At 42.3% G+C, this 72089-nt stretch overlaps 1 protein-coding gene and 2 long non-coding RNA genes across 3 annotated transcripts; all 3 read left to right on the forward strand.

Moving 5' to 3' along the window:
- The first annotated feature begins 12834 nt into the window (after positions 1-12834).
- Positions 12835-15393, forward strand: LOC124265496. The gene is made up of 3 exons (XR_006895468.1): positions 12835-12883; positions 13466-13688; positions 14975-15393. It is a non-coding gene; the product is annotated as an uncharacterized LOC124265496 (long non-coding RNA).
- Positions 15394-21953: 6560 nt separating this feature from the next.
- On the forward strand, positions 21954-33836 carry LOC124265521 (sodium- and chloride-dependent GABA transporter 3-like). Its single transcript, XM_046700308.1, has 11 exons — positions 21954-22153; positions 23067-23199; positions 23344-23478; positions 24376-24398; positions 25381-25505; positions 26257-26369; positions 28079-28210; positions 28978-29077; positions 29236-29336; positions 29737-29910; positions 33702-33836. The coding sequence occupies exons 1-11, from the start codon at positions 21954-21956 to the stop codon at positions 33834-33836; spliced, it is 1371 nt and encodes a 456-aa protein (XP_046556264.1).
- On the forward strand, positions 29868-34178 carry LOC124265503. The gene is made up of 2 exons (XR_006895470.1): positions 29868-29910; positions 33702-34178. It is a non-coding gene; the product is annotated as an uncharacterized LOC124265503 (long non-coding RNA).
- The last annotated feature ends 37911 nt before the right edge of the window (positions 34179-72089 follow it).

Below are 72089 nucleotides of genomic sequence, written 5' to 3' on the forward strand. Positions count from 1 at the left end.
TTGAACTGTTATTATTATCATATGTGTAGTTATTTAGCGCTATAGTCCATCCCACATGCATGCTCAAAGCGCTTCTTTGTCTTTCCCTCGATCATTGGATGTCAATCTCAGCGGCACATCATATTATGAATCTAGTCGCACTGAGGTAATGTGACTCTCCCATCCTTTCGAGGTACATTCACAGCTGGACTAGGACACACAATACATCATCCAAGTTTACTTTGTATTATTTTGTATTTGGTTAGTCTGTGTTTATACAAAGTGTGTAGGGTAAGGGTGTTGCAGAAAGGGCAGTTTCAGTCTATGACTGAAATAGTCAAGTCGTGGTTGTAACTAGGTGTATCTTTCTGATCCTGAAAACCGCCCAAAGGTGGATAGCGATATCGAGGTAGAAGAAACGTATTGCCTTGGATGTGCCGGGACCACATTCTGTATTGTTTCTCTTTGGATGTATCACAGGCCTACGAGTTATCCACCTGTGTTAAATCTCAGAATGTTTAGACCCTTCTCATATTATGTTATAGTTAATCATCCGTACACTGATTGACCACAAAGAAGTAATTGGCTTTCACGTGTTTTCACAGTGACATACCAGAGAGAGAAAACTGATCAACTGACTTTGTCTGCGTCGTCATGAGCTGCGTGTCGCTCTGCCTACACACGCGGCGAGAGGTCACGCGTGCTTGCAATGTAGAGTGTGACACAAACTGGGCCCAAACTGGCGGAACAACATCACACATCACATCACACTGGGGAAATTGCTTGTAACGGACACAGCTACCTACATGTAGATGTGTTAAACCTTATTAACCTTGTTCCTGGGTGATCAAAGTTGACTGGAACGCTTCGAAGTGGTCTCCTTGGTAAGTAATATATATCTTCAAGATCATGAGCATGGTGGTAGTTAATACTGCTCTGGATGATCCGTGTCAGAGGACAGAATACGATGCTGAAACAGAAGGGTGTTGCCTGACCTTTTCCCAATCGTTCTCTCCATTTAAAATAGGAACACCAGCGGGTTTAGATCATGTTTTATCCGAAATGCTGTACATGTTTTGCCTGTTTGACTAAATGCTTCAGCCAGCTGTTTGACAGAGGCGTGTACCAAACTATATGGGCTAATATCTTTGTTGAAGACTCTTGGGAAGGTTTTCACCTCTATTATAGTAACTAGAATTAGACATTGGCTGGAAGAAAACTCTATCATACATGAATCAGAGGCGGGTTTCAGGAACGATTATGACACAGTTGATAATATTTACCTTTGCAGTCACTGTGTCAAAACTATTTAAGAAAACCAAAACATCGTTTATACGTTGCCTTTATTTATTTTCGAAAGCTTTTGATTTGATATATATATATATATATATATATATTGTTATACATTTTACATAGTAAGGGTATTTGCGGTAAATTGTACAATGTTCTCAGTGATATGTATTCTAAGCTTAAAGCTTGTGTTAAAACTACCAATAGCAGGTCAGATATCTTTGATACACCGTCTGGTGTTAGACAGGGTTGCATTTTAAGTCAGTTTTGTTTATTGTATTCATTAATGAATTAATATAGGATTTACACAGAGTGGTTTAGGGGTATATTTGTTCATGACCAGTTAGATGAAATTTTACTATTGTTGTTTTGCAGATGATCTTGCTTTGATTGATGACACAGTTTAATACAAATGAAATTAGATCTGAAAACTACTGCTGCAAGTTGGGATTGGAGGTAAATTTGGACAAGAGTAATGTAATTGTATTTAGAAATGGCGGAATTTTAAGGAGTATGGAAAGATGGTTCTATTCTGGTGTTGAACTAAAATGTGTCACATATTATAAGTATCTTGGATTTGTATTTTTTTCCAGATTAGTTTGGTCAAAGGCATGTGAAACTTTTACTATTCAAGCTAGAAAAGCAAGCTTTCCAGTTCATAGGCTACTGAAATCGTTTTCAACGCTACCTTTTCATATTGTTCAAAGTATTTTTGACTCTCAAAAAATGCCTATTTTATTATATGGTTCAGAGATCTGGGGACATATACTTTTAGGTCGTCGATAGAAAAGATGCAGAGTGATTTTTTCAAGAGATGACTTTGTGTTTCTAGGTGTCTTCTAGTAATGCCATTTTGGAGATGTAGGTATACGTTATTTATGTGTACATTACTACAGTCGTTTTATTAGCTATTGGTGTAGATTACTTCGTATGGGCAGGTCAAGATAACCTAATGCCTGCTGTGACATGTTGAAACAGTTCGATGAAAAGGTAGACATTGTTGGGTTTCACATATTCGTAAGTTATTCTTTGAAACTGGTTTTGTTTATGTTTGGAATAGTCAAGAATGTGTTAATGTCAATATTTTTCCTGTCTATGTTTACTCAGAGATGTAAGGATATTGAGTATCAAAATTGGCACTCCAAGATTTCAACGTCATCATTTTTAATAATTATGGTAATTTTTAAACTCTTTTGGGAGTTGAGAAGTATGTATTAGAGCTGTTACAGTCAAAGGATCTCTTAAGAGTATATTGTAAATTTCGTTGTGCATCGCATAAATTAAATGTTCAGTTACTACGTTTTAAACGTTTGAAAGAACATAACCAACTGTTATGCTCGAAGTGTAATTTAGGATCTGTTGAAGATGAATTTTATATATTTCCTTCTGTTATGTCCTCATTATAAGCCAAGTAGAGACATGTTTATACCACCATATTATTATAACAATCCATCCCATGATACATTTGTCTCACTAATGTCAACAACAAATTCTGTTCTTATAAAAGAGGTTATCACCGCTCCTCAAAAGAAATTTACCATGCTAAGTAGTCCTGCATTGTATACTTAAATATCTTGCGCACTGTATGATTTGTATTAGAGCTGTTCCAGTCAAAGTATCTCTTTAGAGTGTTCTATACATTTCATTGTCCATTGCATAAACTAAGTGTTCATATTCAACGTTTTTAATGTTTATAAGATCATAACCAACTGTCAAACTCGAAGTGTAATGCCTGATCTGTTGAAGAAGAATTTCACTTCCTTCTGGTATGTCCTCATTATAAGACATGTAGGGAACTGTTTATACCACCATATTATTTTAACAATCTATCCCATGATAAATGTATCTCACTAATGTCAACAACAAGTTATGTTCTTATAAAGAGGATATCACTGTTCCTTAAAGAAATGAATCATGTTAATTAGTCTTGCACTGTGTATCAATATATCCTGCGCACTGTATTACTTGTAAGACGTATGCATCAAAGCTGTTCCAGCAAAGGATCTTTTAAGAGTGTACTCAATATTTTGTTGTATCTATACATTGAGTGTTTAGTTACTACGTTGTTTGAAAGATCATTACCAACTGTTTTGTGAAGTGTAATGCCTGATGTTGAAGATGAATTTCATTTCTTTCTCTTATGTCCTTATTATAAGACATGTAGAGAACTGTTTGTACACCATATTATAAAAAATCCAGTGATAAATCTGTGTTATTAATGTCAATAACATTCTCTTCTCATGAAGAACATATCATTGTTCCTCAAAGAAAGTTTCATGTTAAGTGGTCTTGCATTGTCTGTCATTGTATCCTGCGCACTATATGATGATTGTTGTATCTTAGCACTATGGGCCATGATGCCTCAAATGCAAATAGAACGTGTCACTTGTTACAGATGTTATAGAAAAGGTACACTTACTTGCTTGTGAAAGGTTTTTAACTGTTGGATTGTCTACACCAAATGCCAAGGTACATGGAGAATGTGGACGCTACCCTCTATGAGTGATTACTAACGTCAGATGAGTTCGATTCTTGATTAGACTTTTAAGAATGTCAGCACATCGCCTCCCCATACTTGCTTACAACATGCTATTGCATTATGATAATTTTAGTAAAGTCCAATCGGCTTCTCATATCCGTATGTTACTTTTGTCTCTGGTTTTGGATGTAAGTACCCATCAAAAGTTTAGACTAACTAGTGTACATGTAACCACTTACTTCAGTCAACTGTTCTAAACTAGATTTTGCAAAATATTCCATTCTGATTAAAGGTACTGTTTACACATTGACTGATGTATTTTAAAACAAATTTGTAACGTTGAAAAGAGTATTATCATGAGTTCAATAAATGATAACCTTCCAGATGTATCCAGTCTGAGTAACGATTCAATAATCTGCCCATTACTGTATCTGGTTGCTGTATGATTGCAGTATATTTTTACTTTGGGTCATTCCCAGATATTGTATTTGCATCAGCAACAGTTCCCACTCCTTGTCTGGTTTACATAGGAATTCTCGGCCCTTTTCCCAAGATTATTTTGGTAACAGTTTGTCTGTTCTATAATAAATATTATTGTCAATAACCGATTTGTTTGTACTTGGAAGCCAACAACCCATAGCTCCTTTCTGCTACAAAATGTGGTTTCTACATAAACACAAGTACCATTGATCATTGGTTGCGTTTGAAATCATTTGTCAAAAATGCCATGATTTAAAAAAACAACAACAGGCAGTTTCTATTTGTTTTTTATTTACAAAAGGCCTACGGCACTACAATGCAATACGGAATTTTAAAGCATTTACATGACTTTGGGTTGCCCCAATTTAAATCCAGATTTTTAAATGGTGAAGTCCACGTGGTTTCTACCTTAGCTGAATATTGTAATCAGGATCAGAATGCCCCAGAACATTCACTAAAATAATGTTCCAAAATTGTACTAACATGTACCAAACTAAATAGCCTATCTAAAGTTTTAAAAGATTCAATTGTAGTGCAAAATCACGCACGCCAGTGAAAGGTAACTGGAATTAAGTTTGAATAAAATCATTAAATGGTGTTTAGAAAATGGATTCAAATTTTCATATTTAACTAGCAGTAGCCCATTTTGGCGAAAATAGGGGGGTCGAAGTGGTGTGAAATTATCGATACCATAATTGTAATGGTGAGATATTGGTATATTTAAATTGCTGGCTACAATTTCATACAATCGGCAGGGGCTACAGGGATGGTGAAATCCGGTTGGGAAAAAAAGGTACTTTATGCCCCTAGTCAGGTGATCTACTTCCAGCTGCAGGTGATCTATAGCCGTTTAATAATTATCGTGTCGTTTAATAAGAGGATACATGTTCTATGGTTACATACAAGTTTGAAACATCTACGACGCTCTTATTATTTTACTGTCCTTGACAATGACAGGATTTATATTCGCTACATTTTTTATCACAGATATAAATGCTTGTGTAATATACATAATATACATGTACTGGCTAACGTCAGTGATGTCTGGCGGCTGTGTGGTTGTACTGCTTAGTGAAGGCTTTGCTAGTTGTGAGTTTTCGTTGAATCCATGGAATGTTGGAATGTGTTTATGCACACGTATGTTAGGTATGTATGTGACACATTTTGTTGTGCATACCGATTTCTTATTCAACTGCGATCTATAGCCAGTTTTTATATTGTATTGTCCAAATAGTGCTATTAGTTTTAATTTTTCACACTAGTTTTAGTTGTAATTGTGATATTCTAGTTGTTTTACTGTCCTTCGTCGACAGGTTTTTATGGTATACATGTATTCCAGTTCGGTGTCCCATGTGTTCTCGTCACGATATGGCTGAAATATTGCAGATGTGACGTTAAATAATAACTCACTCACTCACTCTTATTCAACTTGGCATTGATCTAAAGGATGTCCGATGCAATATCCAGTATTTGTATAGAACACTTGCCGTGTTATTGTGTGTTAATGGCGGAGAGAGGAGGGGGATGTCGCTTTGGAGAGAGGAAGGGGATGTCACTATGGGGAGAGGAGGGGGATGTCACTATGGAGGGAGAAAAGGTGTGTCACTATGGGGGGATGTCACTATGGAGAGAAGGGGATGTCACTATGGAGAGAGGGAGGGGATGTCACTATGGATAGAGGAGGGGGTGTCACTATGGATAGAGGAGGGGGTGTCACTATGGATAGAGGAGGGGGAGTCACTATGGAGAGAGGGGGATGGATGGATAGAGGAGGGGTGTCACTATGGAGAGGAGGGGGATGTCACTATGGAGAGAGGAGGGGATGTCATTATGGAAGGAAGGGGATGTCATCAATGGACAGTAAAAATACTAAGAATTATCGTAGATGTCACTAGAAAATGGATCACTAGGAGGAGGAAAGGTGTTCACCATGGAGAGGATGTGGATATCACTATGGAGGAGAGGAGGGGATGTCTTCTATGGGGAGAGGAGGGGATGTCACTTCATGGAGAGGAGGAGGGGATGTCACTATGGAGAGGAGAGGAGGGATGTCACTATGGAGAGAGGAGGGGTGTCACTATGGAGAGGAGGGGAGGGTGTCACTATGGAGAGAGGAGGGGATGTCACTATGGAGAGAGGAGGGGGTGTCACTATGGAGAGAGCAGGGGTGTCACTATGGAGAGGAGAGGGATGTCACATGGAGAGGGGGGGTGTCACTATGGAGAGAGGGAGAGATGTCACTATGGGTGAGGGATGGGGATGTCAGAATGGAGAGGGGTAGAGGATGGTAAACTGGAGAGGAGGGATTACGATGGAGGATGGAGGTGGTGTGTCACTATGGAGGGATGGAGAGGGAGGGATCGGTGGAGAGGAGGAAGGAGATGTTGGGGATGTGGATGAGAGGGGTACACCATGGAGACGAGGGGTATCGATGTCACTATGGAGAGAGGATGGGGATGTCGGTATGGACGAAAGGGGATGGTTAGAGGTGATCATAGAGATGAGGAGGATGGATGGATCTGAAGAGAGGATGTCATTAGGGGTGGAGGAGGGATGTGGACCATGGAGAGGAGGACCGGGAGAGAGGGATGGATGGAGGATGGATGTTACATGGAGAGGGAAGATGTGGTGAAATTCACTATGGAGATAGAGAGGATGTTACGCTTGGAGAGGAGGGGATGTCACTATGGAGGATGGACAGGATGTCACGATGGATGGGTGGATGGGATGTTCTACGGGAGGTTGGGGTTTCACTATGGATGGAGGAGGACTATGGAGATTGTGATATGTGAGGATGGAGAAGGAGAGGGTTGTCATGGATGGAGATGGAGAGGTTGTCACGGATGGGGCCAGGGTATCAGTAAGAACGGTATACTGGGATTATCAAAGCCATCAAAATTTCCGGGTACGACTCAAAATAAAGTATATCACGAGAGACAACGGTACAGATATAAGAACGGTGGATCACCAGAAAATGATATGGAGGAGGAAGGTGTTTCTATGGAGAGGTGGTGGATATGGATGGAGGGAGAAGGGGATGTCTATGGGGAATGGAGGGGATTCACCATGGGAGGAGGAAGGGTGGGCCACCATGGAGGAGGGGGGTGTCACTATGGAGAGATGAGGGATGTCACCATGGGAGAGGGGTGTCAATGAGGCAGGAGGTGGCCACCATGGAGAGGAGAGGATGGAGAGGATATTGAATGAGTCTCCAGAGGTTGAGTTCACCAGCAGAGGAGGATATTTTATGGAGGATCTTCTGGAGAAGTTTCTTCAGATTGTCTGGACGGAGGATGCGTCGTGGAGAAGCCATAAAGGTGGTAAACTGGCGGTGTCGGTTCGGTTTAAATGCGTACGAATAAAGAACAGATCCTGGGTGAGGGTTTTCATGATGGGGATGTGATCTGGAGGTGGGATGTGCTAGGGAGGAGGAGGGATGTGGAGGGAAGGGAGGGAGGGTGTCGCGGACCGGAAGTGGAGGAGGTTCACTGGGGAGGGAGGGATGTGGAGGAGGGAGGGATGTCAGGAGGCAGGGTTTATGGAGTGAGGACCGGGGTGTCGCGGAGGAAGATGGAGAACAGGAGGAGGGTGGTGAAGAGGTGGTGTGGAGGATGGAGAGGGATGGAGAGGAGGATGGAGAGGAGAGGGATGGAGATGGAGGGATGGAGGATGGGACGGTGTGGAGATGGGTGTCGCATGGAGAGGATCGTACGGAAGGTTAAGGAGGGGTGGTGGGGGAGGAGGAGGGATGTGGAGGGGATGGGTGAGGATGGGGGCTGTCACTGGAGAGGTTAGGGTTGTCACTATGGAAGAGGGGATGGTGCTATGGAGAGGAGGATGTCGGTATGGAGGAGAGTGTCACTATGGAGGGTTTCCGCTATGGATGGAGACGGAAGTCACTGGAGAGGGATGTCACTATGGGTGAGGATGGGATGTCGTTATGGAGAGCCGTAAAATACGAGGTAAAACTGCAGAAGATATGCGGCTCGGGTTTCGGTCGAATTACAGCAAAGTTAACGGGTACAAGATAAGAACGGGATCGGTCGCTGTGGGTGAGGAAGGTTTGTTTTCGTGAGGATGGATGGATGGAGAGGGTGTGGGTCACGGAGAAGAGTTTCCGGACCGAGGATATGGATAGAAGATAGGATGGAGAGGGATCATTAATGAAAGATGAAGTCACAGGGGTGATAAGAGTCACTATGGAGAGAGGAGAGGATGTCATTATGGGAGAGGAGGGGGTGTCACTATATGGAGAGGAGGGGTGTCACTATGGAGAGAGGAGAGGGGTGTCACTATGGAGAGAGGAGTGGGATGTCATTATGGAGAGAGGAGGGATGTCACTATGGAGAGATGAGAGGGGATGTCACTATGGAGAGGAGGATGTCACTACAGAGTGAGGATGGGGGTGTCACTATGAGAGAGAGGTTGGGGGGGTGTCACTATGGAGAGAGGAGGGATGGTACTATGGAGAGAGGAGAGGGTGTCACTATGGAGGGAGGAGGGTGTGTCACTATGGAGAGAGGGGGGTTTCACTATGGAGAGAGGGAGGGGGTGGTCACTATGGAGAGAGGAGGGGATGTCATTATGGAGAGAAACCCTGTCATCAAAGAACAGTAAAACTGCTTGAATATCACAGTTCCTGATTTCAATCTAGTACGCTATCTTAAAAATATATCACGAGAGACAACAGTACAAAATAAGAACTGCTATAGATCACCAGAATCTGATCACTATGGAGTGAGAAAGGGGTTTTTCTATTGATAGAGGATGTGGATATCACTATGGAGGGAGGAGTGGATGTCACTATGGGGAGAGGAGAGGGATGTCACTATGGAGAGAGGAGGGGGAGGTCACTATGGAGAGGAAGAGGGATGTCACTATGGAAGAGAAAGAGGTGGAATGTCACTATGGTGAGTCAGGAGGGAGGGGATGTCACTATGGAGCTAGGAGTGGATGTCACTATGGAGAGAGAGGGATGTCACTATGGAGAGAGAGGAGGGATGTCACTATGGAGATAGGAGGGATGTCACTATGGAGAAAGAGGGATGTCACTATGGAGAGAGAAGAGGGATGTCACTATGGAGAGGAGGGATGTCACTATGGGAGAGGAGGAGGGGATGTCAATATGGAGAGACGAGATGGGGTGTCACTATGGAGAGAGGAGATGGGATGTCACTATGGGAGAGGAGGGATGTCACTATGGAGAGAGGAGGGGTGTCACTATGGAGAGGGAGGAGGGATGTCACTATGGAGAGAGGAGGGGGATGTCACTATGGAGAGAGGAGTGGGGATGTCACCATGGATGAGAGAGAGAGGGTGTCACTATGGAGAGAGGAGGGGATGTCACTATGGAGAGAGGAGAGTGGAATGTCACTATGGAGAGAGGGAGGGGTGTCACTATGGAGAGAGGAGAGGGGTGTCACTATGGAGAGAGAGAGAGGATGTCACTATGGAGAGAGGAGGGGGATGTCACTATGGAGAGAGGAGGACGGGATGTCACTATGGAGGAGGAGGGGATGTCACCATGGAGAGAGGAGGGATGTCACTATGGAGAAAGGAGGGGGATGTCACTATGGAGATTGAGGGAGGGGGGTGTCACTATGGAGAGGAGGGGGGATGTCACTATGGAAAGTCATGGAGGAGGACGGGATGTCACTATGGAGAGAGGAAGGGATGTCACTATGGAGAGAGAGGGGGATGTCATTATGGAGAAGTTGAGGGGATGTCACTATGGAGAGAGGAGGAGGGGTGTCACATATGGAGAGAGGGAGGGGTGTCACTATGGAGAGAGGAGGATGGATGGGAGGGATGTCACTATGAGTGATGTAGACTATGGAGAGGAGGGGGGATGTCACTATGGAGAGGAGGTGGATGTCACTATGGAGAGAGGAGGGGTGTGTCACTATGGGAGAGGGGGGCTCTATGGAGAGAGGGGGGGGGTGTCACTATGGAGAGAAACCCTGTCATCAAAGGACAGTAAAGTTACTAGAATATCACAGCTCCTAATTTCAATCTTGTCCGCTATCTTAAAAATATATCACAAGAGACAACAGTACAATATAAGAACGGGCTATAGATCACCAGAATCTGATCACTATGGAGTGAGGAAGGGTTTTTTCTATTGAGAGAGGATGTGGATATCACTATGGAGGGAGGAGTGGATGTCACTATGGGGAGAGGAGGGATGACACTATGGAGAGAGGAGTGTGATGTCACTATGGACAGAGGAAGGGGATATCACTATGGACCGAAGAGGGGATGTCACTATGGAGAGAGGAGGGGGATGTCATTATGGAAAGTTGAGGTGGAATTCACTATGGAGAGAGGAGAGGGGTATCACTATGGAGTGAGAAGGGTGATGTCACTATGGAGAGAGGAGGAGGATGTCACTATGGAGTGAGGAGGGGATGCCACTATGGAGAAATGAGGAGGGATGTCACTATAGAGAGAGGGGGGAATGTCACTATGGAAAGAGGAGGGGTGTCACTATGGAGAGAGGAGGGGGATGTCACTATGTAGAGAGGAGGGGGTGTCACTATGGAGAGAGGAGGTGGATGTCACTATGGAGAGAGGAGGGGATGTCACTATGGAGAGAGGAGCAGGGGTGTCACTATGGAGAGAGGAGGAGTGTCACCATGGAGGGGATGTCACTATGGGAGAGAGAGGGGGTGTCACTATGGAGAGAGGAGGGGGATGTCACCATGGAGAGAGGAGGGGGATGTCACTATGGGGGAGGAGAGGGATGTCACTATGGTGGAGAGGAGGGGATGTCACTATGGAGAGAAGAGGAGGGGATGTCACTATGGAGAGAGAGAGGGATGTCACTATGGAGGGGATGTCACTATGGAGATTTGAGGGGATGTCACTATGGAGAGAGAGGATGGGGGTATCACTATGGAGTTATGGGAGGGGATGTTACTATGGAGGGAGGAGGGGATGTCACTATGGAGAGAGGAGGGGGATGTCACTATGGAGAGAGGAGGGGATGTCACTATGGAGAGAGGAGGGGGATGTCACTATGGAGTGAGGATGGGGGTGTCACTATGGAGAGAGGATGGGGATGTCACTATGGAAAGAGAAGGGGGATGTCACTATGGAGAGAGGAGAGGGTGTCACTATGGAGAGAGGGGGGTTTCACTATGGAGAGAGGAGGGGGGTGTCACTATGGATAGAGGATGGGATGTCATTATGGAGAGAAGCCCTGTCATCAATGGACAGTAAAACTACTAGAATATCACAGCTCCTAATTTCAATCTAGTACGCTAATATATCACGAGAGAAAACACTACAATATAAGAACGGGCTAAAGGTCACCAGAATCTGATCACTGTGGAGTGAGGAAGGGTTTTTTCTGTTGAGAGAGGATGTGGATATCACTATGGAGGGAGGAGTGGATGTCACTATGGGGAGAGGAGGGGGTGTCTCTACGGAGAGAGGGGTGTCACTATGGAGAGAGGAGAGGGATGTCACTATGGAGAGAGGAGAGGGATATCACTATGGAGAGAGAAGGGGGTGTCTCTACCGAGGGAGGGGTGTCACTATGGAGAGAGGAGAGGGATAACACTATTATTGTGATTGTCTGAAGGAAGCTTTGTGGTGTAAGGTGTCGCAAATTCCTGCTCATAATGCCGCCCTTTGACCAAGACCTAAATTCGTGAATCGATGAATTTGTCAACACTATTCCAGTGCTGGGATGCACACGGTTTACGTGAGTCAAGTTCGGGCATTGTGGCCATTATACTTGGTCAGTTTGAAAATTATATTACACAAAACGATGGGTATGAGGCAACCACTCACTCACTCTATCGAATTCTGCATGAAATAAATCAAGATATAATTTTACTGGAACTCCTATTCTAATGCGTACGGAGATCTTGTTCTTGTCTATGTAAATTGAGGAAACAGTATTTATTTGTTTGAATGTTGAAGTCAGCGAATATTGTCCATGTGCCCCAAATCAAGGGTAACCCGCCCAGTGTGAGTATTATATAGACAAATATTCACAATTGTGGAAGCTTGTTTGTACGAACGTGATGCGCATATTCATTCATATTTCCACTTAACAATGACACTCTGTGGCGGGTCACACGCAACTGACTGCAACAGATACCAACGACAGATGATTCACGTTTGCACGCGGACTGAATATTGTAGGCTGACTAGTTCTTTCGAACGTTTACTGTTTTCCTTCAAAAGTACCACATGCATTACTAATGAATATATGAATTTACAAAACAGTATTCATGCATCAACGTGTTTATATATACTATACATTTTTGTCATTACATATATATGACTTCATTACCTATTGTACAACTGCAGTTTTAATCTGTTGCAGATACATGTACCAATCGCGTTGTGTCTGCCGCCTTCACATCACCAACCTACCTCTTACAGGTGAGTGCATTTATTTAGTTATACTGGGTCTGCTCACAGTAATTAGTTGTCAGTGATGCGGAAATTACTATATCTACATTTTGATGCGCTTGGAGGGAAGAGTAAACTCTAATTTATTCCAAATTTAGATAACTTTTAAATCGTTTATATACCTGGGTGATCACATGCGTCAGGCACATTACAATAAGACCAGCGCCTGTGTGATGATCACATTTTCACTCTGGAAATTCAGGCGTTCGGTACTAAAGTTGCAGTCACGTGAATATCATTATCATTAACATTTTTGCTGTTGCCACTGCATTTTTTTTACCTTTGAATTTTGTCCCACAGTTCTATTTTGTACTGAAATATTTATCGTATTGCAGTAAAACAGTGTTAATGTTAGAATGCAATTGTTACTTATGTAAATATTTCGTCGTTGTTTGTTGGTTTCACAGGGGACTGGTTGCCTAAGGGTTTCGGGTTAAGTTATTGTTTCAATTCGGATGTCGACACGTAATAGTGAAACGAATATTTGGTGTCATGACTACTCTGGGGGATAAACGATTTAGTGAAGACTCATCCCCTTGTTTCATGAGAATATCTAAAAAATATGCATAATCCCAAACATTGTTTATTAAGACTATTAATTTTGTTGCCATTAATAATAGTAATAATAGTAATAGTCCGCTTATATGGCACTCATATCCAGGCACATTGCCTGCTTACGGCGCTACGTATATACAATCATTGGTGATTGTACTGTAAAGGAAAAAGAGGCACACCACCCTTAGTCACACGAATGCGTTTTATTCAGAAGAAACACAATCAGCTACATTATGCTAGTATTGTTTTTATTAGATTCCGACGACAACACGGATCATGTCTAACACCGCAGAAGATATTACAGACCCAATGGTTGCAAAGACAACGGGGCATCCCCAAGGATTAGGTAGAAGTAATCCAGGACCACAAAGAGAATCGTGGCACCGACACCTGGATTACATGCTGACAATGGTGGGCTACAGTGTCGGGTTAAGCAATCTGCTCAGGTTCCCCTATATCTGCAACAGGAACGGTGGAGGTAAGCATGATATCCCTCTACATTAGAAATTGTATCCTCTTTTATTTTTATTATAGGTTATTTATATAGCGCACCTATCCACGCAAGTAGTACATGCTCAAGGCGCTGGTATTTTTTTTCATAGGATGTCAATCTCAACGGCACATCGTATTATCAATCTCAACTCCCAGGGGATCATACGTCTCTTGCAGTCACTAGGCGCACGGAGTTATTGCGACTTTCTCATCCTTACGAGGTACCAATTCACAGCTGGGTGGACTGGGACACATAGTCACAGTACTTTGTCCAAGTTTACTGCTCATTACTGTACCCGCAACTAGGTGTTTGCACGTATTCATGTTGCCACCATATACGAACGGATTCGTGGGTTATTTTAAGTGCACAGGGTTGTGTACTGTACAGTAGGGGTTGTGACAACACTGAAAGAGTCTTCACACAAAGTTGACACCAAGGTTTTTACATCCGGTCACAGGTGGGCTCGATCCCAACACCTCGAGCTCGCTGGATCACTAGCCTGGCGACTTGGCCAGTTCGCCCACCATGCCCCATGTCAGGTGTTAATGCAGTGTACAAAAAGCGACACAAGGAATAATGATAATAATGTCAATGCGTACAATGTGTCGACAGGAGAACTAGCTCAGAATTCAGATTAAAATACGTCGACAAAGACGAAGGATTAGTTGAGTTAAAACTTCTTTAGTTTGTTACACAAGACATGACAAACAAGTATGCAAGACAGGAATGAGCTGGGTTGCCGGCTCGGACATATATGAGGTGAGCGGAGTTCCTGCTCAACCTCAGGGCGTTTCCTACGACAGGCATTATCCTGCTTGCTGTCGTCCCTACACAAACGGTCAGAATACCGGACTCTTTGACAATACAGATGTGAGCATATATACCGTTTTGGACAACAATGGACAGGCGGAGACTCAACAATGGACAGATAGATAAACAATAGCACTTCCTTGGACCAGTTGATGTGATGGCAGACACGGCCAAAGGGGGTGACTAATTAAGGCTATAAATGTCATATACAGTAATTAATGAAAATGACAGAGTGGTACGGGTTGGCTGTACACTGCAGTAGTGATAAATAATTACAATTACATGTCCTACCTACATCGTTTTTGTTTTTTGGAAGTATGTTGACGATGACGGCCCTGAACCAGTCGCTATGGCAATACTTATACATCATAATCCTGAGGGTCCATTGTACGAATTCGTCTGTGTCATGAGAAGGTGTTTATGAAGGAATGCACATCAGAATTATGTCTACTTTCTTTCAGGAGCTTTCTTGATTCCGTTCATCATTTGTCTTCTGATTGCTGGATTCCCCATGTTTTTCCTGGAGTCAGCAATCTCTCAGTTCTCGGGAAAGGCTGTCCAACAAGTCTGGAGCTTTTGTCCCATGTTCCAAGGCCAGTGCATATTTCTGCTGATATGTTTTACACATATATTCTATTTTAATTAAATCTGTATTTAGACACACTGCGTATATTGCACACACTTGATCTATGATACCTAACTTGCACCAGCGAACTGAAACCTGCATTCTGTGTGATGGTTCTTCAACCATATTTGGAGCTGCCTGTATTATTTAGATGGATTAACTTGTAACGTTATACCGGGTGAAATCGCAATGCAGGACATGTTTACCCTTTTCGCGAACGCCAAGTGTCATCATTGATTTTCAGGACTCTGAAGATCCGGGTTAGATATTGGTTTTCAGCAACACATGCTGGTCGTAACCGACGACTAACGGGATCGGGAGGTCAGCCTCGCTGATTTGATTGTCACATGCCATCGTATCCCAATTGCGTAGATCGATGTTGACCACTGGATTGTTTGGTCTAGGCTCGATTACTTGCAGAATGACGTCATAAAGCTGGAATACTGCTGAACGCGGCATTAAACAACAACCAACCAGCTATCCAAAGATATGATCAAATAGACCGGCAAGGATCATGGACAGGTATGGACACTGATGGACAACATTTCCAAACATACATCAACTGTGCATACGTGTAAATATAGCTACATCATCTGGAATACTTGGAAATGAGGTCATTACCATCAATACCAATTCTATGAATGCTCATGATGTGACGTTACCCATTAACTCATTCACTTACTCACTCACTCATTTTATTATCCTTTTCACTATGTGGAATCTGTTTCAAAAGATAGTCAGGATTGGGCATTGGTTTTGCACTGACGTTCCACATCAACATGTACACATCCACAATGTGTAAACTGATGTGTCGCCAAGTTTAAATGAGTGAAAGTGAATTCAAAACATTGATTTCGTTGTGCAAACCTTTTGTCTAGACGTTTTGTTACGACAAACACTGAAGCAACAGCAGCAACTGTAAGCAGATAACCAGAATAACAGCTGCTTACCGGCGACTGATTTACAATGCTTCCGTACACCAGACTCATCGTGAGAGTTACTCCCCTGATCAGGAATATATTTACTCTCGCTTACAACTGATATGCGCTTTTTATCTATTGATACTCGACTGTAAAACCAATACAATGACTAAGAGGTCGGGTTGGGTCAAAAGGTTTGTTTGTTGGTTTGTTGTTTAACGCCGCAAACAGCAATGTTCCACTTATATGGCGGCGGTCTGTAAATAATCTACTTGGACCAGACAATGTGCACGACCACCCGATGTTAGTCCTCAGCTACGACAACGCTACTGGGATACGATGACATATGCCTGACTGGATCTGACGAATGTTAGTCCATGTTTACGACACAGCATGGACGTTGCTCGTGAATTTTAACCTGGATCTTCACGGATGTTATATCAAATGTTTCCCTAACACCATGACGTTCCGTGAACTTTCAATGCCCTCGTGCGAACAGCAAAGTGTCCCCAGCCATCAAATTCAGTTTACGAAAGTAGAAATCTTCACGTCACAAACGTTTGTATCGTTGATGCCACACACTGTTGCAGATAAGCAGAAGTCACGATCTGCGGTCAAGAGGCGATCGCAACAACCTGCTGACCACCCAAATTGAAATATTGTTAATGATACAACTGTGACTCGCTTTACAAAATAGCCATTTAATTGAAGAAAATATACTGAGTCAAAAAAAGAAACTTCACATTCTTTCTTCAGGGCACTATAAAGAACAAGAGATGGTAAGATGGTTAAATTGTTATTATTTCATTGCTGAGATCTGTGTGATGTACTCGATACACTGACAGTGCCATAATCAGTTCCATTAGGCTACACCGCCGTTCCAAAACATTTGTATACAGAATGTCAAGTCACAAAAATAAAAATGCGAAATTTCTCAGTTCAATATCGTGTATGGCCGCCCCGCGCATTCACCACTGCCAAACACCGTCTCCTCATCGACTGCCTGATGCTTGTAAACATGTGGTTGGGCATTCTGCGGCATTGCTCTTGCAAGGCAGCGCCAAGTTCCTGCAAATTCTGAAGTTGGTTCCTCAGACCACGAAGCCTTCTCCCAAGTGCATCCCAAACGTGCTCTATTGGATTAAGGTAAGGGGACCTCGATGGCCAGTCCATGACGTTGATTCCAGCGTTTTGAAGGAAATTTCGTGTCAACATTGCGGTATGCGGCCGAGCATTATCATGCTGGAACTGTAGACCTGGGCCATGAGCCGCCATGAAAGGAACGAGTTCAGGAGTGAGCACCTGGCCGCGGTAAGCAGCAGCTGTGAGGTTTCCACGGATGACCAGAAGTCGGGAACGGTTGTTCCCACAGAAAGCACCCCCACACCATGCAACTTCCGCCCCCGAATCTGTCGACTTCCTGTACACAACATTGGGCATACCGTTCACGACGTCGTCTCCAGACTGTGTGCCAGCCGTCCGCGAATCTGAGGGTAAACCTGGATTCATCGCTAAAGACGACTCGATTCCAGTCTCTCTGGGTCCATCGGAGGTGACGTTGGGCCCACAGCAGACGTTGACGTTGATGAAACGGCGTCAATATTGGCCAACGATATGGACGTCGAGAATGGAGATTGGCAGCCCGCAACCGATTTCGAATGGTCTGTGAGGACAGTCGACCTCTAAACATCTCAGCCCTGGTTCGTGTAGCCGGCAGAAATCTGTCACGTAGGTGACGTAGGACGATTTGACGGTCTTCTGCTCGTGACGTCACACGTGGACGACCCGACCTTGGGCGATCAGAAGTGGTGCCAGACGACCTCGCAAGTCATACACAGTACGACGGCTGCATCCCATTGCTCTTGCGACGTCAATAACTGATCTTCCCGCTTGCAACATGCCAACGGCACGTTCACGTTGCACATTTGACAATCGTGGACATTTCAAGTACCGTTAGAACTGTGGTTTAAAATTGTTTTTTCAATTCTTGAGGCCATTGCAAACACGTGCATATGAAGAAAACTTCGATGCGAAGATCACGTGATCGACTGCACGTGCAAAACCTGATTTGGCACTAACGTCATTTGCACGACGAATGGATGGGTTTGAGTGGGTTTTGCTAACGTTTTTCTAGAGTCGAAAGATAGGGATCCCATTTCGGATAAATAGATGTATCATCAGAGAAAAATTATTCATTATTTTTCAAATTACATTTTGCGAAGTTTCTTTTTTGACTCAGTATATATTGCCATCAATAACACGTTCTATTCTACAATTTGGATGGTAAACAGTCTTTGTTCGGTTAAACGTTTAAGACGTTCTGGCATTTTAATGCGCTCTGACGACCAGCAAAGCTTCCCCAACCATCATATTCAGTCCACGAATTTCGAAATCTTAGAATGGGATGATGGGTTCTTGTTTGGCGCCATATCCCGGCCGCGGATCTTCAATCAAACAGGACACTGGAACAGCTGTCTCTCCTGATTGTATTCTGAACCGACGAGAAACAAATTGTGTAACACAGGTGTTCTCTATTCTTCACAATGGGTAGCCAGGAATTGATAACTGACAACTCCACAGGGTAATTGTCAATTTATTAAAGATCCATTTAACGTACCTGAGTAGGATACCTGAGTATATGCTGGCTAAAAAGTAGGATTGCAGGTTATTTCAGGTATATCGCAGAACGCCTTTCCAATGATACGTATTGCAAAGTATTTTCTCAGAACCGGTACATTGGTTAATAAAATGTATGAAGTGTACACAGACTTTCATTCACATTGAAGTGTTTCATTGCAATTGATTGGCAAAACAATATACTTTACAAACAATAGCCTTTATAAAAAGAAAATACAGTCCTTAAAATAGAATTTAAATTCCAGACTTCGTTAAATTTATTTAAGGGGGCTTTAGTATGTATGTAAATAGGCTCTGCATGTACAATCAATGTCACTCACTGTCAAACACTGAAGCTCCCAACATATCGCAATACGTATCGGAATACGGGTACCAGAATCGCAATATATTGCAATACAGTTTATTTGTCAATATAGAGCCCTAGTAATAAGGGCTCAGTGGCTGATCAGATAAGATAAGGATAGGTTTATTGTGGGGGAAATAGAGAATCTCACCCAAGTGTCTTCTGATATCAATTATATCAACACGAGTTGATACAGTTACAAATATCCGAGGCTTGCCGAGGATATTTTTACTTTATCAACGAGTGTTTGATATATTTGATATCAGAAGACACGAGGGTGAGATTCTATTTATCATCCAAAATCACTCTTCATTAATTTTCAATGAAAAATGTACATCTCTGGACATGGTACTGCCATTAGACTTGCAGTGCAGCGATGTCATAGCATTGTGACGTCATCAAGTACATGACGTCATAGCATTGTCAGGGCATTGTACAAAGTCTACTGTCACACAAGCGATATCTCCTGTGGAACACAGTTTTGGATGATAAACAGAAATCAAAGGCATGAAGGTAACCCTAAAACGGGGCACAATGGTCCGTATTACAGTGAAAACTATGATTACAACAGGCAACGTGTGGAGGATAACACATACACGTCCAGGGGTGACAATGACAGAGAATTTAATGATCATTTGATAAAGAGAGATATCAAGATTCAAACGGCACCGCCGACTTCAGAGCATATTAACATTCTCCTGGCAAAACTAGATAAGCCATTCGAACATGTCCAAGTACTGACAATGCGCCAATGAACAGTTGGATCACGACGACATGGCGGTCATGGTGGACTGTCAAACCCAGTGACCAATTCGCTAGTAATAATAGCAATTCTGCGACAGAGGGGTGAGACAACTGTTGGACTCCATGAAACTACAGTCATGAATTATTTTAGTAGTTCTTATCACCTCACATCTGGTCGGAAACTTATGTATATGGAACTATGCAATCTATACGAGAAGCAGTTATGTCAGACAGATCGATTTTTACAGATCCGTATGAAATTTGTAGCAGATGTTATTCTATTCTATTGTATGATGTGCTTGACGCACTTTTGTGCGTTTCAGAACACGTTATGGTTGTTTTCAAGTTATTCGTCTGGTTGACTTAGCCAGTCGTACACTGTTGTCAGACAAGATTGCTTGTTTAAAAATGTAATGGGATGACTAAAACACGACCGAGAAGGTTGGTTACGCTTGTAATTGACTTGAAGTTCCATGACTGCAATGAATATTACATCATTATTTCTCCGATTGCCTCTTTGTAAAACTTCACCTTCCTGGACATGTTAATTCGTACATAACACTCATCTAATTTACTGTCACGTGATGTAGATATCTGATGCTTGATCTTCCAACGACTTTGAACAGCATGTAGAAGTGATGCACTTAAACGGTGAATGTCAACTTCTGTATTGTCATTGTTCGTAACAATAAAGTTGATACCCATACATCTTCACCTTTTAGTCTTAAAGGTCTAACGTTTCTGCTGGATGTAATTCCGGAAGTGACGTCAAGATTATTCTTCCACATTGGTTGAAGAAATAACAAACTCAACGTACGTTGTTGTTTTTCCATGGAATTTTTGTTTGAAAATGTATAATGAGGCCATAGACGTTAATTATCGTGTTTTGGCATAACACGTCCCTTGCAGCGTTATTGTCTCCGCCTACGCTCATAGTAATTATTCTTTTGAATTAGGTAAATCAAAAACTAGAATTTGTAGGAATCGATATACTGTCAAAACTGACATCATTACTGAACAACACCACCAACAAGCACATGTCCATTGACTTTTATTATCAGTAAGATCTTTCTTTGAAATCCGTTTTTATTTGCAATGTCTCTATGAAACTGATCATGACGGTTGGGATGAGAAATCAAATATGCTGACGACCACGTCCCTTACACCTAACTTGTTACAACATCTGTACCCACAGAATATTGATCTTCAGTAACCCATACTTGTCGTAAGAGGCGACTAACGGGATCGCAGGTGGTCAGACCCGCTGACTTGGTTGACACATGTCATCGGTACCCAAATGCGTAGATCGATGCTCATGCTGTTGATCACTGGATTGTCTGGTCCAGGGTCGATTATTTACAGACCGCCGCCATATAGTTGGAATATTCCTGAGTACGGCGTAAAACTAAACTCACTCAGGCACGCACGCACGCACGCACGCACGCACGCACGCACGCACGCACGCACTCACTCACTCACTCACTCACTCACTCACTCACTCACTCACTCACTCACTCACTCCACACCACTCACTCCACACTCACTCACTCACTCACTCACTCACTCACTCACTCACGCACTCACTCACTCACTCACTCACTCACTCACTCACTCACTCACTCACTCACTCACTCACTCACTCACTCACTCCACTCCACTCCACTCCACTCCACTCACTCACTCTGTACCCTCGATTTGTCCTCTGGTTCTCCATCAGAGAATACTTCAGCCTGTAGATATTTTGGAAATAAACACTAATCATTTCCTTGCGAGGGTGTTCCTTTAACTTTATTCCACCTTTGATCAACTGATCATCAAATACTCTTGATACAATCGGAATCGTACAGGTGACGCCGAGCATAGAAGTCATTTGATCAGGGAAAGGTTTTCGCGCTTTGATGGTTCTTATTCAAAGCCCAACGGATGCTTTGTAAATTACAGGTTGGGAACAAAGTTGGATGTTTATACTTTCAACCAAATTGTTCAGGAACACTAAATGTTTTGAAGTGGTGTCTTTGTACCATTGAATTCAAATCAATAAGAATACATTTGTGAGTTATGAAAGTGAGGAAGTCTCCTTGTCTTCCACAGGGATTGGCACTGGTTGTGTAGTACTTACATTCCTCTACGTGCCTTATTACAACCTGTATCTGGCCTGGCCCATCTACTACATGGTCAAGTCCTGCTCCAGGGTCCTGCCCTGGACAACTTGTGGCAATGACTGGAACACCGATCTGTGTGTAGAAGACTTGAGGAACGTCACCCATAGCAGCAACAACGGAACTACCCCGACTGTTAACATAACCGTCCCTGTCGCACAGCGTTGGGAAAATGTCACGCTCGCTCACTCGGCGTCTGAGGAATTTTGGCAGTAAGACAGTAACAACCACTACGTATTTTGGTGACTGAGCGATCCTGTGCCTAAATGAGAATTGTGCATTGTACACTCTTCAAAACATTCTCCAGACCTGCATACTGTATTTGAGCCACTCCATTCTCAATTATATATAGTATATTTATGACGACACGGACATCACTGGGTATGCTCTATTGATGACATGTTTCTAACTGAAAGGGTAAACACCATTCCTGCTAAACGTCGTGTAAATGGATGTAAGACAGTGATTGTGAACACACCTAACGTCGAACAAGAATTGTTCTGCATTGGAAGAATGTGTTATCCCAATAGGAGAAACCCTGTTATCCCAGATCCAGGAGGCCAAACATACACGTTACAAGCGTGTGGACCTTATTGTGATGGATATTATGTGTAGACATTATGATGAAAAATAATAACAAGCAATACAACCACCGGAATCCTACTCAGAACTTTCCAAACGATCTAACCAACATGCCATTTTAATTACTGTTTATAATGTCATCCTGACATTCATTTAGATACTAGAACTCAACCAGTTTAAGGTCCCATTTAATAGTTATTACATTTGCATGTCATCTATAATCAAAATCAATTGTATATGCCTGATGAGTGACAAATGAGCACCCATGACAGCGCACATCGCTGACAAGGTGATCCCAGGGGCATTAGAAATTCAATGCACTTAAGACATAATCGGTAATTTATTTTATTAGATATGCATATTTTGGTCCGTGTCACCTGGTTTCATCCAGTTGGGGATCTAATAATCCATTGCTGTTGTTAATATATTTTATCTATACCATCATGCTGGTTTTGTTAATTCCTATTGAGTCGGTTCTGTGCTGATTAAGGCCAGGCAGAATTGCAGTTTCGTTGTCCTATGGCAGAGCACTTCTATTTACAGGTACAATGTACTGAGTATCTCGACCGGGTTGGACGACGTGGGGTCTGTACAGTGGCACATAGTTGGGTGCCTCTTTGCATCATATGTGCTCATCTTTCTATGTCTGATCCATGGAATTAGGTCCGCGGGCAAGGTAAGACATCGCATAAAATCTAGGACTCCTCTCATCTGGGGAAAATATGATCAGCTAGAAAGACATATGCACTATGTATATTTACAGACGTATGGCTATTGTTTTGAAAAAGGATATGCTATGAAGTATTCTCTTTGAAACTAGGTTGTGTATGTGACTGCGCTGCTTCCGTACATCCTGCTGCTGTCCATCTTCATCACTACATTGCTAAAGCCTGGAGCCACAGACGGCCTTCTATACTTCCTCGTTCCCGACTTCAAACAACTACTTGACATACAGGTGCGTTACTACTTGACATACAGGTGCGATACTACTTGACATACAGGTGCATTACTACTTGGCATGCACATGCATAACCTCTTGACATACAGGTGCGTTATTACTTGACATACAGATGCGTTACTTCTTGACATACAGGTGCGTTATTACTTGACATACATATGCGTTACTACTTGACATACAGGTGCATTACTACTTGACATACATATGCGTTACTACTTGACATACAGGTGCATTACTACTTGACATACAGGTGCATTACTACTTGACATACATATGCGTTACTACTTGACATACAGGTGCATTACTACTTGACATACAGGTGCGTTATTACTTGACATACAGGTGCGTCACTACTTGACATATAGGTGCGTTACTACTTGACATACAGGTGCGTCACTACTTGACATACATATGTGTTACTACTTGACATACATATGCATTACTACTTGACATATAGGTGCTTTATTACTTGACATGCATATGCGTTACTATTTGACATACAGGTGCGTTACTACTTGACATAAAGGTGCGTTATTTCTTGACATGCATATGCGTTACTACTTGACATACAGATGCGTTACTACTTGACATACATATGCGTTACTACTTGACATACAGGTGCGTTACTATTTGACATACAGGTGCGTTACTACTTGACATACAGATGCGTTACTACTTGACATATATATGCGTTACTACCTGACCTATAGGTGCGTTACTACTTGACGTTCAGGTGCGTTATTACTTGACATACAGGTGCGTTACTACTTGAGATACAGGTGCGTCACTACTTGACATACAGGTGCGTTACTACTTGACATACAGATGCGTTACTACTTGACATATAGGTGCGTTACTACTTGACATTCATATGCGTTACTATTTGACATTCAGGTGCGCTACTACTTGACATACAGGTGCGTTACTACTTGATATACAGGTGCGTCACTACTTGACACGACACAGAATATTTCAAACACCGTCAAAGTTGTGTAGATGATATTGCAGACGAACATGCGGTTTGTACATTTCCAGCATGAGACTTTCTGGCACTGATTTGTCTTATATTCCATTGTGTCTGTGAACATCACGTATATACTTCACTGTTCTGCTAATCATGTAAAGTATATAACGAACTAGATTTAAATCACACTACTTAAAAACGAAACACGTTTAATTTCTAGCTTTGTTTGCTAGTTACCTTCACGCTAGTTTTAATCTATACTAAATAATGTGTTGAAACATGCTCTATTTTTTAATATCGATATAGATGGTTTTATCCCTACAATTGTGATGCCTACCTTACTGTTTTATTGTCCTTTATAGACACATGTTGGATAACACATAATGTTCTCTGCCCGATATGGCTGTAATATTACTGATGCGATGTAACATTTTAACTCACTCATTTCAGGTATGGCTTGAAGCGTCTTTACAGGTGTTTTTCTCACTAGGCCCTGGCTGGGGAATGATAGGCACAGCGGCAAGCTACAAAAAAATTCCACGAACCTTGTCTCAGGTCAGTAGCCTCCTTGATTAGTGAGCACATAGGTGAGTGAGTATGGTTTTACACCGCTTTTAGCAATATTCCAGCAATATTACGGCGGAAGACACCAGAAATGGGCTTCACACATTGTACCCATGTGGGGAATCGAACCCGGGTCTTCGACGTGACAAGCTTACGCTTTAACCACTAGGCTACTCCACCGCCACTCACAGAGGTGAAGCATATCGAAGGCATATACTTGCCTTAATCTAGAACCCTTTAAATATTTGTCGCATATATAAAATGTGACATTATTTATTGTCCATATCGTTATCAGGAAATTCAAGACCATTCTCCAGCAATGGTATCTTATCAAGGTTTGACATTGCTCACTGGAAAATATAATTTTACAGAGACTGCCTCATACTGACCATGGTATCGGAGGGAACCAGCATCTTTTCTGGCCTGGTGACGTTTGCTGTTCTTGGAGTGATGGCACAGAAAACAGGTGTCCCCATTGCGAAGGTAGTTTCGACAGGTAGGCGAGTCAGGAGCTGCATGTTGTGCGGCAAGTTCATATTGATCCATCCATAAAATCTTCACTGTTTTACCTTTTACGTCCAATGTAAGCGCGAATATCTTTACTCCTGATGAAAGATCGCTATATCAACAATAAATTGAGAAAATAACCTGTCAACGTCTTAATACATTCATGTCTTGTTTCTGCCAACAATCCGATAAAATCCTGATTTTTCTCAATTCTGGAACAGAGCAAGTAAGCATATATTTGAAGACCTCAATGTTATCGAAAGTCAAAGTAGGTCTTTCCTCCAGCTCATTGTGTCTCCCCACCATTGCCACTATAATGTGGAGTTATACATGTTTGTGGAACATATCTGCATGTCGTAGAAGACAAGAATTGGGAACCTTAACGACCAAAATATGCCTTTTTCATTTAGTAAAATTTGTGAAACATTTATTCTAATTAGAAAGGATCAAAAATCAATTGTCAGGCCGAGATAAGCACCATTGCTTTGCAAACAGAATGTAATAAACTTATATATGCATATATATGCGACTTGGCACTAACTACTTATCCCAATTGCGTAGATTGATGTTCATGCTGTTGATCACTGGATTGTCTGGTCCAGACTCGATTATTTACAGACCGCCGCCATATTGCTGGAATAGTGCTGAGTACGGCGTTAACCAACAAACCTACCATCTAACTGTATGTGTCATATCCTTGGTTAGTAATATTTTCTATGAATGACTATATTGTGCTTAAGGTCCAGGTTTGGGATTTGTAACCTACCCAGACGCGCTAGCCCAACTTCCGGTCCCTCAGCTGTGGTCATTCCTGTTCTTTCTGATGTTGTTGATGGTTGGCTTAGATTCTGAGGTATGAAAGAATAACAGGAAGGGGTGTGTATATATATATACTAGGCACATAAAGAAACTGTGCAGACAAACATTTAAATCTAAATTTATCAAACCTGTGTAGACACATAAGGATTTAAACTCAGAGATTAGTGACATGTATCCAACATGCATGCACGTGCCACGTTCCGTGACGTCAATTGGTTCGACCTTGAGACGTGCAATACGTTGTTGCACGTGCATTCCGGGAAAGAGAAACAGCAAATGAATGCCACACAATACTGTCACTTTGGAAAGCTCAACCCTGCCCTTTCAAAAAATTAAACGGCTATTGAAACGCATAGCATGCCAAGGCTCACGTCTGCACAACGACAAGTGGCTGCACATTTCCACTGCCACCGGAACACCATTTCTGCACTGGTGAGACGCTACCAGAACACACCGGATCTCTCCCCAATAGAGCATGTTTGGGACGAGATGGATCGACGTCTACGCCGTCTTAAGAATCCGCCAGATAACGTCCTTGACCTTGCAACAGAACTTGAGAGAATCTGGCGTGACATCCCACAAGCCTTCCTTGCACGTTTGGGGCGGCGGGGTAGTCTAGTCGTTAAAGCGTTGGCTCGTCACGCCGAAGACCCGGGTTCGAATCCCCACATGGGTACAATGAGTGAAGCCCATTTCTGGTGTCCCCCGCCGTGATGTTGCTGGAATATTGCTAAAAGCGGCGTAAAACCAATCTCAGTCAGTCAGTCAGTCCTTGCACGTTTGATAGGCTCTATGCGTCGTCGATGCACTGCTCGTCTCAATGCCGATGGTGGACATACCCGTTATTGAGCTTGTGACATGGTCGTTTGACCCCTGTCCCGCTTGTGGATTCGTGACGTCATTGTGATTGACTTTTCAATTGACATTCTCCCGACTTGTACCTTTGACATTGTTATCGTACTTATCAACTGGGATAATATTTTGACAATGCACAGTTTCTTTATGTGACTAGTATAGTATAGCGTATAATTCACAGGCCATAGGACCGGCGAATATCAGGGCTACAGTTGGTCTTCGGCAACATCTGTGATTGGTATAAGTAGACATGACATGATCGGCTGGTCAGGCTTGCTGACGTCGTCTATGTATGTCATCGTATCCCGAACCCCTGAAGGTCCGGGTTAGAATGGGCCTTCAGTAACCCATGCTTGTCGTAAGAGGCGACTAACGGGATCGGGTGGTCAGGCTCGCTGACTTGGTTGACACATGTCATCGGTTCCCAAATGCGTAGATCAATGCTCTTGCTGTTGATCACTTAATTGTCTGGTCCAGACTCGATTATTTACAGACCGCCGCCATAAAGCTGGAATATGTTGAGTGCGGCGTAAAACTACACTCACTCATCGTATCCCGATTGCGGAGATGAATGAGCATAATGTGAATCACTTGTCTGATATCGAATCGAGTATTTGTTGACTGCTGTCATACATTTACGGACCACTAGCCAATCAACACTAACACTACAGCTCAAATATAGCTGAGCGTGACGTTATATATCCAACCAACAAATGGTGAGCCATGGATCATATGTAAAATATTGCCAGCTTGAATCTGGATACATGCTTCTAATTTAATAATGGTTTCAATGCGTGTCAAATCTACAGTAAAGCAATTTAGGTAAACACATACAACAAATGAGTTCCCTTTCCACTGTAACACCACACCGCCTTTTGTTCCTTGTAGTTCATGGGTACTGAAGTGGTTGTTACTGCGTTCGTTGACCAGTATCCAAAACGCTTGGGGAAGAGGAGGATGCTTGTAACAGCAGGATTCTGCCTTACGTTATTTTTTCTTGGAATCGTCTTCTGCACACAGGTGATTACACAATGATGAATAACGCAATGTATGATACACAGGACCTTCTTGATGGAAGAATAACCCGTGAAGATCCGGGTTCCAATTGATCTTCTGCAACCCATATTTGTCGTAAGAGGCGACTAATGGGATCGGGTGGTCAGGCTGGCTGGCTTGGTTGACACATGTCATCGTATCCCAAGTGCATAGATCGATGCTCATTCTGTGGATGACTGTATTGTCTGGTCCAGACTCGATTATCTACAGACCGTCACCACATAGTTGGAATGTTGCTGAGTGCGGCATAAAACAACAAACCAACAAGCGTTTAATGGGAGAATATCCAGGTGGAGTAGCAGAAAAGTTGTCGATGAACAGTGAGGGGTGGATGTTGATGTTCATCAGTGTAATTTGTTTGAGTACCACCAAGGGAAGTTTTAATAGCAGAAGAAGCAGTAGCAGCTGCGGTTGTGGTGGTAGATGCAGCAGAAGCACAGAGGTTGCAGTAATAATAACAGTGTCGTCGTCACAAGACGACGTTAAATGGATCCGATAGACCATGTGGGTGCTTTGCTTGATTGCCGTCGAACCACAGTCGCGGAGATCGATGCTCATGACATCAATCACTTGTCTAGTCAAGACTTGCTTATTTACTGACCACCATGATGTAGCTGTAATATTGTAAAGTTGGTCGCACCGGATAAGATGACTAACAGGAGAACACTGCAAATGATGCTCCATGTATACCAAGGACCACTAGGGACCATACAGGTTTAACTATATTTCAGGGAGGGCCGTACATGTTCCAGCTGCTGGACTGGTATGAAGCCTCTCTTGCTCCCATGGTGTTCTGCACAATGGAGTGTGTTGCCGTCGGGTGCATATATGGTTCGTATATACCACACGATACTAGCGATATGTGCCAAATAGTCGTTTCCCACATCCTTCACTGTTCCCAGACAAACAAGACAAGAAAATGCAATTATCTTGACGTGATATATTAGGAGAAAATACTTCAAACTAAACTTCTTACTTCTTTATACCAGGAATTAGACGCATGACCAACGACGTGGAGATGATGTATGGAAAACGACTATCACCTCTCATCAAGGTTCTCTTGGTATTTGTGACACCAGCAGTCTTAACAGTGAGTGATAATTGGTTTAGGCCTCCTACATATTAATGCAATATTCCAGTAATATTAGTGATGGACACCGAAAACAGGCTTCTAACACAGTGACCATATAGGCATTAGATAATTGGTCTTCGCTGTGGAGAGTGAACGTTTCAAGATCATCTGACAGTATGTACTCCAGGCTGAAAGATCATTATTCGTCAGTTCTCAGTCTTGATACTACTGCCCTGTGCGTGGTATTGATTCAGGGAAATTGTGAAAATCGAGAAGTATCAATAATACATTTCATGACATGATGGAATTCCAGCAATGCATATAAATAATGTTAAAATGATGTTGTAAATATAAAAAACCATCAACCACAGTTAAAGATGTACATAGTCCCAATATGTCATCGATGTTGTTCTGTCAGATCACATTCATCCTGACACTTCTCCGCTACCAACCACCAACCTACGGCAAGTACGTGTTTCCTAGCTACGCCTCTACAATCGGCTGGATTATTGCAGTGCTGCCCCTTCTACCGATACCCGTCTACATGTGCATGACTGTTAGGAAGCACATGACGACAAATTCCCTGAAGAAGGTAATACATGTCCTTGTGTTATCTGGACTTAATGGACAATTGGACATCGCCTGGTCCATTACGTCAGAGCTACAGAACCAAGGACGGAACTAGAGTGTTTCTTGATCCCGCGTTCTTGTGTTTATGCTGATGTAACCAGGGTTAAAATTCATTCCAGTCTTATATGCACAAAGTTGTTAGTGTATATGAAATTTAGTTCTATGTCTGGAAACATTATGCAACTGTTGATCACCACCCGGTTCAAAGATTCATGTATATATAAGCCTAATGGCAGCGACAAGATTCCCTGGTGAATCATCTTTATTTGATAATGATTCATATACATATTCATTGTAAAGTCGGAATTGAACAATCGATTCAGTTTTAAGAGAAACTTCGTATTCTTTTGGAGACGGGTCTGTTTCTCTCATTACTTGCAAAATATGGCAACAGCCAGATATGAAAGCTGCAAAATGTTAGTACGTATTTCTTGAAGGTGCATATGTTATCGATTTAGATTGGCCAGAGGCGTATCTTGATGATGACCAAATGCAACACATTCAGCATTGCATGGGAGGAAAGGTTGATCGGGGTGTTCTTACAGAATCACTGAATAACGCCCCAGACCAGTCAAAGGCTATCCGTAATACCTGGACAATAGGACAGCAAGAGCTTACTGGCCTTGTTTAACAGACAGCGACAAACGTAAACTATCCATTAAGTATGGTCAAGTGGTTAATACTCTGCTTGAAATATATCTACACTTAACTATGCTCATGATATGAGAAACACACGTGCTTAGTTCGTGAGTGAGTTAAAATTTGATGTCACATCGGCAGTATTTCAGCCATATCGTGACTAAGAAAGTTATAAATGAATAAAGACAAACTTATATAATATACTTACCTGTCTGCAAATGACAGTAAAACAACTACATTATCACAGGAATACATTTTAGACTAGTAATTGACTCTAAAATATTTTAACTATAAATGACATTCCAAAATAAAAACAGGCTATAGATTGCCAACAACTGAAGGTAGATCACCATACTAGGGACCATGGGAACTTATACATTTGCTTCCTGCATGGGCCCTAGCTGGATTTACATCATCCCGTCAGCTGTTAGCAATTTAGACAAATCTAGCCATACATTAAAAGTACACATATTCTACGATTAAAAAAGTGGAGAGTTTAAATTTACTTTGAATGTTTTGGGACTTACGTATCCTCTCAGGAGGACAATAATTTTACAGTACGAGTGAGTTAGTGAGTTAAGATTGTACATCGCATCGGCAATATTACAGCCTTATGATGATGAAAACAAGTTATTTTTTCTGCAAAAAACAGTGACGTAGATATAACAGTTTTAGGTATTAAAACCCCAAATAAACTAGGCACATAAAGAAACTGTGCAAACAAAAATTTTAAATCTAAATTTATCAAACCTGTGTAGACACATAAGGATTTAACCTCAGAGATTAGTGACATGTATCCAGCATGCATGCACGTGCCACGTTCCGTGACGTCAGTGGGTTTGTCCTTGAGACGTGCAATACGTTGTTGCACGTGCAGTCCGGGAAAGATAAACAGAGCAAATGAATGCCACACAATACTGTCAATTTGGAAAGCTCAACCCATGCCCTTGCGATCGTTCAAAAATTAAACGGCTATTGAAACGCATAGCATGCCAAGGCTCACGTCTGCACAACGTCATGAGGCCATTGGGATGGTCTGATGGGGAATGTCTCAACGACAAGTGGCTGCACATTTCCACTGCCACCGGAACACCATTTCTGCACTGATGAGACGCTACCAGAACACAAATGACGTCATCGATCGGCCACGTTCTGGACGTCCACGTGTAATAACGCCAAGACAGGACAGATGGATAAGGGTGACCCATCTTCGCCACAGGTTTCAGACTGCAGTTATGACTGCCGGAACCATTCCAGGACTTCGCCGTATCCACCCCAACACAGTTCGACAACGTTTACGTTATCACGGGATCAGACCACGACGTCCCGCCATACGGCCTATCCTGACACAACGTCATCGACAAGCTCGCCGAATGTGGTGCCGAAATCATGTCCGCAGACCCTTGTTTTGGTGGAGAAATGTTGTTTTTACAGATGAGTCCAGGTTTACCATTTTCCATAGTGATGGACGTCAACGTGCCTATAGACGCGTGGGAGAACGTTATGCACAGGCCTGTGTCTTGGAGAGGAATCGCTTTGGTGGTGGTTCCGTGATGATTTGGGGTGGAATAACAGCACGCCAAAGAACTCCTTTGGTGATTGTTCAGGCCAGCTTAACTGGTGTGGGCTACAGGGATGAGATTCTTCGACCTGTGGCAATTCCTTTTCTGCAACGTCATGGCCCTGGGTTTACATTCCACCAAGACAATGCCAGCCCTCATACGACAAGGGTTGCTATGGATTTCTTGCAACACCACAACGTTGACTTACTGCCTTGGCCTGCGAATTCACCGGATCTCTCCCCAATAGAGCATGTTTGGGACGAGATGGATCGACGTCTACGCCGGATTCCTCATCCGCCAGATAACGTCCTTGACCTTGCAACAGAACTTGAGAGAATCTGGCGTGACAGGGGGCAACCTTTATACACTACTGCTTAACCACCGTCAATAATCTTAATTGTTGATAACATCACAATAATTTCTAACAAAATTCAAATATTTCAAATTTATGGTACAATTCGTTTACTTATAAAAATCAAGATATAAATGTGAAAATTAATATTATTAGAAAACTATCCCTCAAAGTAGATGAATGATGATATATATCCCTACGCAAGCAAGTAAATGTGCATGACTGTGATAAGGATATTCACTCTGTAATACCAAGGTTCCAGTATGGTGATCAACCTTCAGCAGTTGCCAATGTATAGCCTGTTTTTATATTTTATTGTCTTCTATAGTTAAAAGTTTTTAGTTTTTCGTACTGATTTAATATCTGTGATCCTCTAGTTACTTTACTGTGCTTCGTTGACAGGTTTTATAATTTGACTTTATTTATTGCGACTTTATTTATTATTCAAATCCTCATCACGATATGGCTGCAAGATTGCCGATGTGACGTTAAATTTAAACTCTTTAATAATTATTCATGTATAAAACGCGCATGACCAATCCGGCATCATCGCATTATCACCTAGATTGACTCGCTGAGTAGGTCTAAACTGATTTAGGTTTCAATTCATGACGGACATGTTTACCGATTTGTGTGTCCCGTCTGTTTTGCATCGGCTCTTGTACTAATTGTCAGACTAAAATGACCAGGTAACTAAATCAAAACAACATCGTATCGGCCAGTGATAAGAATATTGCATGAGTCTAAAATATCAAGAATTTGAGGATGATTCGACTTTAAGTGTCTGTAGGTAAGTAGGTAAGCCGGAGAAAATCATGAAGTAGCTACATGAATTGTGTTTCTAAAAATATACCCAAGCTGGCTTGATAGCCGTGGCCTCAGCAGTAAGTATGGAGTTTTTCTCTTGGAGTCTGGAAGAAATAATTTTGATCCAATGGTCTAACTAATTGCCACTGGGGTGTAGTCATTGATCGATATGGTGCACACTTTGGTTAGTCATGGTATATCTGACGACGCACGACCCTCCAAGAGCAGCACAGGGCTCGGGTAGATACGGCATAGGTGTTGGCAGAAATTGGCTTATTCCCTCACGTTAGAGTAGTTCTCTTAACCTCTGACCCTTGTAGCTCATTATGCCGCGTATGTGACGATGAAAAGACTCTTTCATGTTTAATGCGAGTGATTTCATTCCGTTTTCAGAGTGTGAATCTTGCCTTGAGTCCTGCCGATGACTGGCTCCCTGCCGATGTCGGATACAGGGAGGAGTACAGGATGCAACACCTGGCACGAAGACCAACCTTCAAATCCAATATTGTGGATATGTTCAAGCAGTGAAACAACATAAACGATCTAAGCTATATAGAGAATCCCCAGGTCAATCTAGATTCATACAAACACTGTTTTGAAAACTACATTCATGAGCCAGTGAAATGTTACTGTGCTTCATGTTGTTCAGCTAACTTCCCAGATCACTCTCACTGATTCACCCGGCAGCCCAGAAGTTGGATATCTGCTTTTGCGTACCCACCATAAAAGATATAAACAAGTGTCATATAAAAACTGAATAAAATCAACCTCATTGACCTAATGTGACGCAAGGTACATTTGTTCTGGTGTTGAAGAACAGTTGTCAACAAGATACCCTACATTTCTGCAAGAGACCTGTTCCTTTAACAATGATAACATCCGTATAAACAGTTTCCACATTCTCCTTCAGATTGCATCTGTCACAAACCTCAAATAGCAGTGTGTATTAAATAAAGCATATTATGAACATGTATGTGTAGTGCTATATAGGGGTGGTGGGTTAGCCTAGTAATTAAAGCGTTCGCTCGTCACGCCAAAGACGCAGGTTCGATTCCTTTCATGCGTACAATGTGTGGAGCCCATTCCCGGTGTCCAGTGATATTGCTGGAATACTAGTATTTCTAAAAACCATAAACCATTAGAAGTCAATACTGCTTAATAATATTGATATGAGGTTCCAGGAATTGTGAACATACCCTATCCAAGCACAGATGCATACAAACATAACGTTAATGGTAGGATGAAGGCTGACTTTTGGAAGGTGAGTGAGTGAGTGGGTTGAGTTTTACTTTCAATATTCCACCAACATCACGGCCGGGGAAACTAAAAATTGACTTCACACATTGTACCCACGTGGGGAATCGAAACTGGTTCTTCGGCGTGACGAGCGAACGCTTTTAACAACTAGGTTACCCCATCGCCCCGCTTTTGGAAAGATGAAGTCATCTCATTAGTGTGGGTGTTGTTTTTATTGGGATTTTACTCTTCTTCTCTTCCTCTTTTGCCAACCTGAATCATATCTTCATGTTTTCAAAAGTTTGTGTCATGTTAGTACCTACGCTGTATGTTACACAGGTTGTAGATACGAGACAAAATTGATGCAGGGCATAAAAGGAAGCCTGCATCATCATATTGAAAGAGACATAATGCTCTCGCAAAAGCAGAACCGCTTGTACGATGACAACAAATTCACAAATGTTAAAATTGTGTGGATATCAGGTATTCGTTAAAATGCTGATCCAGTGCAAATAGGGTCTTGAACGATATGTTCACATTTATTTATCAGGCGAACACTTCACTTGTCAAGTCATATGTGTGTGTGACGATTAGGTTGGTGGTGCCTGGACTAAACCAGATTCTCCAATGTGTAGTTGGTCCAAACAGTATCTATTTGGCAGACTTGGTAAATGTCAATGATCGATTCCAGACCGGTCATGACGATATATGCTCCTTGCCACAACATAGGCGGATCCAGAGAGGGTGGGTGGTTGGGGTGGGGTGGTGCAGGGGTTCACCCCCCTTTTGTGCTGAAAGTTTGTTAAATGACCAGTGAAACTCAGGTGAAAATGAAGTGTGCACTCCTCCTTTTCTCAATAGTGTGCACCCCGCCTTTCTCAAAAAGCTGTATCCGCCCCTGCCTCAAGACTGACGAAACCTGGTAACATGACACACACAGTGATGTCCACATAAAGTTTAATATAGAACAAACTTCAACCTGACAACGGTACAAGAATCTGTATCGAAACGTCGCACTCACGAATAAAAAGAAGTTGTTATCCATAAAGTTTGTTCTATATTGTACTTCCCAACTTCTCAAATGCCACTCAAAGAAGTCACATAAAGTTTGTACTTGGACATAGGACAAGTGGTCACTACAGGTTTACCGTGAGAGCCACAAACATCAACATCAACAAAAGCAACATATTCTTACCTTCCTACCAAGAAACTCGGCATGTTTGATCGGCATGTCAGCTGGACAAAAAAAGACTTTTAGCTTGATAACGGTGTAAGAATCTACTTCGAAACGTCGTTATACGCAATAATAAGATGTTGTTGTCCATAAATGTGTATGTTTCATTTTTAAGAAACTCGTTATTGATACACTGTACTCCTGTATTTCCTCTGAGCGTATTTTTAATTAAATACAAGCACTTCTACAACGCATCTGTAGTATGAACACAACCTCACCATGCCTTTTGTTTTGAATCACCGTAGATACACATGTACATTGTTCAGCCTGTATTTTGAAACAACCCTGCAAATCCAGGTGGTTGCGTTATTCATTTTACAGGCGCTTCAGTGTTCATATTTTCATTTGTTGAATGAAAATTATCATACCAAGTCTGTCTTCTATTACTGTCGCGCATAAAACGTGTGTAGTTGTTCCCACTGCCAACACAACCTCGGATAACCGATGTGTAAACATCAATACAACAATTGTTTCATGAACAGTCATGTCATAAGTGAAACATCAGTAGTTTAGAGCACGTCGTGACAGACCCCTTGTGGGATAGGAGGGGGTAGGGGAGGGACATTAATGTGCAGGGGAACTCATTCCGAGGCTAATGGATGCAGGACGTCACAGGTCAGCGAGGTTAATGAATCGTGTTTGTCCTAGTGCGATCATGCCATCTGTAATGAAAACCTTCATGAAACGAAAAGCAAAAGCCTAGACCATGAGGGCCTTATAATACAGTAGGACGACTTGTGTTTGCTTATGGTGGTCAGGCATCAAACACATATCCATCTTGGACAGAGAGCGTTGTTTCTTTGAACTTATCGTTTCAGGCATAACTAGAGTTTAGTTTTTACTCGTATTTTGCTTCCATTAAATGCATGCTATTGCAATTTGCTCCTATTCGTTCAAATGTATTCTTAAGGAAAGGTTTATAACTGTATAAATAATTTTGGTCATGTAGGGCCCTAGTTAGGTCTATTTGCGCAATATATCCCCGTGGGCGAGAGCTGCCGCGCGCGCGTATTTCCGGATATAGATGTGGAATTAATGTAGGTCCATGCGAGAATGCTCTCTTGGAGAATTTGTCATAGGACTCATGCGCAAACGTTGTTGGCTGAAGGACCCAACACCTCGGACACTTCAACAAGCCTTCAAAGAGGTTTATGGTAGAAAATGTGACGTTTCAATGGCTAGATGGGAATGATGTTGGAAAAACATTCGTAGTTTGTACTGTACCATTGGTTTTGTTATATTTTGTGCGTGTGTGTTTGTGTGCGTGGGGGGGGGGGGGATGGGGGGGGATTCATATGTTTCTCAGGTGTGACCTTGTATGGGTAGGAAGTGTTCAGCTTTTGCGAACACGTAACTGCGTAACTAAAACAGGCGTAAAACCATACTCACTCACTCACTCACTATTAGTATAGTGTTTCTTTCAGACAAATGTATATGGGCAAACATAGTGAGTGAGTTAATATTTATCGTCACATCGGCAATATTTCAGCCATATCGTGACGAGAACAATTGAGGCCTGCTGACGAAGAACAGTAGAACTACCAGTGTATCACTGATATTGAAGTAAAACCAGCATGTTATCATAAAACGATACTTTTAAAGAGGACAACACAATATAAAAACAGGATATAGATTGCCAAACAACTGAAGGTAGATCACCATACTAGGGACCACGGGGACTTACAGTACATTTGCTTCCTGCATGGGCCCTAGCTGGATTTACATCATACCGTCAGCTGCTAGCAAATTTAGACAAATCTAGCCATACATTAAATATACACATATTCTACGATTTAAAAAGTGGAGAGATTAAATTTACTTTGAATGTTTTGGGACTTACGTACCCTCTCAGGACGTTGCACCGACGTTTCAATGGTTGCACCGATTGAATCACACATGCGCTGTTGAGAGTAGTGTACTCACCTGATATTATCACTATTTGACATTGATTCATAAACACATGCTCTATCATCGTATCACATGGTGACAATCACTGGATTGTCTGGTCGAGAATCGATTGTTCACAAACAGCATCGTACCACTAAAACTTACACATACTCATGATTTAGTCAGAACTGTACAATCGACTCTACTTTTAGCAGAGATTTCTTTTGGATGTGGAAAGGGTTTCGTTGCTTCTATTTTCGTGATTTTAGGGTAGTAATGAATAGTACAAAGTCCTGTCTTAATAATGATGTGTGTCGGAATTCCGTTCTTGGAAAACTTTGGATATACTTGTATTTATTATTTCTGAAATCATATATTTACAGTGTTGGTGATCATAAATGTTGGTAATCGAATGAATTAATGTTAATTGTGGGCTCAACACAACACAGGATTGGTTGGCTAGCTGGTTGGCTGTACTCAGCAATATTACAGCTATATGACGACGGTTTGTAAATAATCGAATCTGGACCAAACAGTCTAGTGATCAACAGCAGGAGCATCAATTTCCGCAATTCGGATACTATGAAATGTGTCAACCATGTCAGCGAGCCTGACCACCCGATCCCATTAATTGCCTCTTACGACAAGCATTGGTTGCTGAAAATCAATTCCAAACCGGATCTTCATGCGTTAACACAACGCAGGGACGAACACATAGTACTTCTTATAAATAACAACTTCCTTTTATTCTTTATACGACGTTTCTGAGCTAATTCATGCTTGTCCAACTTCTAAATGCCTTTCAGGAGCTACAATATAGGGACGAATAGTCACTTAGTGCCAGTGCACTCGACGATCAACTGGCGGCCATGCGATACCAAGGCTCGTTGACTAAATGCATGGGTGAACTGCATGCGTTCACAATGTCATTTAACGTGCTGTGTAACAAGATACTTGGCATCAAGCCTTGTTGAGCCATGAAGTAGCTGCAGAAAAGTGATATTTCTCAAATTCAGAAATCTCAGCCTTTGACACTTAAATACTAGTATATGATAAAACATGTTATATGAACAGTTGGTGGAATTCGGATCATGCAGACAGATTGGTTGTATTTTACGTGTCTTTCAATTTTTGTGGCCGGAATATATTTAATGTTTTATCAACTGCAACTGGAAGCCATTTTCTGCTGACTTGGCAGTTGTTACCTGTCTTACGAGGAGATGATTCATTGTTTATTAACTGTAATTACACATAAAGGTGAATTACGTTTACCACTGTGTTGTCTGTTGGCGTTAAGAGTTCAAAGTTTATAAATTATGCTCACATAAAAGGGGTATACATTGTTTGTGTACTTTATCTTGTTCTTTCGAGATGACTTAGTTCACAAATCAGTACAATTCAATACGAAGGTATCACTATTGCAGTACAAAGGTGATTAGAAGTACAAATTAAGAGGCAATATAATACCAGATCACACAAATAAATTACTGCGAATGTTAGAGGGTATACCCTCTAAGGGGATGAAGTAGCGTAACATTACTGATGCGTATCTAAGAGCACCTCTTTCAAGTACATTTATTTCTGCTATGTTTTGATCATTAATAATTTAACATGTATTCTTTTAATTTTACTAATTTGGGAATAGTCAATAGCCTTGGAGGTGTTGTAAATCCTGCTTGGGTCCATGCAGGTAGCCAAGGTACTGTAACACCCCATGGTCCCAAGTAAGGTGATCTCTCTTCAGTTTTTGGTAATCAATAGCCTGGTATGTACCGTTCACTTTAGTGATGTGGTTTTGTGGTAACACACTAGTTGTGTACACAGTGCATTAGTCCAGACTCAATCATCTACAGACCGCCATCATGTAGCTAGAATATTGCTGAGTGCGGCGTTAAACTACAACTAAGTCTACAACTGTCATTATTTCAATACCTATATTTATGTTTATTAACACTGTAAATATATCATTTCAGAAATGAGTGAGTGAGTTAAAATTTAAAGTCACTTTGGCAATATGTCAGCCATATCCTGACTAAATCAACTTATACATTAATATAAATTAAAGGTAAGTTATAAAAACCTGTCGACGAAGGACAGTAAAACAACTAGATTATCAGAGTTAGAAATTTAAAACTAGTAACTAAATCTAAAACATTTTAACTATACAACACAATACAAATATAAAAACAGGCTATAGATTGTCATACTAAGGACCATGGGGACTTACAGTACATTTGCTTCCTGCATGGACCCTAGCTGGATTTACACCATCCCTTCAGCTATTAGCAATTTTAGATAATCTAGCCACAAATTAAACGAACAAATATTCTACGATTGATGTGGCATAAGGTTTAAACTGGCTTTGAATGTTTTGGGACTGACGTACCTTCTCAGGGGGACAATAATCTGCATGGACCCTAGCAGGATTTACACCATCCCTTCAGCTGTTAGCAATTTACACGTGAGTGAGTGAGTTAATATTTAACGTCACATCGGCAATATTTCAGCCATATCGTGACGAGAACATGCGATATTAGAATGAAATATATGTATATTATAAAAAACTGCCGACGAAGGACAGTAAAAATACTAGATAATCACAGCTATTAATATAAAACTAGCGAAAAAGCTAAAAAATTCCAATGAAAGAAGACAATACAATGTAAAAATGGGCTATAGATCGCCAACAACTGAAGGTAGATCACCATACTAGAGACCATGGGGACTTACAGTGCCTTTGCTACCTGCATGGACCCTAGTTGGATTTACACCATCCCTTCAACCATTGGCGACAGAAGAGAAATCTAGCCATAAATTAAAAACACACTTATTCTACGATTAAAAAGCAGGTACATTTAAATTGACTTTGAAAGTTTTGGGACTTACGTACCCCCTCAGGAGGACAATAATTTTACGCTACGTCAACCCCCTTTGAGGGTACAGCCACTAACAATCTCAGTTGCTAATCTAAACTACCAATAATAAAATATATTCCTATTTACAAATCAGTCAACAAATCTAGTTTTTTTAAAAATGCAAGAATTAAACGAGAACTGACATTATTAAAAAGATCCTTCAGAGTTTTGGATGTGAAATAGATATCCCTTGTGATGGAATATTCAATGCAGTCAAGCAAGACATGCTTGACTGTGATCCTTTCATCACAAGGGATACAAAACGGAGGATCTTCGCCTTTCAATAAATATTCATGAGTATATCTGGTATGGCCAATGCGACATCGTCGCATAATGACCTCTTCAAATCTGGACTGACAACCCAAGTAGGTGTAACCAATGTAGGGTTTTATTGCATGTAATTTATTAATACCTACCTGGGTGTCCCACTTCTTTTGCATTAGATCGCGGATGTATGTTCTAATGCTGGCTTTATAATCAGAGTATGGGATAAGAAGTGGTGTCACAGATTTGTTGAGGGCTGCCTTAGCAGCAATATCGGCCATGGTGTTCCCAGAAATGCCAACGTGGCTGGGTAACCAACAAAAGACGATGTCGCATTGGCCAGTAGCAAGTTCATTGTACAATTCAATAATTTCTAATAAAAGTGGATGTTTGCAAGAAAGATTTTTAATAGCCTGAAGACATGAAAGGGAATCGGAAAAGATTATGTACTGTTTATGTTTAGGATGTCGTTGAATATATTTCAGAGCCGTTAATATGGCGTTTGCTTCTGCTGTAAAAATGGAGCTGTTATCTGGTATTCTAGAAGATATTGTTCTGGGTCCAATGACAGTGGCACATGCCACTGCGCCACCGTCCTTGGACCCATCTGTAAATAAGGATTTGTATGTAGTATATTTATTTCTTAATTGACTAAATTCTTGTTTATACTGTAATTCATTTGTTTCTGATTTTTTAAATGTAGTTAATGTTAGGTCAACCTGTGGCCTAACCAATTGCCAAGGCGGAGAAGAATGAAGACGGGAAGGAGCTATAGTTTCCAGCTCAATGCCGGCAGCAGACATGAATGGTTTAATTCTGTGCCCAAGAGGCGGAACAAGAGAAGACTTTTTGTCGTATAAATCCTCGTAGAGAGGATTAAAAACACAGTTAAATGCAGGATTTGACTCGTTAGAGTATAGTTTAGTTACATACTGCAAGGATAATTTTATACGGCGTTGGTTAAGAGATGGCTCATCGGCCTCGATGTAAAGACTGTCAATAGGAGAGGTTCTAAAAGATCCAAGACAAAGTCTTAGACCCTGGTGATGGATAGAATCAAGTAGTTTAAGGTTGCTTTTACAGGCTCCACCGTATACAATGGAGCCGTAATCAAGTTTCGAACGGATGAGAGATCTGTAGAGGTGTAGTAGGGTAGTTTGGTCCCCTCCCCACTTAGAATTTGAAACGACTTTCAACAGATCAAGTGCCTTCAGGCATTTAGCTTTAAGTGACTTAATGTGTGGCAGAAAAGTTAAATGTGAATCAAAAATAAGACCTAAGAACTTGGCCTCCTTCACAACTTTGATGGGTGTGCCATTTAGAGATAGTTCAGGATCTTTATGCGGTTTATATTTACGGCAGAAATGTATACAATTAGTTTTGGATTTAGAAAATTTAAACCCGTTTTCAAGACACCATTTATTTATTTTATTTAAACACAACTGCAATTGCCGTTCAATAGTATGCATATTTTTACCGCGACAAGAAATATTAAAATCATCCACAAAAAGTGATCCATCGATTGAATCATTTAAAACCTTGGATAAACTGTTGATCTTGATACTAAATAAGGTAACAGACAAAATACTGCCTTGTGGAACACCCTGATCCTGATTGTAATGATCAGACAGGGTAGAACCCACGCGTACTTGAAATTGTCTGTCGTTTAAAAAGTTAGCTATAAATTGAGGCAAACGGCCTCGCAATCCGAAGCCATGTAAATCTCTTAATATGCCATATTTCCACGTAGTGTCATATGCCTTTTCAAGATCAAAAAAGATAGACACAGCATGTTGTTTATTAATTAGTGCATTTTTAACAAATGACTCCAAACGCACTAGGTGGTCGACAGTACTTCTGTTTTTACGGAAACCACATTGTATATCTGTTATAAGGTTATTAGTTTCCAAGTACCAAACAAGTCGATTATTTATCATGCGTTCCATGGTTTTGCAAACACAGCTTGTTAGTGAAATCGGTCGATAATTAGACGGATCCGTATGATCACGTCCAGGCTTAGGTATTGGTACTACTATAGCGTCACGCCATGAGGAAGGAAATTTCCCTGACGTCCAAATATCATCAAAAATGTGTAAGAGCGTCTCTAAAGATGACTCTGGTAAGTGTTTCAGGAGCTGATAATGTATGTTATCTGCACCTGTAGCAGTATCGTGAGCTTGCTCAAGAGCAGTATGGAGTTCATGAATAGAAAATGTTTCATTATAATCTTCCCCATTATCCGAATTGAAATTAATAATTTTCTTTTCTTCTTGTTTTTGATATTGTTGGAATTTAGGCACATAATTAGAAGAGGAAGAGTGTTTGGCGAGAGTTTCACCCAGTTTATTCGCAATATCTGATTTATTTGTAAGTAATTGATCTCCATGTTTAAGATGATGGACACTAGATTTAGTACCTTTACCTTTAATTTTCTGGACCATGTTCCAAACCTTTGACATGGGCGTTCGAGAATTTATTTTGGATACATAATTTTGCCAAGATTGGCGTTTATTCTGTTTAAAGGTACGCCGCGCTTTAGCATTTAACATTTTAAATTTATTTAAATTATGCACCATAGGATGGCGACGGAAATAATGTTCTGCTTTTTTTCCTTGCCTTCCTAGCTTGTTTGCACTCATCGTTGAACCATGGTTTTCGGATATGTGGATTTGCAGAGGACTGTGGTATACACTCATCAGCTATGGTACTCAGTTGATCGGAAAAACATGTAATAGCATCCGTAACGTCACTAAAAAGTTCAGGTTTCAGTTTTGTAGCACACAGTGTTTCATATAAGGTCCAGTTAGCCTTTTTAAAATTCCGCCTTGATGATGGAGGTACATCAGATGGAGTTACAGGTTTTAGTATGGTAGGGGAAATGGTCACTTCCACATAGGTCATCGTGAACTGACCATTCAAATTCAGTTAGTAGTTCTGAATTAGTGACTGACAAGTCGAGAGCAGAATAAGTTCCTGTACCAGGATGTAAATATGTGTTGGAACCATCATTATAAAGACATAAATCATTATCGGAACAAAACTCCTCCAGTAATTTACCTTTAGCGTTAGTATTTGCACTACCCCAGAGTGGGTTGTGGCCATTTAAATCTCCCATAATAATACAGGGCTTCGGGAGTTGGTCATATAGAGCTTGAAGATCAGTTTTGTGAAACGTTGAAGACGGAGATATGTATAGAGAGCATAATGTAAACGCAACGTGCAAAGTTAGTCGCACTGCAACAGCCTGAAGATTAGTAGTAAGAGCAACAGGGCTATGGATAACGTTCTGTCTGACTAGGATTGAAGATCCTCCAGTGGCCCTATCACCCGGAGGTGAAAAATAATGATATGCATTGAAAGAACGCAGGGCAAAAGCATCTGTTTGTTTTAAATAGGTCTCCTGCAGACAGAACGCTGATGGAGTTAAATCCTGGACTAAAAGTTGTAATTCACTGAAATTAGTCCTCAGTCCTCTACAATTCCACTGTATAATATGATTGTGATAAACTATCTTTTGGGGATTTATTGGGGATCTTCCCGTACTTTCTTGTTGGGCGACAAGCTGTGCGCCCTCGAACGGACAGTTTCGGACACATCCATGTCCTCAAGGGAGCCATATTTATTATACAAGTTGATTTGATTTTCTGACCCTTTTGGGGCTCTGCCACTGAATTTTTTGAAAGAATCTGGCTTCTTACCTTTGCCTTTAAGGGGCTGTGTAGACTTTGATGTCGACTGAGATGACGCGTCAAGATCAGAGGATGTTTCACATTGGCTTTGAGACGTACTAGGAACTGATTCTGTTGTTTGGGTCGATATTGCAGGTGAGAATATCACAGGAGATTCGGATTTAACCCAGGTCAGGTTTGTCTGGCAGCATGCAGTTGACTTTGTTATTCTAGTGGTTGCTTCTGACGGTGTTCTGGTGATAGAAGCATAACTCTCCTTATGCTCAGAGCTTTGAACTAGCTTTTTTGCATCGGCAAAACTAATGTTTTGGGTAAATTTGATTCTATTTATCTCCATTTGATGTTTCCAAACAGGACAGTTTTTAGAGTAAGATGGATGATCCCCTTCACAGTTGGTACATTTTTTGACATTACTGTCACAATCTTCTGTTGTATGTGTCTTCTCACCACAGTGAGCACATACAACAGACAATGCAAGTATTTACGCCATGACCGAACTTTTGACATTTGAAGCACCTTAGAGGGTTCGGAATGTACGTGTCAACATTGATGTTACAATATCCTGCCTTTAGAGATTTTGGAGCATTTGGTGAAGAAAAGGAAAACAGGTACGTATTTGTTTTGATAACAGTATCATTTTTCCTGGTCGTGAAACGTTTGACATAGAGTACGCCTTGTTCTTTCATCTCAGAGACGATGTCAAGTTCAGACATATCTGCAAACAATCGATCACGGTCTCTGATGATTCCCTTGCTCGTGTTTAAAGTTTTATGAGCCGTGACGGTGACCGGGACGTTGACAAACGATTCTGTACTCATGAGGTTGGTGGCTTGGTGCCTTTTCCCACACTCAACCAACAGAGCACCGGAACGTAAACGTTTAATATTCTTGACATCACCAGCAATGCCCTGTATACCCTTAGATATCGCAAAGGGTTCAACTTCAATGGAGTCTTATCAACAGTTTCAATGACAAGAAATCGTGGCCAGTATTCAATGGACGTGGACAGTCTTTGATCAGTATCAACTGGATCAGTGTCTAGTGGACGTTTGGTTTTCTTTATGGGGGTTTCGTAAGCCATGGTTAATTTATCAAGGTTCGTCATCCGAGCTCCCCACCCACCACGGAGTATCACAAGGACAATGCTAAAAACAAGTGGATTTCCAACTTGCAGCACCAAGGATACCCGGATGATATACTCCAGCAGAAGAATTAAAAGAGTAATAGTTCTACCAGATTGGCCCATGAGCCACCGCCTTCTGGGCATAAGACTCTAGGCAAAGTTCATAACATAATAATTCAAAACCACAAACGTTTTAGATAAACAAGTAAGCCCGAAATTCAAACAATTCCAAATCAAATTTGTGCAATGACATATATATATATATACAGTCTATACACAGGGCTTGGCGTGACCAGCCGATTGATAGAACCGGGCCAGTTCTACCACCCGTCTAGGTGAAGTAAGGGGCGAAGTGGTGTGTTGGGCAAAGGAACACTGTTCCTGGAACCAGTGCCCTCAACCACCAGCCTCCCGTCCTCCACCGACACACGGCAAACAGGTTGGGCGCAACCCACGGCAAACAGGTTGGTGGACCAGTGATGATAATATACCCCGGGTCCACAACGGGGCAGCGGCCGGTTGCTGTCCACTTTAATGTGAGTCACAGTGCTATTGGTAGACTGTGACAGAGATTTCAAGCCAATGGGTCCGTGGAATATGCACGTCGACCAGGTCATATTAAACATAAAGATGGCACTCCTTAGTTCTATTATTTCTAAGAAACATTTCTTTACATGTGCTACATTTCATTTGACCCTTATTCAATTACGCCTGGTATATATTTGTTTGATAAAAGCAATTGCAGCTTGTATTGGAAAACATATCAATAACGACCTCATTGGGCTCTGAAAGCCATCATAATTTAACATGTAACATGACATGTAATATCAGCAACTATATACATCAGTAGCTATGTCAACCTAGTGGTGTCTGGTGACTTAAACAAATTGGTACAGTCGGGCTGGCCTGTTGAAGTGTATACTGTTTCTAATGAGCCATCAGGAAAACGATATAAGCTGAGAGCAACAGCTTCGTGCTGAAACTGAAGAGAGTTGTTTGACGAGTTCTGACGTATTCGGCGACTGTGTTAACTTGAACGTTAGGATGGTTGACTGGATGCCGCTGCTGGTTGGGCTACTCATCTACTTGTACCTCCCTCGTGGGCAGTCAGCAGATCCAGAAGTAGTGTATGGTATTGGATTCAAGCTATGCAACGTCAGATGTATCCAGAGCGGCTCATGCAAGAGTTTTGCATACGACACTGGCAATCTAGCGTGCCATCTATCTCACAAGGATGCAGTGAACTGGACTATGGAGGGCTTCGTTATTTACCCGCAGAAGAAAGACCAAGTAAGTTGTTTTTTATGCAATAAAACGGCTACCCTTCACGTATAGTTGTCGCTACATATAAGTACCGTAATGCAATTATTCGAACCTGCAAATGTCTGAGGTGAGGTGAAATTGGGTTTAACGTCATACTTGAGAACATTTCGCTCATATGACGACGTGCATGCGTGTGTATGTGTATGTGCGGCTGCTTGTACTAGTCCAGACTTAAGCTGGTTTTACAGTGCTAGCCCACTGAGAGACCATGCCGCAGTGAAGCATGAATATCCCACACATTATACTGACTCCGAGCCGACCAGTCCTTGTTGTACCCATTAATGCCGAGCGCCAGACAGGGACCAACAAGTACCATATTTTAACGTCTTTTGGTATGACGCGGCCGGGGATCGAACCCGCGACCTTCCGCTCTCCGGGCGGACGCTCTAACCACTACACCACGGAGGTGGTCTGCAAATGTCTATGCTTACAAGTACCCCTGTATATAATTACCCATACATACAAAGGTTCGTACTTACAAGTATGTTAAACTAGTTCCGATAAAGAGGAGGAGTTATAACAGAAACCCTGTTCTTCAATACTTTGCTTCACATCACACCCTCGTCAAGAGTAGGTCTTGGTTATGTTTGTTTCAGAATTCAGGAAGTCCATGCTCCACAATGAAATGTGAATTGAACACTCGTTGCTTGGAAAGACGTGGCGGTGGTGCAGTCTGTTTGGAGGGTAAGACTTTTTTTATGACATACATGCAGCTAAATCAAGACCTTGTTTTATTTTTGCTATTTACAATATTTATAGCCTCGGTGTTAGTGGTGTTGAGATGAGAATAATGCTGGAGATGAAGGTGAGGGTGTTAGAGAGGCTGGCGATGTAGACGAGTGTGAATGTGTAGATGACGGCCAGGATGCACAAGAGGGTGATGACGTAGCGTAGGAATAAGGTAGTAGAAGACTGAAGGTGAACTTTTAGATGGGGACGAGCGGGTAGATGACTCAGAAGAAGACAGATGGTGTAGCTGCAAGGAAAGGTGCAGGTCGATGTGAAGGTGCAGATGGGGGTCAGGACGTGGTGTGGGTGTCGTTGTCGGTTTAAGTGTACATGAGTGTGGGGTTTGGTCAGTAGTCTATTGTTCAGAGCGTGGATTTAGGTTTGGGGAAGGATTCATGTTCAGCTGAGGATAAGGAGTGGAGGAGAAATGTTGCAGAGGGTTTTGCAGGCAATGGTCTTACCTCGTTCACGTACACCACATGACCCTGAGTAGCACTTGCTCACGCTGATTTCCTTATCAGACTTGTCAGCAACATACGTCATATGAATATGACAGACCATGGTCTAACTGAAACATGTAAAACAGCGTAAAACCCTCACCCCACAAACCAGTACAAAACTGACTGGCAAAACAAAAAACATTGTAAAACAATTATCAAAGAAATATGCAATATAGCAATGCATACTGACACACATTGAAAACGCAAAACCAACGCTACGCCTAATCCCATGCTGATTGAAACCAGAGCGCTGTCAACACCGTCCACGGAATTGACGGCCCTGTGATATTTTTTCTGTAATGCCGACCGCGTATCGCGTTCACGTTCTAATTGTTGTTTAATGTCACATGTTTGTCGCAAACGAAACCCGTCTACAGTTCCCAGTGTTTTTGCTACTTCATCCACGACCAGGTACAGTCCCATTCTGTATATATACTCTTTTTTATAAAATAGTATTTAATTGGTCCTCAGTCAATGTTTGGTGAATATACTTTAAGCTGATGAGCTACAAGTTTTCGTATATATAAATGGTCTCGAGTTCAATAAAATCCTTTTGAAATATCATAATATCTAGGTTTGCGGTGGGGGTTCTTCCTGGTTGTATACAAATACGACAACGTTTTTGTTGATGGCGATCATGCCAGCGTATTTCTAACCTATGCAGAAGGATTATATCTACTCCGGGGGCATCTTTAAGAAATACCTCGATAATAAGAGTAAAACCTTGTATCACACTGATCCACGAGTCTGGCACATAAGTGTATTGTAGTATAAATAACGCTATTTTTTTCTCATTGGGGACTAACATGTTAGCTGTTTGATCTGGTAATGGCATTACGCTCGTCCGCGTTCTTCTTCCAGGATTAAACTTCCCAATCAGTATCCCATTATTTTTTAGCGAGACACCACCATCATTATTATCCATGATAAGAGAGGGGTAGGTCAGGACCAGGTTAATAATCCAGTTTAACTGAGATTCGATGATGACTTCTCGTCGTTTGTACCCGTTGTCTTGTAAGCGCATGGCGTACAAGGTGTTTTCCTCTCCAGGTTCGTTGAATCCCCGTGTGTCTCCGAGATCGGCTAGCGTTATGTTAGGATGATGATGGTTCATCTCGTTTATATATAATGTATTACAAAATGGTTTTCAATTGGTAATCAGATAATTCCTCGGCCTTTCACTTCAAACCCATGAGATGTATGTTGTCTTCCACGGTCACGGTGACTCCCTGCAGACTGGTGAAGGCGTTAACGTTCACCCATACGTAAACGGAGCAAACTTGGTATTGTTGTTGTTTGGCCCAGCAGAGTTTGATCCCTTTCACGATTTTGATGACGTTACGCGCCGACGGCGGTTCGCCGAGGTAGACTTGGATGTTCAGCGTCAATTTCGGCGGCAGATTTTCCAGGACGTTTACAACGCTGTCGAATTCCGACACCATCTGCAATGCCACGTTTTGCGTCCCGGGTTTGCACAACAGCATGTGGGCTACTCTTTGCCTCAACATGCTGACGATCATGCTGCGTCTTTGCGTAGGGACGTAAGCCACAAGAAGCGCTCCTTTGTCCACGACTTTTGTCAGGTAGTGATCTTTGTTGTCCATGAAAACGTGGGGAGGGTCGAGCGTAATGTTGAGATTCCAGTCGATTTTGGATGGCACTAATCGCCTAGGTCGTTGCCACCACCACCAGCGGCAGTAGAGGGCGGCAGTTCGACGCGTTTGTAAATGCTGTTTTTCAGTTGCAGGGCGTACAGTTTGCCTTCGACTCCGGGTTCATCGAATCCGCTTGTGTCCGCGAGATCAGAGATCGCTATGTTGGCACATTTTCTAACGCGTGTTCCTGGACCATGAGACTCCGTTATTGCCGTATGTGCAGTGTCACGCTGAGATACCCTATACTTACAGGATCGTGTTTAATGTCTAAAACCGATATTTTCAATTCCGTGATGTTGCCTCGGATTAATTTCTTCTACTGCCACGACGAAAACGATTCAGTTCTGCCATCGTAGTAGTTTTCCATTTTCACCGGGCACGGCTCTCAGCAGTGTGGAATGTCGTTCGCCTTGAACATTGTCGGTTGTGCTCAGCTGATCGAGATGAATGCACAGTTCGCGATAGGGAATGAGATCGGGTAATTTTGTGCTGGTCACGGTTCTTTTCGTTTGATGTCAACCCGAGAATGTTAGCTAACAGACCTTGCCGTTCGAGTCGTTCATTTTGAGTTCGGCTCCAACGGGTTTGAAGATTTCTTCGTTGAGCGAGCACACGCTGTAGTAGCTGTCCGTTATTTGGTTGCGGGCGTTATTGACGAACAGACTTTTGTTTCTGCCGTTGATGTTGGTCCATCGTGGGTAGTAGGTGATGTCGCAGAGAGCGACTTCGAGCTGACCGGGCGTGTTATCGATCGTGTGCAGCAGTTGAACGGACTCACTGCTCATGATTCCCGGAAGCGTCAGATACATATTGAAAACTAGATATGTATACTAAAAAATAACAATTCAAATATGTACAAACCAGGAGTGTTTTATTCTAAAAGGGATAATATAAGTGCTACCGATCTCACGCCACCGAGTATTGTGGTCGATGCAAAGGATGTTTTACATTTCATGGTTCGGTTCATCGACGTGTTTTTGGTCACGAATGTGAAAACGGTACACACTTGGTTCTACAACTCGATGCAGTTCTGGCAGAATCAATTCAATTTCGGCGTTTGGTGCGTGACGACCGGGTGCGGCGTGACGTTGAACGACACTTGTCGTGATGTGCTGAGTTGGTCTGTATTCTGGTTTCACGTGTACTACCAGATCAGATGTTTCCTGAAAGAAATCAGCGCCCTGATTCCGCAGCACAAGGCATGGAATGCCGTAAACAATCCATACGATCGACGTGCGTACGAACGCGTTTGCGATGAATTCGAACTAGATCCGGAGACGGTCGATTGGGATTTGCCTGGTCCGAACCACGCTTTGGGCATTCCCATCATGCACAACATGTCTCTCGTGGAAGCAAGCAAACAGCTAGTGAAAGATTGGGGTTACAAGTCGTATCATTACATCAAGACGAACGAGTGGAACGACGATTATATGGCTTTCAACAACAGCAAGGATTACCGTGTTTGGAGGTTTGAGCAGGGGCCCCGCGGACGATTGGAAAACGTTCATGATGGACACTTCGAAAGGGTTTACTCGTGACGGTGTTTTCAGATTGAACGATTCGATTCGAACGTACGTGTGGGCCATGCTGGGCGCTCAGATGCAAACACATTCCAGCATTGTGGATCGTGAAGGGACGATGCGCAGAAACAGTTCATGGCTAATGTTGAGGATGCCATTGCTAGACCGGTCAATCTACCGAGTACCATCGAATGCTAGCAAAACGTGCTAGAATACGCACGGTCGAAAGTCGACTACGTGTTTGGCGCGAGACTGTACATGGCTCCGAGCGAAATGCGACTGAGGGTGAACAGAGTGGTGGGCTACAACAATGAAATCATCCTGAACCAGGACATCAATAACCCGAGTCAAGTCGTGTCGCAGTACGAAATGGGCATCGTGGCACCGACACCGGAAGTAGAAGTAACACCACCACGCCAACAACAGCAGCAGCTGCCCCCGCACGTGCAGGCAAACAATCAAGGGCACGTCGATCGCAAAACGGCGCTGGTGGTCGAGGGGATCGCGGTCGGTCTGTGCCTCATTTGGTTAAAAATTCCTTAGCCGCGACATACACCAGACCCACCACGGCGACGACGAAAGCCCACAGGTTTTGACTGAGCCATGTGACGTTTTTCGACAAGAAGCCTAACAGCCAGGAAACGATGCTGCCCAAGAAATGCACCACCGAATATTGCGGCATACACATGATGTCCATACGAAAGTGTTTCGTGAATAACACGTGCTAAATGTGCGGCGTGGGCGTGAAATGCCATTATTGTCATTGCAAAGAAGATGGAGCGGACGTGGTTAGAGGCCATCTCATCTACTTGACGAAAAGAGACTACCTCAACGAACGCAACCGACTTCTCAGAATAAAAATCTAACATGCATCACGAAAATCGCTTCTTCTTTTTTAAAGTAGGTTGAAAGTTTAACTATCCAACGTATAGTTGGTTGACGGGGTTGCTAACATTTAACAGCGAGACATACTTTGCACACCAACAAACTACTAGAGATTTTGACTTCACAGCCTAACATAGCAATGAAAATCCTATTAGAGATTTGACTTCACACCTGACTATAGCGAACAACCTTTTAGATATTGATTTCGCATCCGAATATAATTATTTTTTCATTTAGAAAAAGTTTTTCACACATTGATATAGCAACGATGATTACCGTTCCTGAACTGAAAAGGATTGACAAAAAACACGGTGTGATCGGTTACTCCCGTTTGAGGAAACCTCTGCTGCTGAGATTGCTCGGCATCGTCGACGGTGAAACAGCTCAAACTCCAAGCGAAGGAACGTGGGCTCATGAGGAAAGCCGAGCTTCTCGAACTGCTGGAGGAACACGAACCCATCGAACTACGGTTCGTGCGGACGAAGCACGCCGTAGGTAAGTATCTGAGAGGCTGGAGGCTGGACGTCGACAAAAACATGGACGGCGAGGAACTGTATGATCTTGGAAGCCTCAAATTTCAACTCACGATGAAAATGTCGCTGGACAAACAGCAGACGGACGGCACCATCAAGATCGTCCAGCCTTACTTCAGAGGCAAGCAAGAAGTCGTGACTCAGCCGGAATCCGTCAATGCGTCCATCGACATTCGTTTGCAAAAATACGAGAATCCCTGGAATGATACACACACATGGGCTCAGGCTGGGTCGTGGACACGATAGACACGGTCTACCTGGACGTAACGATCTACATACCGTTCAAAGGAGGAACATACCTAGACTTGCCACCATACTACAAGAAAAAGCAAGCCATGGTCAACGTTAAAAACAAAGGCGATGATTGCATGAGGGTTGGGATCAGATCAGCGAAGTTTCCGGACAAAACACATTCAGACAGACTTTCGAGCTATCCTGAAGACGATGGGATCAACTAAGACGGCATAGACGAACCACCCCTATCTCCAAGGTCACCAAAATCGAAAAAGAGAACAACGACATAGCCATCAATATCTTCAGACACGAAGGGAATAAAACGATCGTGCCCAAGATCAGCTCCCTCACAAACGAACACCGCAAGACGATCAATATATTCATGTTCCAGCAAGGCGACAAGTATCACTACACGTGGATAAAATATTTCAACAGACTGTTGTACGACCAATCTAAGCATAAGGAAAAGAAACACTTCTGCGAAAGGTGCCTGCACGGCTCCATGCGAGCTGACCTGCTGGAATCCCATCGGGAGGAATGCCGAGGCGTGGGAGAGACGGCCATCCGAATAGACATGCCCGATGAAAAGAAAAACATGCTCAAATTCTTCAACCACAAACATCAAATGCCCGTGACCTACTTCATCTACTCCGACTTCGAAGCCCTAGTCAAAACTGTCGACACTGTCGCGCTGTCATCCCCGGAAAAAGTTTCACACATAAAATGCAAGAACACAAAGACTGTGGGTTCGGTTACGTGGTCGTTTGATTTGATGGGGAAACGAACGCTCCCCTGGTCTACTGAGGTCCCGACGCGGCCGAGCGTTTTCTTACGTGTTTGCAAAACAAAGATAAAATCATCAAGAAACAGTTGTACACCATCATCCCCATGCATATGACCCAGACGACTGGCGAACTCATAAGAAAGCTAAGAATTGCCACATGTGCGACGAACCACTGAACGGGGATGTCGTGAGAGATCACTGCCACATCACCGGCAAGTACAGCGGTGCTGCTCACAACGCATGCAACCTGAAGCTCAAAATCAATCCCAAACCATTAAAATCCCTGTCGGGTTTCACAATCTTCGCGGTTACGATTCTCACCTGATCATGCAGGCCATCGCAACATAACGGCAACATAACGTGCATCCCCAACAACATGGAAAAATACATCTCGTTCTCGTTAGACGGTCTGAGATTTATCGATAGCGGTAAGTTCCTTCTGTCGTCTCTAGACAGTCTGGTGAACGCCAACGACCCGGACGACTTCGACATCACCAATCGATACACCGACACTGAGACTCAAACCCTGCTGCTGAGGAAGGGCGTCTACCCCTACGAGTACATGGACGATTGGTCTAAGTTCGCTGAGACTCGATTACCACCCATCGACCAATTTTACAGCAACTTGTCTCAGGATGATTATGTGCACGCAATTAACGTGTTGGACAAACTGGCCTGCAAGAATTTGGGCGATTACCACAACCTGTACTTAAAAACGGACGTGCTGCTGCTGGCCGACTTGTTCGAGATATTCAGAAAAACGTGAAAACAAGCCACGAGCGACTTCGAAAAAATCTTGTACAAGCTCATGAACAACTCGGTGTTCGGCAAGGCGATGGAGAATTTGAGAATACACGTTAACGTGAAATTAGTCTGAGACAGCGAGGAAGAAACACTTAGGAAACTTATAGCCAGCTCGGCGTTCAACCGAAGCAAGATATTCGATGACAACTTGGCAGCGCTGCATATGAACAAAAGCCACATCGAATTCAACCTTGACTTAACCAAACACTTGATGTACGATTTCGACTACAACGAGCTGAAAAAGAAGTACGGCGACAGGTTCGAAGTGCTGTACACGGACACAGATTCCCTGCTGATAGAAAATTCACACTAAAGACGTGTACGAGGACATGAAGAAACACATGCACCCGTATGACACCAGTGACTACCCTAAAGATCACCCTATGCACAGACAAGTCAACAAAAAAAGTGCTCGGCAAGATGAAGGACGAATGCGCGGGCACGCCGATCGCCGAGTATGTCGTCTTGAGACTCAAGATGTATTCCATCAAGAAAGCCGACGACGTTGAAATCCGAAAGTCGAAAGGCGTCAAAAAACATGTGCTGAAAAAACACATCAAGCACGTCAGAGTCAAGGAAGCCCTGTTCAAGAATAAAACGTTCAAACACCAAATGAACATGCTGAGAAGCGACGGACACAGGATATACAGACTGAGAATCAACAAGACCTCACGCTCCAATGGACATGAAACGATGGATCACCATCGACGGAGTCACCAGTTACGTGTACGGGCACAAACGCATTTGGAAGAATTGAACGCTTACACACACATGCGTACATATATCATGGAGAACATTTATTACAGCCCGCGAGGGTACTGGAAAGGCGCAGACGCCATCCCGAAACTCGCCAAAGCCACTCGAGTCTCAGAAGAGAAAGCCAAAGCCTGGCTTAAAAATCAAGCCATCTGGCAAGTCTACTGCCGGCGCCTCAATACATCCCGAGAAGAAAATTCGACATTTCAAAGCCAAATCACGTCCTCCAAGCCGACCTCCTGTTTCTCCCTCACGACAGGGTGAGGCGCAAAACCTACAAGTATGCCCTGACCGTCGTCGACGTCGCCAGTCACTACAAGGAAGCCGAACCATTGACAACAAAGATTTGAATGAAGTCGCCAAAGCCTTTGAAGGCATATACAAACGTAGTCGCTTGACATGGCCTACCGTATTTCAAGTCGATCCCGGACGCGAGTTCATGGGAGCCGCATCGCAGCTGCTGGCCAAGCACAAAGTCCAAGTGAGACGAGGTATAGCGAGAGCTCACCGTAGCCAAGCCATCGTTGAGAGATTCAATTGCACCCTTGCTGAACGTCTGTTCTTGCACCAATACTCGCAGGATTTAATGGATCTCGGAAACAGAAACACGGAATGGGTCGTACGCTTACGGAGAGTAGTGGATGTCATCAACAACGAAATGACCAGACTCGTTGGCAAGAGACCCGTCAAAAGCAATCAAGTTAATTCTGTCAAATTGTCGTCGACAGCAGCACATCGCAATAAAACAGATAAAACATTACCGGACCGGGTCAGCATTAGGTACTTGTACCAGCCGGGAGAATACAAGGGAGACAGCAGAAAACGCGCCACCGATCCGATATGGTCTATGAAAACGTACAACGTAGACCTTGTCGACATCAAAGAAGGCAAACCGAACTTGTACTACTTGAATGACGGGCCGCCGAGAGCATTCGTCAGAGAGGAGTTGATGATCTTACCTCACGACACAGTCCCTTACACATCACCCACCGTGTGATGATAGTTTCTCGTCATGATTTTTTATCAGTCTTGCATGCCTATTTTTTGCTTAATGTAGCCAGCCAGCCAGCCACCCGTACACCAAGCTAAGAGAGACACACGCACACGCACTGCGACTCGTCCGCCCACAGCGCTCGGAGGAGCAACCACCCCCGAGGCGACCCGAGCCTTTTTCCCGACCGACCCCATGCTCACTTAAAAGTCAATATTTCAGAAACTATTCGACCGATTTTAAGGTTGTAAGTAAGTGTGGTGCTGACACCGAGATTGATAGTGAGGGTGTAGATGAGTGTGGTGCTGACACCGAGGGTGATAGTGAGAGGGTAGTTGAGTGTGGTGCTGACACCGAAGGTGATAGTGAGGGTGTAGATGAGTGTGGTGCTGACACCGGGAGTGATAGCGAGGGTGTAGATGAGTGTGGTGCTGACACCGAGGGTGATAGTGAGGGTGTAGATGAGTGTGGTGCTGACATCGGGGGTGATAGTGAGGGTGCAACATAGAAATGGGAGTGTGGGGTGGTCTTGCGTGCCAACTTTAACCGAGCTACCCCAGTGATAGTGAGGGTGTAGATGAGTGTGGTGCTGACACCGAGAGTGATAGTGAAGGGTGTAGATGAGTGTGGTGCTGACACCGGGGGTGAGAGCGAGGGTGTAGCTGAGTGTGTTACTGACGTTGTAACTGAAGATGTTTGTGTAGAAGTTGTTGCTGACGATACGTGTGCAGCAAAGTTTGTTTAACTTCAGCGAAATTATGTAGTATGCTGGAAGTGTTAGCATCCTTATGTATATTTCATTCGCACTGTGTTCGACAATTCCTTTACAAATTACATTAAAAAATACAATAATTTCATTTCCATTTAGTCTTGTACGACAAAATTATACTACGTCACAGAGGGAACTGTAAAAGCGTATACAATTAATATACGCCCTGTATTGTTAAGATTAAATGCAGCTGAAATTCACAGGTGACACTGTCGGCACTACCCTGGAGTCAAGCTGCTTAACGGACTCGGACTGTTCATCAGTCAGGAAGTTTGTGTGCTTCACGAAGACCTGCAAGTGTATACCAGGGTACAGCTTCAACCCTGCCAACAACAGTTGTATAAGACGTGAGTCAGTATTGAAGTGACAGGCTTTAAACAGCGCTCTGTGGCTGCTGCCCTTATGAAACCACATATTGGATATTGACATGATCTACTCCGTGCTAGTTTTAACTTAGCGTTTGACAAGAACATTTATTAAGTATTGCCACAGCGTTCCTAGTGAGACAATCATAATGTTGGTGTTAGTGGCAGTTATCTCACTTCAATACCAGGTACTTGAGAAACCGCTACAGCAAGAGAATGTGTATGTCTTATGACCAAAATATCAATGTTCTCTTTTCATATATCTTGGCAGCTACTCTATCAAATGCTTCAATTATAAACGTTCCCAAATCAGTTGCCTGACAATCTATTCCCCAGGCTCCAACGATATAAGTTGTCTGGCAATCTCTTCCCCAGGTTCCAACGATATAAGTTGTCTGACAATCTATTCCCCAGGCTCCAACGATATAAGCTGTCTGACAATCTATTCCCCAGGCTTCAATGATATAAGTTGTCCGACAATCTATTCCCCAGGCTGCAATACATATGGTAACGGATTCACGACATACCGAGGCCTGGATATAAAGGAAAACGATGACAGAAATGCACTCATTACACCTGAAATGGAATGTTCTGACATGTGCATAAGAGAGAAGAACTTTACTTGTAAAACCTATGCGATCACGACCTTTTATTGTCAACTTTCAAGATCCGGGTACCTGGACGTACCCGCATCACAGAGAGGAAAGGGACTGCGCTACTTGATCCTTGCAGTGAGAAACTGTGCATAACACAGAAGATGTGGGAACAGGCAATCTCCTCATCGGCATTAATATGTTTCTTCAATGGTGCATAGATGTGAAATACAACTCCTTCAAACTATTTGCCACAGCTGCTCATGTCTGCTCCATGTATTCGGTATTAAAAGATGAGGTGAATGGCATTGTCTTGACTACTATTTGAGTGAGTGAGTGAGATTGATTTAAGTCACGTATTTCAGCCATATTGTTCAGCCATATTGAATGCCTCTCAACCAGTTCAAATTGTTACTTCATCACGTTATACAGTAGTACGATATTTTCAATGAATACATTTCAAATTATAAACTGTCAACAAAGGAAAATAAAATAACAAAATGATCAAAGGTAGAGGTTTAAAAACTAGCATGTAACCATACAATTTATCAACATATTTAACAATACGATATAATAACGGGCTATATATCACCAGCAACTAAGGAGAGGTCACCATGGGGACTTGCAGTGCTTTTGCTTCCTGCATGGACCCTCGAAGGATTTACACCACCCCTTCGGTCGTTGGCGATTGTACTCAACGTTAAAAGACCACATATTCTGCGATTAAAACACGGGAGGATGACAAGTGTTTTAAATGAAATGGTACTTAGATGCCCTCTCATGGGGACAGTCGATAGACAATTGATCTGTATCTATTGATGTATTAGTGTTAAATTATAGACTAAAGGTGACGGATGTGTGCCTTGCATCTTGACTTCCTTTACAAACGGCATGGTACATACACTCCCTCTACTATAACCCATGAGGCCATACGTCTTACAAGTTCTATTGCCTTTCAGAAAAAACATTTTCAAATGGAGGAATTAATCTTATGTTTACCAAGGTTTGTCTTTGTACCATGCATAAGCGACAAATCATCTTTCCAGTCGACTATCTGATGTTCAGTGTCCATAATTACATGTCTGGCATTTTCCCATACACGCAGCAGTACAAATCCTAAAACAAGCTTGTAAATCGGAGAATATATTCGTCCATGTAACCAGCGAGTTCCTTCCTAGAATAGGTTCGTCTATCCGATCACTGCTGTCCACACAAGTTTCATCAGTCGCAAAATCTCTGTCAACAGATGTGGGAGATTGCATCAACAAAGACACAACAATGCGCAGGTCGAGGATTAAATATAAGATGAGATGAGTGACATCAACTTTGTAGGCAATACCTATTACGTAGAGTGAGTGAATTTAGTTTTACGGTGCACTTAGCCATATTCTAGCAATATCACGGCGGGGAACACCAGATGTACCCATGTGGGGAACCGAACCTGGGTCTCCGGCGTGACGAACGAACGCTTTACCCACTAGACTACCCCACCACCCCTATAGGGTAGAGAAGAAACCACTATACCATATAACTTAAAGGTTTCTCGACAGAAAAGGCCAACAAATAAAAACAATATCCTTCACGTGACTATCATGACATAGTCTCTCATTTACAGGCCACCTCCTTGTGGTAGGTGATGGGTAACGCTAAGAGCTCTTCAACCCCCGTATGGACCCGGGGGCATACATGGTCCATAGCACCCCATTGCTGGCCTTTGGGCGAATTGGGCAACCTGTTTCCCATAGTTTGCGCCCCTGTGTCGGTGGAGGACGGGATTCTGGTGGTTGAGGGCGCTGATTCCAGGAACAGTGTTCCTTTGCCCAACCACTTCTGCCCTTACTTCACCTAGACGGGTGGTTGAATGGGCTCGGTTCAATCGATCAGCTGGTCATGCACTAAATTTCATTGCTCTATTATTATTTGGCTTGATTTTATTTGGACACAATATTGACATGTTTTGTTTTTGTGTATATAATATATGATATATGGATTTTCAAATTTGTTAAAATTTGCCTAGATGCCGGCGCCAGAAGGCAGTGGCTTATGGGCCAATCTGGCGGAAACATTAGTTTTTAGTTTTTCTGCTTCAGTATAGCATCCGAGTATCCTTGATGCTGCAAGTCGGAGACCCCTTGTTTTGGGCATTGTCCTTGTGATACTCCGTGGTAGGTGGGGAGCTCGGATGATGAAGTCTAAACACTAACCATGGCCTATGAATCCTCCATAAAAAAACAACGTCCACTTGAAAATGATCCTGATGCCAAAAAAACACTTAACACGAGCAAGGGATTCGTGCGAGACCTTGATCGATTGCTGGCTGACATGTCGGAACTTGATATCGTCTCCGAGATGAAGGATCAGAGTGTACTATATGTTAAACGTTTCTCAACACGTAAAAATGATACAACCATTAAAACCAACATATATCTGTTTTACTTTTCTTAACCTAACGCTCCAAAATCACTGAAGGCAGGTTCTTGTAACCTCAATGTTGAGACATACATTCCAAACCCTCTGCTTCAGATGTCAAAAGTTTGACCACGGCGTAAATACTTGCACATTGTCTGTTGTGTGAGTTCACTGTGGTGAAAAGACACACACAACAGAAGATTGTAACAGTTATGTCAAAAAGTGCACCAACTGCCCAGGGAATCATTCATATTAGTCTAAGGACTGTCCCGTATAGAAACAGCAAATGGAAGTCAATAAAATAAAATTCACGCAAAACATTAGTTTTGCAGATGCCAAGAAACTAGTCCACAGCTCAGAACACACAGAAAGCTTCCATTGCCAGAACAACGGCTAAGGCAACATCTAGAGTAACTAAAGTATCTGCAAGTTGTCAGACAAACTTAACTTGGGTAAAAACAGAATCTCCTAAACCTTTCTCGCCTGCTACATCTATACAAACTGGAAACTCACTTCCTGGTACATCTCGAATCCAATCAGAGACATCCCCTGATCATGAACCATCTTCTCAGTCGTCAACAAAGTCCCGTTAAAACCAAAAGTAAAAAGCCAGATTCTTAAAAAAATCACAGTGGCACAGCTCCCAAATGTCGGAAAATCAAATTCAATTATTCAACAAATATGGATCTCATGAGGATATGGACGTGTCCGAAAACGTCCGTTGTTGGGCACACAGCTTGTCGCCCACCAAAAAAAGTGAGGGGTAGATGCCCACAAAATCCCCCCAGAATAATATTATACAATGGAATTGCAGAGGACTCAGAACTAATTTCAATGAATTGCAGCTTTTAGTCCAGGATTTAACACCACCAGCTTTCTGTCTGCAGGAGACATATTAAAAAACAGGCAGACACGTTTGACCTGCGTCATTGTTTAACACCTCCGGGTGATAGGGCCACTGGAGGATCTTCGATCCTAGTCAAACATAATGTTATCCATAGCCCTGTTACACTTACTACTAATCTCCAAGCAGTTGCAGTGCGACTTACATTACACGTTTCATTTACATTATGTTCTATGTATATCTCACCGTTCAGAAGACTGTTCTCCAAACTTTATATGACCAACTACCAAAACCCTGTATTATTTTGGGGGACTTAAATGGCCACAGCCCACTTTGGGGTAGTACAGCTACTAATGCTAAAGGTAAACTATTGGAAGAGCTCTTTTCAGATAATGATTTATGCATATATAATGACGGTTCCAACATATATTTACAGCCTGGCACAGGAACTTATTCAGCACTTGATTTGTCAATTACAAACTCACACCTATTGAATGAATTTGAATGGTCAGTCCACAATGACCCCTGTGGAAGTGACCATTTTCCTACAATATTACAACCTGTGAGCACATCTGATATTACCCCATCCTCAAGATGGAATTTTAAAAAGCTAACTGGCATTAATATCAAACTCTGTGTTGTAGCAGAGCTGAACTTTTTATAGATGTTCCTGATGCCATAAAGGATTTCTCTGATTTACTCAATAATGAGTGATGAGTGTATCCCAAAATTCTCTGCAATTCCACACATCCGAAAACCATCGTTCAACAATGAGTGCAACCAGGCCAGAGAGGCACGGAAGAAGGCTGAGAATTATTTCCGTCGCCATCATATGGTCCATAATTTGAATACATTCAAAATTTCAAATGCTAAGGCACGGCGTACCTTCAAGCAATGTAAACGTCAATCCTGGCGAAATTATGTATCAAAAATAAATTCACGAACGCCGATATCAAAGGTATGGAACGTGATCCAGAAAAGAAAAGGTAAGGGTTCTCAATCTAGCATTAAGCATCTCAAAGACGGAGACGAATTATTAACTAGTAAATCTGATGTAGCAAATAAACTTGGAGAAACTTTGGCCGAACATTCTTCCTCATCAAATTATGTCCCCCTGTTCCAAAAATCGAGAATGCAACAGAAAAAGAAAACTATTTATTTCAATTCAGATAATGGGAAGATTATAATGAAATATTTTCTATTCATGAGCTTCATACTGCTCTTGATCAAGCTCATGATACGGCTAGAGGGGCTGATAACAAACATTATCAGCTCCTGAAACTCTTACCGCATTCATGCTTAGAAACCTTCTTAAACATTTTTGATGATATTTGGACTTCTGGACAATTTACTTCTTCATGGCGCGATGCTATTATTGTACCATCCCTAAACCTGGACGCGATCATACTGATCCTCCGAATTATCGACCGATCTCACTAACTATCTGCGTTTGCAAGAACATGGAAGGCATGATAAATAATCGACTTGTGTGGTTCTTGGAAACTAATAACCTTATAACAGACATTCAATGTGGTTTCTGTAAAAACAGAAGTATCATTGATCATTTAGTGCGTTTAGAATCCTTTGTAAAAACATGCCATTATTAAAAAACAACATGCAGTGTCAATCTTTTTCGATTTAGAAAAAGCATATGACACTGCATGGAAACATGGTATTTTAAGAGATTTACACGACTTTGGATTGAGAGGCCGTTTGCCTGAATTTATATCCAACTTTTTAAAGGACAGGCAATTCAAGTTCGCGTGGGTTCTACCCTGTCTGATCATTACAATCAGGATCAGGGTGTCCTACAAGGCAGTATTTTGTCTGTCACGCTCTTTAGTATTAAAATAAATAGTCTTTCAAAGGTTTTAAGCGATTCAATCGATGGATCCCTTTTCGTGGATGATTTTAATATTTCTTGCCGTGGTAAACACATGCGGACTATTGAGACACAATTACAAATTTGTCTCAACAAAATTCATAGATGGTGTCTGGAAAACGGGTTTAAATTTTAGAAATCCAAAACCAATTTTATCAATTTTTGTAGGAAATACAAACCCCATAAAGATCCTAAATTATCATTAAATGGCACACCCATCAAAGTTGTCAAGGAAGCTAAATTCCTTGGTCTCATCTTTGACTCGCATTTCGCAGTATCAAATTGTCTTTACAATATGTCACAAAGTTATATCCTTATGAATTCAATCCTGCTCACAACTGCGTTTTTAATCCTCTTTATGAGGATTTGTATAATAAAAAAACTCTACTTGTTCCAATCTTGGGATAAGAATCCAACAATATATCTCTGCTGCTGATATGGAGTTGGAGAATATATCTCCTTCCCGTCTTCTTTCTTCTCCTCCTTGGCAGTTAGTGAGGCCACAAGTTGCCCTAACACTGACAAAGTATAAAAATCAGAAACTAACCACAAGAATATTATCAATTGAAAAGTAAATATAATGCATACAAGTCCTTATTTACAGATGGATCCAAGGATGGTGGCGCAGTGGCTTGTGCCACTGTCGTTCGATCCAGAACAATATCTTCTCGATTACCGGATAATAGCTCTATTTTCACAGCCGAAGCTAACGCCATATTAACAGCTCTTAACTATATTAATAAACAACTCTGTGATTGGTATAAGTAGACATGACATGATCGGCTGGTCAGGCCTGCTGACGTCGTCTATGTATGTCATCGTATCCCGAACCCGTGAAGGTCCTGGTTAGAATGGGCCTTCAGGTGATGATCCTCCGTTTTGTATCCCTTGTGATGAGAGAACCACGGTCAAGCACGTCCTGCATGACTGTGTTGAATTCTCGGGGACCAGCTGAAACGGCGACACAGTAGAACGGCGACAGAGAAATTGGCTGTAACGGCGACAAATTTGGCTGTAACGGCGACAATAATTTTGGCTATAACGGTATTTAGTAGGTTCACTGGTCTATTGTTGAGATTGTAAACAAACAATTGCAAATTAACATTTCTTCCTTTCAGATTTTTTTCAGTTATAATCACTAACATACATTGTCCTTTATACACAAACATACAATATATACACGTCCTATTTTGCATTTCACTCCACTGGACCGTGGATCTGTGCGTATGTTGTAAAGAGAGACATCAGACTGAGATCGCCAGCTCGGTACTAGTTCCAGGCTGCAAAGATACGCTTCTGGCTCTGTGTAGCTTTCCCATTCTGGCGGGAAGTCAGAACACCGTTCCGCACTAGTCTGGTCTGAAGGTTCACCATGTCGGCTTCTGTCTTCAAAACTTCGGCCAGCTGGTATATACCAATCTTGTGAGAGTTGGTCTTCGTCTTCAGTCGCAAGTGCCATCCTGGAATATAATGATACCATGTTTTATTAGTTGAATATAACAAATGTATAAAACATTTAACTTTTTGTATAGATATTCCTTTTTCTATCAATTGTAATAAAAAAATTAAAAAATACACTTTTACCTTCAACATGATTATTTGTGCGGACGGTTGTGCGGACGGTCATCTTGAAGACTGACCACGACTTTGGAGTGAACATGTCATGTTGGACCCACTGGCGGTCAACGTAGTCTACGAACTTCTTAAGTTTGGTGCTGCCTTCAGCTTTGTCTCACAACTTGTAGAAGATACGTCCAATGTATGTAGCGGGGAGGAATGGCAAGGGCATGATGTTCCTGATGAAGTTGTGGATACCTCCATGTCTCCTGTAGGCAACCTAGAAGAGGAAATATGCAATGTATGTGTAGTTCGAATCATTTACATTTTAATAATGTTAATTATCATTTAATCATTGATTTTTTAAAAGAGATAGATTTGTTAAATGAATTTTCATATATGTTTTGTTAATAGATAAAGTTTTATGATTGGTAGTTCAGATTAGCAGCTTAGATTGTTAGTGGATGTATCCTCAAAGTGGGCACAATGTGTTAAGCCCATTTCTGGTGTCCCCCGCCGTGATATTGCTGGAATATTGCTACAAGCGGCGTAAAACTAAAACTCAGTCAGTCAGTCAGTCAGTATCCTCAAAGGGGGTTGAAGTAACGTAAAATTATTGTCTTCCTGAGAAGGTACGTAAGTCCCAAAACTTTCAAAGTCAATTCAAACTTTCCAGGATTTTTAAACGTAGTATTCTTGTTATTTTAATTTTGGCTAACATTTCCTACACTCGTCAACAGTTGAAGGGATGGTGTAAATCCAACTAGGGTCCATGCATTAGCAAAAGTAATGTAAGTCCCCATGGTTCCTTGTATGGTGACCTACCTATCTATAACCCGTGTTTTATATTGTATTGTCATCTTAATTACACTGGCACCCGTGAAGAGCCACCTCCTCGTGGTGGGTGCTGGGTAACGCTAAGCGCTCTTCGACCCCCCCGTTGTGGACCCGGGGGGATATTTGGTCCACCAACCCGTTTGCCGTGGGTTGCGCCCCTGTGTCGGTGGAGAACGGGATTCTGGTGGTTGAGGGCACTGGTTCCAGGAACAGTGTTCCTCTGCCCAACACACCACTTCGGCCCTGACTTCACCTAGACGGGTGGTTGAATGGGCCCGGTTCAACCAATCGGCTCGTCACGCCAAGCCCTGATCATCACATTATGGAATGTTGCACAAAATTTTGAAAATTGTAACATACTCTTTTTTAAGTCTTGGCGAAGTTTTAGGAATTAGAATTTCAAATACACACTTTCATGTTTTTGCCCAGAAGGCGGTGGCTCATGGGCCAATCAGGTGGAATAATTACTGTTGTATTATTCTGCGTGCGTATATCATCCGGGTATCCTTGGTGCTGCAGGCTGGAGACCCCCCTGCTTTTAGCATTGTCCTTGTGATACTCCGTGGTGGGTGGGGAGCTCGGATGACGAAACAATATAACCTTACCATGGCTTACGAACCCCACCCCCCCTCAAACAATCAAAACGTCCTCTTGATACTACTGATCCTGATGTTAACAACCAAATACTGTCCACATCTATTGATTACTGGCCACGATTTATTGTAATTGAGACCGCTGACAATACTCCATTAAAGCTGAACCCTTTGGCTGTATCTAAGGGCATACAAGGCATTGCAGGAGATGTGATAAATGTTAAACGTTTACGTACTGGTTCTTTACTTGTTGAATGCACTAAGAGGCACCAGGCAAACAACCTCCTTTCAACTAAATCATTTGTCGGCACTCCAGTGTCAGTCTCTGCCCACCGAGCACTTAACACCAGCAAGGGCATTGTGAGAGACCGAGATAGACTTTTTTGCTGATATGATGGAAATTGATATTGCCTCCGAGATGAAGGACCGAGGTGTGTTATTCGTCAAACGTTTCACTACCCGAAAATACAACCAGATCCAACAAACCAACACTAACTTGTTTTCCTTTTCTACTCCTACTGCTCCAAAGTCAAACAAGGCTGGTTACTGTCACATCAAAGTGGAAACGTATATTCCGAATCCACTGAGATGTTTCAAGTGCCAAAAGTATGGTCATGGTGTAAGTACCTGCACATTGTCTGTTGTGTGTGCTCACTGCGGTGAGAAGACCCACACAACAGAAGATTGTGACAGTGATTACAAGAAATGCACCAATTGTTCAGGAGACCATTCCTCTTTCTCTAAAGAGTGTCCAATTTGGAAGCACCAGATGGAAATTAACAGGATCAAATTTACTCAAAACATTAGTTTTGCCGAAGCGAAACAACTTGTTCAAAGATCTGACCCACAAGAAACATATGCTTCAAAAACCAAAACACCATCTGAGCCATCCACAAACGTTTCTAAATCTTCAGGTTGCCAAACCGACTTGACTTGGGTGAACACCGAAAGCGTCGATCCCACAGATGTTCAATGGGGGACAAATCGGGTGATCGAGAAGCCATGGTATCACTTGAACGTTGTTTTGCTGGAGGAATTCCTGTCAAACACGTGCAACGTGAGGTCGAACATTGTCATGCTGGAAAGATCTACCGTTAACGTTGATGAAGGGAACGACGTGAGGTTGCAAAATCGCTTCTCTTCAGCGAAGCCCATTCAATGCACCTGCAACGCGCACAAGACCTGTCCGGCCATTATGATGGACACTTGCCCACACCATGACACTACAACCCTCAAATCTATCGACCTGCTGTACTCAGGTATCGGCGTAACGTTCGTAACGACGACTGTATACACGTGTACGTCCATCTGAGGAGAAACCGAGACTCATCTGAGAACAAAATTTTCCTCCATCTCGCTCATGGTCATCTCACTGGTTGTCTGCATCATTGTAGACGTTCAGCCCGGTGACGTTGTGTCAAGACGTTACGTCGAAATGGTCTTCTGACAAAGGTCCGGCTTCCCGTAGCCTATTGCGCACTGTCTGGTCGGAGATTCGGCGCAGTTCAGGGATAGTTGTGGATGTTTCGGTCATCGTGCGTGAACTAGCATGTTTCCACCGGTATGTAGCGATCCTGGGCGGCGGTGGTAACTCTAGGTCGACCGGACCTGGGTCTGTCATTAACACTCCCAGTATTGTTGTATCGGTTCTGGATATGCTGAAGTGCCTTGCCACCTCATGCTGCCATGCCCCTCCATGTAAACGGCTGATGTGCGTGGTGCCTTGTAGGACGTGCCTGGTGAGTGGTGCGTTGTGGGTGGTGCATGGTATGTGGTAACGTGTGCATGGTGTATGATGCGTGATGCATGGTATGTGCTGGGTGGTGCATAGTGAATGATATGTTGTGGGCGGTGCATGATGCATATTGCGTGGGAGCGTGGTATGTGGTGCATGCTTGGTGGTTCGTGGTGCAGTGTGTGCCTTGAGCTTGCTGGGTGGTGGGCGGGCCGTTGTGCATTGAGCTTTGTGGGTGGTGCTTGGTGCGTGGTGCATGGTACGTAGTAGGTGTTGCTTTGTGGTTGGTGCGTGGTATGTGGTGGGTAGTGAATGGTGCATTGCGCATTGTGCGTTGATCTTGTTTGGTGGGGCGCGGTGCAGGGTGCGTGGTACGAAGTGCACAGTGTGTGTTACGAAGTGTGCGGTGCCTGGCACGTAGTGGGTGATGTGTGGTTTGTGGCACGTAGTTGTTGGTGCATGGTACGCAGTAGGTGATGCGTGGTTTGTGGTACGTAGTGATGCAAGGTGCTAGTCTTTGCTCGGTGCATGGGTCAATAAATCCGGTGATGTTTTCGCGGAACGTCCTTAGAGGAGTGACGCACTTTGTCAGTTCAACTGATGAGAGTTTCTAGGACTTGGTCCTGTACACCCATGGAGCATGTGTGGCACATGTCGCGCAAGGCAAGTGGTTTCATAACATTCATCTGTTGACTTAGTAGTCAGGGGAGCGACATGACAATACCAGTGTTACCCGGGAGCTTAGAATTAATAACATGTGACCGGTCGTATGATATTAGCCCTTTGAGCATAGACATTCTGAGGCAATAAAAACACACATTATGACGTAAAAGTAGATTCTAAAGTTTAGGGCTGTGCAATATTACCGGTAAACCGGTGTATACATGTACAGTATCTCGCGATACGATTATCGCGATGTGGTTCAGATTCTGCAATATATCGGGTCATCCAGAGTTAGCTCCCTTTGCATTATCTGCCCTTGATTTCCAAACAAAACAATGTGCTCTAAAAGGGCCAAATATATTTCTGTTGGTTTCATGTAACATTTTACATGTGGGAGTATCTGTATAAGTGGCTCCAAAAGTGCCAAATATTCTACCAAATGCGTTACGTTTTGTGGGTTTGAATGGTTTCATATGTGACATTTTGGAGGAATTAAGCACAGTGTATGATCCCATACAGTGCAAACCGGATATAGTGCGCTGTACGCTCTTGCTTTGGTTCATAGATATGTCGTCTGAACAGGTATGCTCGATCAAAAACGTGCATTTAAAGACAAATACAGTATAATTTTACATGCAAATAGGCTGAGCTACAACATTAGATAACTTCGATATAAAAGTTACAGTAATTATTAGCGAGATATTTGTATGTTAATGAAAACACAATTTTTTTCACCTCTTGCGCATCGGGCCAAATTCGATAAACTTGTGCGCTTTCGCTTCTACTCCCATATACCATCATGTTGGCCGAAGAGCTACCAGTATTCTATTCGTAATAGATTCTACAATGTGTGTGTGAATTTTCAAAGTTGTTTAGTTATGACGATATCAATGAATTCACTGGCAACAATGCAGCATCACTGTACTGGATTATAGCCGAAACTGTTTGTTTCTCTGTATGGAATATACCGCATAGCTGAATTACGTCCTGACTGAGAGCTTATTCAATGGTGCTCTTTATTGATATATTTGGACACATTCAACGTATGTATATATTCTGTTTACCCATTCATTGACAAGGCTTGCATTTGGCCAAACACACCCTCCTTCATATCGAATTTAGACTTTTTCTTAAGGGGACTGAATACTTCAGTTTGAAATTTTGGGTTTGAAGAAAAAAACATTAAGATCAGATATTAGAATTTGTATTTTAATCCACTGGATGGGTGATTGATAATAAAGTGGTCACTGATAATGTTGAAATAACTTGTCCGAAAATCAGAATAATAGCAAACTACGATGTTCATTTAGTCGACCTGTGTTGAATTTAGAAGTAAGAGAAAAATGATGCAAAATGTATAATTAGGACCTTCAATTATTTAGAAATGATAACATTAACTAACTAGAAACCCGTACAGTGATTTTCTTTAAAAGCGCTATCAACCAACTTTATTAGCGGCTATCAACTTGTACGGTGATGATGCATAGGTGGGTAACTTTTAACTCTCGTGTAAAGAAACAAATACTCTATGTTAGGAATATTTCACACCATTTGAAAGCTTATTTATCACATATTTCATATGTTGTCAAATTATACCAAGAAACTGCGAAATTAAGGCATATTGTGACTTTATTTCCGGTGTTTTCTGCGAAGGAGCAAAATCGGCGATGCGCTTTTGATATTTGAAAGAATTTAGAGGGTCATTATTCGAATTAGCAGTGAATTATAGTTTATAAGAGTAAGAAGAAGTGTTTTGCTCATTTTAGGACTTGAACTATACTCACAGTAACCAAAAACAAAAAATGAGCCAAAGCACGAACGTACAGCACACTATATCCGGCTTGCACTATACGAGACCCCACTGAGTTAAGGGACCGCTCATAATTTATGGCTTGGAGGGTGATGATTTTTATGGAGAAGCATGTACAATGTGAATTACCCCACCCCTACCCTAAATTTATGTACCAACTAAGTGAACACCCCCCATGTCATGTACAAAATCAATTACCCCCCTCCCCTTCCCATAATTTCTTAGCGTAATTTTAAACATAGTGTTGTGTACAAACTTGCTGAACACTCCCCCCCAAAAAAATATAAAATAAACAACAACAACGTGTGTACAAAAACTGCTGACCCCCTTATAATCACTGACCATGAAACTTATGTTTTCTGTTACTATACTTATGTCTTTCAATATGTCTTTCAATATCCTTAAATATCCTTTGGAATTGTTTTTTTCAAAGAGCAAGTGTAAATATATCTCTTAGCAGATAAGATTATGTAGTTCAGTAATGGGTTCTTACCTAAAAAGCCAAACCAGATCAAAGTTTTTGTCAAATTAAGTGTTTGGATACGTTTATCATATACTTTATCATTATGTTCTCAAACCTTTGTTTCAATACCTCAATTAAACATTCTAGCACGACATGGTGTGATACTCGATTCTGATTGGCTGAGAGCTAATCAAAACCGTACTTAAATGGCAGTTTAAGACCGCTAATGAAGTGACCGATTGACCGCTTGATAATACAACGAACTTGTTGACCCTATTGTTTGTAAACAAACATGTCGGACATAGGCACATTTCTACCTCGGCAGCACCTTTGGTTTTGAGGAAGAATTTTTTTACCCTAATCCCAGTGGAGAAACTACGAAGCTGGAAAATCCGTCAGCAGCGCTAAAGCGGCAGTATATTCAAGCCGGATCTAGATCTAGCGGGCATGACGTCGACAACACGCGTCGGCCCATACGTCCAAACCTGACCGCTTCCGTCCCGGCCGTAATGCCCAGTCCTTCCACTTCCACTGTCCATGTATCCCACATTAAACGTGGCATGTCAGGTCTTCTCCAAATTGGGCATAGTAGGGGGGTTATCAACAATTATTTCCGTGAATAAAATTAGAGGCGACTAAACTTTGCGAGTTCACGGCTTGAACTGGGGTGATTCGATTGTCATAGAGTAGGGGAGATCAATAATTCGCTTTAGAAAAATCAAATAATTGTACTTGCTCACAGTATAAACTGTATTTTTTTATTTGTGTATGATACTTCTTACAAATACAAGCATACTCGTTCTTGAAATAAAGCATTTATGTTGTTGAAAATGTCTTATTTTGTTCATTACACAACCTGTCCCTCAATTGCAACGGAACGATTCCAAGCGATTTCCAGGAAAAAGGCCCCTTCATGCCTTGTGTTCTTGGACGCCAAACAGTTCGGTTTTAGAACGCTTTTCAGTCGTGCTAGAATGAAGATAAAGCTACTCTGTTGTCAATTTTGCGGTCCTTTATCGTTGATTTAAGACCGGCTTAATGTTTAATTTAGCGGTCTTAAATCAACGATAAAGGACCGCAAAATTGAAAAGCAGTAGCTTTATCTTCTAAGACACATTAAGGTTCTATATCATTTTATTTATCTGTAAACCATTGGCATACAGCCATGCACAATGAGGACTTGGAGCCTGAAAGTATGG

This window comes from Haliotis rubra, unplaced genomic scaffold (genome assembly GCF_003918875.1).
Source record: "Haliotis rubra isolate DU_JTF1 unplaced genomic scaffold, ASM391887v1 Scf1213, whole genome shotgun sequence".
Lineage (NCBI taxonomy): Eukaryota > Metazoa > Mollusca > Gastropoda > Lepetellida > Haliotidae > Haliotis > Haliotis rubra.

What these genes read in the sequence shown, in the direction of transcription:
- LOC124265521 (XM_046700308.1), top strand. Translation starts at nt 21,954, where the DNA reads ATGGTCAAGTCCTGCTCCAGGGTCCTGCCCTGGACAACTTGTGGCAAT. An exon ending in CGCTACTACTTGACATACAG is followed by an intron (nt 24,399 to 25,380) that starts GTGCGTTACTAC and finishes ATAATTTTACAG; the next exon opens with AGACTGCCTCATACTGACCA. An exon ending in GAATCGTCTTCTGCACACAG is followed by an intron (nt 28,211 to 28,977) that starts GTGATTACACAA and finishes ACTATATTTCAG; the next exon opens with GGAGGGCCGTACATGTTCCA.